The sequence below is a fragment of the Coptis chinensis genome, chromosome 9, assembly GCF_015680905.1.
Source record: "Coptis chinensis isolate HL-2020 chromosome 9, ASM1568090v1, whole genome shotgun sequence".
In the NCBI taxonomy this organism is placed as follows: Eukaryota; Viridiplantae; Streptophyta; class Magnoliopsida; order Ranunculales; family Ranunculaceae; genus Coptis; species Coptis chinensis.
The window spans coordinates 71,442,372-71,514,460 of NC_141464.1; the positions used below are offsets into that span (position 1 = coordinate 71,442,372).

Consider the following 72,089-nt stretch of genomic DNA (forward strand, 5'->3'; position numbering starts at 1 on the left):
CAGGGTTGAAAATTCTTTTCTAGTTCGGTTATGTTCAAAGAGTCAAATTGTGATCTTTGTCTTCTTCCATAAGAGGGATATGTACTAGTGTAGGGACAACATCGTCGAAGCACTAATGTGATATACAAAACTCTCAATAGACTTAACTTCACCTTACAGGGGAAAATCTAGTTGTTCATGCGGTGTTTTATCCCTATACCTAATATGAGGGGGGAACATATTTGTTAACCGTTGCTTTATCTTTTATCACTTTCCAACTAGGTTTCCATATTGGAACCTCTACAGTGTAAGGGTCTTCAATTTCTATGACAATTATTTGGTATGGTATCATTTATAGTTTGGGTGATCTTTAGGCATAGTCACTTGGTTATCAACTACTCTCCCCGAACCAAAGGTAGCGACCGCATGTAGGTCCCCTTGGTTTATATTACCATTACACTTAATACTTTTTATTTTCGGCGGTGTTTGTTAACCTAGGATTAGGTAATCGCTTGACTTGAAAACACGCCCGGTTTGGTTATTATTTTGGTTAGAAGACATGTCAATAACCTTTTGGCACAAAGACCGCATCATTTGCATCGTTTGTTTCATCATATTAGAGTTTTGATCATGCCGATCTTTCATCAAGTTGGAGTTTTGTTGCATAATTTGATTTTGTTTCTCCAACAAAGGTCACTACTACTTTGTCTGTAGATGGTTGTATTGGAATTAAAAAGCTTGTTGGCGTTCATGTCTTGATGTTGATAGTTCTCGGGTTATGGGTACTAAACCTCTATATTCGGGTCACCTAAGTTCCCCTTGTCCTTGATGTCGAAGTTAACCTGGTTGAAGTGTGATGGTTGTGGTGGTGTTTGTGCATAGACAAGAGGACAATAGAAGTCGGAATGCTCAAGACTACAAACGCACATTACAACAACGAGTAGAGTTAATGTTCATGACCTGGAGTGGGTTGTTGTTGAGCAGAGATGGCATCTACCTTTTAGTGAGGGCATCGATAAGAGTTTTAAGCTTCGGGATCATGTTTAACCTCAAGAGAAGAAGGAGAGGAGCGGGAGGAATCGTTACCTCCCCAATTGTTGTTCCTCTTAGATTGATCTTCTAAGAATGTATAAGCCTCAAGGCTCCTTTACTAAGAAAACTACCCCTATCATGATATCTAGAACCTCCTTATGATAATGTGAAAGCCCCTTGAAGAAAGCAACAACAAGCGTGTCTTCGCGAAGATTATGATGCGGGCATTCAATGAGGAGATCGGTGAAACGATTCCGGCCTCGAAAAGGATTCATGAGGATTATGGTGGAAGAAATGAATCTTGTGAAGCATTTCATCCTTGATGGTGGGTAAAAACTGTTCCATGAACAATTGAACAAGTTGAGCCCATGAGTCCCGTGAGTTTTTGGCGTTTGGGCGATTAACCAAGACGCCGCTTTGTCGGCTAGGGTGAAAGCAAACACCCTAAGTTTAACTTGTTCGGACTTACGCTAGGATGATGGAATGTAGTGAGAACTTGGTCTATCCTACACGTGTATGCCGGTAAGGCTTCTCATGGTCTAAAACCATGAAAAACCGGTAACAAGTTAAATATATTAGGGGATTCAAAATCCCCACTAGGTCTGCAAGAACGATGCACCGACTTAGGGCCATCGTTTTAGGGCTTTATAAAAATCGAGAGAGAGGAGTCTCTTGTTCTTTAGCCATTGATGCAAGTGTAGTGTGTGAAATTCTAGATAGGCGTGTTGTATTTATTTCTATGAAAAACAAGCCCCGATTATACTAGAATTAAAACTCCTCCCGATTTAAGAGGCGAGGAGTGGAAGAAGGAGTACCTGAATGCCTCCTTGCTACGGCGTTTGAATAGCGTCTTGTATACGTGTGTTGATGTATTTAACAAGTTAGAACAATGAAAAACTTGAAGATTGAAAATTTGAATCTAAACCGTGAAAATCCCAAATTCACCGAGGGCTGATCATCTCTCTTTGAAGTGATGATCATCGCTCAAGGTTTTTGAATGTCCAGTGTTTGAGCTGGTCGCCTTCGGTTTTGTAAAAAGCGCTTCAAGGTTTTCGAATGTCGGTGTTTTGGGCGCGGTCGCTTCGGTTTTGAAGCGTTGGTCGCTCCAAGGTTTTCAAGTTTTAGGCCTTTTATCGTACTCCAAAAATTCTGAAATTTTTACAGTAATTTTCTAAGACGTCTATCAAGTAGCCTGTAAAATTTCAGATCAATCGGAGCTATGAAAGTCCCTCTACTGCCCTGCAAAGTTTGCGGACCAGTTTTCGGATGTCCAGTGTTTTGGGCGCGGTCGCGCTCGGTTTGGGCGCGGGTCGCGCTCCAAGGTTTTCAAGTTTTAGGCCTTTTATCGTACTCCAAAAATTCTGAAATTTTTACAGTAATTTTCTAAGACGTCTATCAAGTAGCCTGTAAAATTTCAGATCAATCGGAGCTATGAAAGTCCCTCTACAGCCCTTCAAAGTTTGCAAAACGGTTTTCGGACACAATACAAACAACCGAATGGTTAACCCATCAAAACAAATCCAAAAATTGCCAAATTTTACTGGAGACTCCTGATAGATTCTAATTGTTCCTGTAAAAAATTTAGAGCAATTGGAGTTCTACAACCTCTCCTTATTGGCTGGTGTTCCAGATATTAAGTGTTTGCAACACTGCAGAAACACACTGGAAACACTCTACTATTTAGGAGGTCAAAACAAATCAAAAACTCATCAAATTTTTACTACAAACTACTGACTTAGGATAGATACTCCTGTAAAAATTATAGAATTTTTAGAACTCCCTAAGTAACCTTACTCGTCTGTTTTTCAAGAACATACGGTGTGAAAACTGAAATGCAGCACTGTAAAGATCGTATTTTTTTCACAAGGTAAACCAACTTTGAAAAATCTGAAAATATTCCAGTAAATCAACAACACATTAAATATTATGTATGAAAATTTTCAGAATTTTCGAAAATTTAGAAATACCTTCACCGCAGTGTTTTTCTCTGTGAATCAAGAGCCCTATGCCCGAAACAATTGAAAGCGGTTCGAAATTCAAGAAACAAGAATGAAAAATTAAAAGGGTGGGTGGGTAGAGAATGGGGGATTGCCCCTTGGATTCAAGCAATTGAATTCTTGTCTTGAACGAGATTAAGATGGCAGTGGCGCCATTTGATAAAAGTGATTTTACGTATTCTAACTATCTATGCGTAAACACAAATAATCATAATACGTAAATACGTGTTTATATCAATATTCCTACTCTCAATAACGAAGTAATATATTAATGCTAAATATTCCCCGGCAGCGGCGCCATTTGATAATCGTAAAAATAATAGAATCCTAAATATTAATGCTACAAGAACACTAATACGTAATCCTACCGTTCTTACGTTTAAATCAATTCTTCTTACTCTCAAAACATAATCATGCAATACAACGAGTAAGGATTTCGTTCCACTCTTAAACCCTCAAGACTTAAATAGAATTCAATTATTCAAACATAAGGAACAGTGAGAGTGATGTGTTTGGTGTTTAAACTAAAACTAATTATAAATTTAAGATAACTAAATCTAAAGATTCTAACTTTATGAAATTTAACAAACAATAATTAAAATCTAACATCAATAACTACTTAAATGACTAACAACCAAGAAATGAAATTAGATCTAAGCAATAGATAAATGACAAAATCGAATTTGATCAATAATAAACTACTTGATTTATCTAATGAAGCAATAACAATATTTTAATACTTTAAATTAAAACAAGGGAAATGAAAACTAATAAAATGGAGATTCAAAACTAGATCTAGATCTAAAAACTAATCTAGATCTATCTTTTTCTAACCCTAAACTCCATTAACATTAGCTTCCTAACCTAACTGCCATTAACAAAGAGTCAAGCTTTTGTTTTTATACTTCCAGATCCAAAAATCGTGCATGGGCTTGGAGCCATGTTTTGGGCCGGAAAATCGGGCCCAAAACCCAATTTCTTTAGTCCAAAATGGGCTCTTCAGCTGCAGTTGGCTTCGACAGATGTTTCGTCCACTTCTGCTCCTCTGATTGGGCCAAGGCTTCGACCATTGGAAAGCTCTTTTCGAGCCGGTCGTTTTGACATAAGGTAGGCCCAATTCCGAGGTCTGAGTCCAAAGATATGGCATTCGAAGTTCTCAACTCCTTAGACTTTTGCTCCTTTATCTCGCTAAAGTGGCACATTTATGCACATAATGGACTTTGAAGCCTGAAATGTATAAAACACGTAATCAAGATTAACTCTTACTTATTATTCACATAATTGGTCTAAAAAGATGATTATTAAGGGGTTAAAACTACAGTTTTGGGCTCTTATCAAACCACCCCAAACAAAGATTTTGTTTGTCCTCAAGCAAAGATGAGAAATTAGAATAAGTGACCAAAAATGGAGTTCTAACTACTCGTTTCACTGAGTCGACATTGCATTGACCATATGCAACAAGGCCTTAAACCACTAGGAATTCCCTAGTGGACGAAGTTATAGCCTCGCGGAGAGTTTTCTAGTGAAGGTACTCACAAACTTCATCTATACTACAACGACTAAGAAATAAAACTATTGTTTCCTCATTCATGTCTCAACTATCTATACATCTCACTAGCAATTGAATACAGAATAATCATGTCAAAAACCTAAGCTAATATATGCATAATAATCAATTATCTACTTAATAAACATATATACAATGAGTAATGCTATGAAATGCTTAGCAGTCCGTCCGTTTCAAAACTTCGGAATAGCGCCCTTAAGTAGGTCCTCACATAAAAGTCAAGACAAAAATCACTCCGATTTTTCCGCCAAGTTTCGCTACTCCAAGCAATGCAGTGGGCACACTTTACCTTACAATCTCAATGACACAAAGGAAGCCTGAGTCGATCAAACACATCCGCCACTTACTATCACACTAACCTATTCCTAATCGAGCTAGAGGTCTTTATTAGGTGTCAGGGGATTAGGAGATGGTTTAAGAAGGAAGGAAATGGATATACAAAAGGACAAGTCCGAGATAATAGAGTCTTCATATTATATAACTTAGAGAAAACCTTGTTATTTTCTTTTTGCTTCTATACTTTGTTTCCATCATTAGCCATATTTTTTTTTTTTTTCTTTGGCTTTTGACTCCTTTTATTCTATTTTGGAGTTTTTATTTATTTCTATTTTTCTTTTTTTTTTCTTTTTTTCTTTGGATGGAAACTTCTTTTCTTTTTTTCTCAAGCTAAACTAACTAATTTTTGTTTACACAGTGTTTTTCTCTTCTTCTTCTTCACTCATTCTATTCTCGACTTATTCTAGATCGGGTAAGTTGAATTTTTTATTTTGTTTTTTTTTTGTAATGTGGTAAAGGAATTGTGGTTTATGGAAGGCTAAAGAAAGGCTCAGAGGGCTTTACTAGCGGAAAATAATTCATAGGTTTGAATTTTTGGCTATATCGATCCAAAGAGGGCCTAAATTCTCGCTTTTTTAGGATATGGCATAGTGATCAAGCAAGTGGACGGTGTGATTTTCTATCCGGATTTTACTTCTCCCTTGTGTCATTTCTCAAATATTTCGGCTTCATATAAAGCTTTTTTAGGCTATATTCTCACAGGATTTGTAGAATAAGTACTCTAGCCTAGATTTTAAACTTACTACTAACAATCATAGATACTCATGTAATATATTTATAGATAGATGTAAAGATTATTACCTATATATTAACCTAAGTTTCTAACAATTATTCTCGATGCAAAAGCTACGGAGACTTCTAGATTGTTAAGAGCATGGAGAAAGAAAACAATACCAATATTCCTAAGTGTATAGCATGGACTTATTTATTTATATTTTTAAATTTTTGAAATTTTAACTAGAAAACAAATGCATATTATACATATTTATATCTTAGCAGATGTCTTAATTACACGTGTTTCTATGCCCCCAAACAAGAAGCATGCTTTGTCCTCAAAGCATTTAAATAAAGAGGGTAGAAAAAATACCATGGAAACGCGCGGAAATTTCGAACATCCGCAAAACAAGGCTAGAACATACTAATATAGGAAATAAAACCGACGAACTCTATAAGAGTTCCACCCATTATGGGGTTAGCGTAATTAAATTGCTTGGGACATTAGCGCACACTAACTGAAACTAAAAACTTACCTCCACTCCAAATAAGCATTTGTCATCCTCCTCTTCTATAAAGAAGTGAGGTTCCTTCAAGGCCCCGCCATGCCATTATAATTTGCCAAGCTTGCCGCCATTTATCATCTACGGATGCTAACCTGTTTAAGCCACTTGGTCGGATGGGGTGTAAGGTGCAACCTCGATGAGGTTGTATCCTCCATCCTTGCCAAGTCATTGCAACGGAAAGATCTCGATAATATAATTGGTGGGTCTCACAAATGTTGACCCCAACCCAATCCGTGAAACGGGCACAAAAACAGGAAAGAAACATAGCATAATACGGAAACTAATATAGGCATAAGAAGATACTTATGCCTCATGCTATGGGCTCGTGCTAAACTAGACATTAAGGTCTTAGGAAGGTCATATAGCAGCGCTCCTCACTAAAGCAAGGAAAACATCGCGCAAGTGGCATCATTCGCAGAAGAAAAATGCCACTCCCCTAATATGTTTAGCATGATAAAGAACATTACCGTGATCACATTAAGGGACAAGCTACCAAGGGCTACGTTATATGTCCCTTGGTCCTCTACACGAAAATGCCGGACCCATAAGCCTCATGCAAAAAGTCATAAGTGTAGACATGCATATTATCTACCCAATAGCATCATGGGTCTTGTATTTCAGCGGCATGGCAAGTCCAAGAACAAATGCTTGCAAGAACCATAAGCAAGCCCCAAACCCACGTGTGTGATCACTCACAAAACCAAGCACCATAAGTAGTGCTTTGAAACAAATCTTTGAAAGATTGTTCCGTATCAATGTAGGAGATGTCATCTCAAAATTACGCCTGGAATAGCCGCGGAATGATCCGAAACTACCCAGAAAACTGGAATTTTTGGTCCACGGAAGTCGAGCGGCGCGTGCAGCTTCGATAGCGCGAAGCCGCCTCAAGTTTTTAGAATTCCAGTGTTTGAGCTGGTCGCGTCGCTTTCGCTGGCGCTGGGGAATTTTAGAATTCTAGGTCCAAGATGAGGGCGGTCGCCAGGGCCAAGATGAGGGCGGTCGCTCGCCTCAATAAATTTTCCAAAATGTGAAGGGCGCAGCGCTCCGAAGCCTCGATGGGGCGCGGGCGGCTGAAACCGAGTTTAGATGAAAAAGAAAGTAAAACTTGGAGTGGATGGTGCGGGATGATGGTGGAATGTATTGTGGGTTTGTTAGTGTAGAAAGAAGGGAGTTTTATAGGTTTTAATTGTTAAAACGAATCGGTAAGTCAAAAAAAAAAGTTTTAAGGCAATTTCCGAAACAATAAAATTTCCAAACCCAAAACGGAAACAACTCATATTCTTGATTCTAAAACAACCCTAGTATCTTTTATAATCGGATTTAGACTAGTAACTTCTAAACTCTCTTATATTTCATCCTACCACCACATCTAATTATAGGTATGTCAATTACGACAATATTTCTCAACCTTCACTCCAAAACAAACTCTAAAATGGAGGATCTTCTACAAATCATGATAGAATAAATAATACCACCCCCAAACAATCGGGAAGGTGGGATTAACAATAAAATCTATGCACAATTTGAAAAGAACCACATTATATTAAAATTGAAATTCAAACAACATTTAACTACCAAATTCAAAGTTAACTACGGAATTTAACAACGTAACATCCTATCTACTAAAAATAATAAAAAACAACATCAAAACGACAAAACAAGAAGAAATCTAACTACTCTTCAAGCGGAGTGAGGTGGGGTAAGAATAGGAATTTGAGTGATCAAGAATGGAAAAACTAAACACCTTATTCCCCAAACAAATTTTTTGAAAACAGGTTTGTAAAAATTTGTTTTAAAACGGGGTCTTTTAAAGTCGATTCCCTAGACTTAAAGTGATATATATGTATTTACATGCAGTTTCCCATATATTAATAATCTAAAAAGTTGTGGGTCTTTCCACAAATAATTAACATGGAATGCACCATCAAACGTAATTAAGCACCAAGATTTCCTATGATGTAGCTTTTAGTGGAATGAGAGTAAAGCCTTATAGATCTAAAACCTAATCGAAAGCATACAGCTTTTTTCTTTGTCCTCCCACGAAGGAATGCCAAGTAAATGAACATGAGAAAATTGATGGTTGTGGAAGATACGTAGGATGTGGATAATTTTGAGAAGGGAAAAATGGAAAAATGAAAAGTGTCCGGTGGCTTGTCCTTGGGTGTTACTTCTTCACTAGTTGGTTTTAGATAGTTATGAAGCATAGGAGAAACACCAAGGTCAAGTACAAACTCAATGGTTCTTTGAAAAGGTAGAGGGCGAGGAACATTCGCGGATGGAAGGTGAATGAGTGACATGAGGATGTGAGGTGGGTGAATGGTGTTCAACTAGTGTTCTTAGGTCTATATCATCGAGGCCTTGAGATATGCAAGACATTCCTCAATAGGTGGGTAAGAAGAATCACTGGGATAAAGGGCAAAAATTCTTCTTCCGCCATGGCGCCAAGAGATGAATGGATGTCAATAGGAGAGAACTTCGCGAGAGAAAGAAGGGTTGCAAAAGAGTCGAAGGAAATCCTCCTTGATGTTATCTACGCCTAGGGAGTAGAAATTGCGGATCCTTGTCTTCTTCCATAAGAGGGGTATCTACTAGTGTGGGGACTAAAGTGTCACCGCGACTAATGTGAGGTACAAAACTCTCAATGGACTTTCACTTCTCCTTCTATAGGCAAAACCTAGTTGTCCCTCGCTTTTGTCTAAACATGTTAACTTCTACGTAAAGATTTCCAAAAGAAAGAGTCATCGAGCCATCCCGACAATTGATTTGGGCATTGGCGGTTGCCAAGAAAGGACGCTTCTAAGATGATGGGAATGGAATCATGAGCAACTTCGCGGTCAAGAATAACAAAGTCGGCCGGATAGTAAAAATCCCGAACTTTAACGAGAATATTTTCAACTACACCCTCGGGATACTTAATAGAACGATCGGGCTAACCGCAAAGTCATTTTGGTTGGTTGAAGTTTTGTTAGACCTAATTGTTTATATAAATAAAAAGGAGTAAGTTAACACTCGCCCCGTGTCTAATAAAGCAGCTTGTTATGAAGGTATCACCTAAGATGCATCAGACAAGAGGGATCTACCAGTGGTCCTTGTACTTAACAATCCGCTATGTTCGTGATAAAGAGGATATTGTTCAGCTTAAGAATGCTTCGTGGGGTATGTTGGTTTTCCTCTTCTTGGTGCACAACTCTTTTTAGAAACTTTAGCGTGTCCAGTAGACTTTTTATAGCTTCTAGAAAAGGTAGGTTTATAGTCAAATTTTTAAACACTTCCCTAATCTCATCAAAATTCTTGTCATTTTTAAACACAACTAGTCTTTGGGGATATGGTGCTTTATCGCTATTTTTAATGTAAGGGATAAAAGTATTATTAGGCTTTGCTTTATCTCTATCCGCTTTTCCATCTAGGTATCCATATTGGAACCTACTAGGTGTAGGGTCTTCACTTTCTATTATTGGATCTTGTAATGTTTTCCCTTTGGTTGTGGTTTAACCGGTACTTCTACGGTTGTGGTCTTCAGCTTCTATTATAGTATGTGGTATGGTATCATTTTTAGTTTGTGGGTAATCTTTAGGCATAGTCACTTGGTTATCAACTACTCGCCTCGAACGGAAGGGTAGTGACTACCAGTAGGTCCCCTTGGTTTATATTACCATTATTAATCAATACTTTTTATTTCAAAGGCGGTGTTTGTCGACTTAGGATTAGGCATTGCTTCGACTTGGAAACACGTTTGGTTTGGTTATTATTTTGGTTAGAAGACATGTCAATAACCTTTTGGCACAAAGATCGCATCATTTGCATTGTTTGTTTCATCATATTAGAGTTTTGATCATGCCGATCTTTCATTAAGTTAGAGTTTTGTTGCATAATTTGATTTTGTTTCTCCAACAAGGTCACTACTACTTTGTCGTAGATGGTTGTATTGGAATTAAAGCTTGTTGAGCCGCTCATGTCTTGATGTTGATAGTTTTGGGTTATGGGTACTAAAGCTCTATTCTGGTCACCTAAGTTCCCTTGTCCTTGATGTTGAAGTTAACCGGGTTGAAGTGTGATGGTGTGGTGGTGGTGTTTGTGCATAGACAAGAGGACAATAGAAGTCGGAATGCTCAAGACTACAAATGCACATTACAACGAAAGTAGAGAGTTAATGTTCATGACTGGAGTGGGTTGTTGTTGAACAGAGATGGCATCTACCTTTTAGTGAGGGCATCGATAAGAGTTTTAATCTCGGGATCATGTTTAACCTCACGAGAAGAAGGAGAGGAGCCGGAGGAATCGTTACCTCCCCAATTGTTGTTCCTCTTAGATTGATCTTCTAAGAATGTATAAGCCTCCAAGGCTCCTTTTTACTAAGAAAACTACCCCCAGTCATGATATCTAGAACCTCCTTATGACGATGTAAAAGCCCCTTGAAGAAGGCACAAACAAGCGTGTCTTTCGCGAAGATTATGATGTGGGCATTCAAATGAGAAGATCGCTGAAACGATTCCGTGCCTCCTCAAAAAGGATTCATGAGGATTCCGGGCGAAGAAATGAATCTTTTGAAGCATTTCATCTGTCTTTAGTGGTGGGTAAAATTGTTCCATGAACAATTGAACAAGTTGAGCCCATGAGTCCACGAGTTTGGCGCTTGGGCAGTTAACCAAGACGCCGCCGGCCTTTAAATTTAGTGGTGAAAGGAAACACCCTAAGTTTAACTTGATCCGACTTACGCCAGGATGATGGAATGTAGTGAGAACTTGGTCTATCCCACGATGTGTTGGTAAGGCTTCTCGTGGTCTAAACCATGAAAACCGGTAACAAGTTAAATATATTGGGGGGATTCAAAATCTCCCCACTAGGGTTTGTAAAGAACGATGCACTAACTTAGGGCCATCGTTTAGGCTTTATAAAAATCGAGAGAGGAGTCTCTTGTTCTTTAGCCATTGATGCAAGTGTAGTGTGTGAAATTCTAGATAGGCGTGTTGTATTTATTTCTATGAAAAACAAGCCCGATTATACTAGAATTAAAACTCTTCCTACGTAAGAGTAGGAGTGGAAGAAGGAGCACTGAATGCCTCCTTGCTACGCCGCTTGAATAAGCGCCTTGTATACGCTGATTTAAGTGTATTTAACAAGTTAGAAACACTTAATAACTTTAAGGAATAAAAATATGCATTTACCTATGAAAATTGGGCTGTTCGGATGAATTTTCCTTGTTGGGCGCGGGTAGGGCGCGGGTTGGGCGCGGGCGCGCTCAAGGTAAGTTGAAATTACAGTGAATAAGGGCGGGTCGCGCTCAACATGGGCGCGGGCGCGCTCCAGGGTTTTCAAGTTTTAGGCCTTTTATCGTACTCCAAAAATCTGAAATTTTTACAGTAATTTGCTAAGACGTCTATCAAGTAGCCTGTAAAATTTCAGATCGATCGGAGCAGTGAAAGTCCCTCTACAGCCCTCCAAAGTTTGCGAAACCGTTTTCGGACACAATACAAACAACCGAATGGTTAACCCATCAAAACAAATCCAAAATTTCCAAATTTTACTGGAGACTCCTGACAGATTCTAGTTGTTCCTGTAAAAAATATAGAGCAATTGGATGTCTACAACCTCTCCTTATTGGATGGTGTTCCAGATATTAAGTGTTTGCAACACTGCAGAAACACACTGGAAACACTCTACTATTTAGGAGGTCAAAACAAATCAAAAACTCATCAAATTTTTACTACAAACTCCTGGATTAGGATAGATACTCCTGTAAAAATTATAGAATTTTTAGAACTCCCTAAGTAACCTTATTCGTCTGTTTTTCAAGAACATACGGTGTGAAAACTGAAATGCAGCACTGTAAAGATCGTATTTGTTTCACAAGGTAAACCAACTTTGAAAAATCTGAAAATATTCCAGTAAATCAACAACACACTCAATAATATGTATGAAAATTTTCAGAATTTTCGAAAATTTAGAAATACCTTCACTGCAGTGTTTTTCTCAGTGAATCCGCAGCCCCTATGCCCTCAAAACAAAGGAACAGTTCCGAAAATTCAAGAAATAAGAATGAAAAATTAAAAGGGTGGGTGGGTAGAGAATGGGGATTGCCCCTTGATTCAAGCAATTGAATTCTTGTCTTGAACGAGATTAAGATGGCAGCGGCCCCATTTGATAACCCGCAAAAATAGTAGAATCCTACTATTAATCTCAAAATTACTAATACGTAATCCTACCGTTCTTACGTTTAAATCAATTCTTCTTACTCTCAAAACATAATCATGCAATACAACGAGTAAGGATTTCGCTCCACTCTTAAACCCTCAAGACTTAAATAGAATTCAATTATTCAAACACAAGGAGGAAAGTGAGAGTGATGTGTTTGGTGTTTAAACTAAAACTAATTATAAATTTAAGACAACTAAATCTAAAGATTCTAACTTTATGAAATTTAACAAACAATAATTAAAATCTAACATCAATAACTACTTAAATGACTAACAACCAAGAAATGAAATTAGATCTAAGCAATAGATAAATGACAAAATCGAATTTGATCAATAATAAACTACTTGATTTATCTAATGAAGCAATAACAATATTTTAATACTTTAAATTAAAACAAGGGAAATGAAAACTAATAAAATGGAGATTCAAAACTAGATCTAGATCTAAAACTAATCTAGATCTATCTTTTTCTAACCCTAAACTCCATTAACATTAACTTCCTAACCTAATCGCCATTAACAAAGAGTCAAGCTTTTGTTTTATACTTCAGATCCAAAAATCGTGCATGGGCTTGGAGCCATGTTTTGGGCCGGAAAATCGGGCCCAAAACCCAATTTCTTTAGTCCAAAATGGGCTCTTCAGCTGCAGTTGGCTTCGACAGATGTTTCGTCCACTTCTGCTCCTCTGATTGGGCCAAGGCTTCGACCATTGGAAAGCTCTTTTCGAGCCGGTCGTTTTGACATAAGGTAGGCCCAATTCCGAGGTCTGAGTCCAAAGATATGGCATTCGGAAGTTCTGCTGACTTTTGCTCCTTTATCTCGCTAAAGTGGCACATTTCTGCACATAATGGACTTTGAAGCCTGAAATGTATAAAAACACGTAATCAGTATTAACTCTTACTTATTATTCACATAATTGGTCTAACAGTATGATTATTAAGGGGTTAAAACTACAGTTTTGGGCTCTTATCAGTGCACGAGAATCAAGAAAAATGATTTCACAATATAAGGGGAAAGGCTAACAAAAGACACACACATTTGATTAAATACCTGCTGGGCATACCCAGAAAAACAGGCGAATTACATATTGTTAAAGAGTGAACATCAGAATCACAGAGGTACCAAATACATTTCAAAACAAGCTACTGCGGCCCTTCAGCCACCTCCTGCTGGGAAGAAGCACCGGCCCCTTCCTCCCGCAGGATCGACCGTGATCAACATCAATGGGGAGGTGACCGCCGAAGTACCAAGAAGAGCAAGCACCGCCGCGAGCCTCGTGGTCAGATCGAGGGTGGAGCTTGTGTATCACCGACCGGATGGGGCTACAGCTGAACGGCGAACGGGCGTGACGACCGGGCGGCAAAGCAAGTTCTTCGAGTTGGCTCTTCAATTCACGAGCAATTTTCTTCTCGGCCAAGCCTCAGAATCGATCAGCCGCCTCTTTTACAGCTTTGTCCACCGCGGCCTGAGTAGCAAGTTTCTCCTGCTCCCTTTGGCTATCCATCTTGGAGGTGACCCCAGCGACGTAGTCGCGGTGCTTGTCCTCTGCCTGTTGGAGAGTTTTTTGGGCCTTCAGGGCAACGATCCGTAGAGCATCACGGTCCTTCTCCAACTGGGCATGCTTGGCTTTCCACCCATTGGGACCATTGATCTCTTGTTTCGCGACTTCAAGAGAGTCCAAGGTATTGGTCAGCCCCCGCACCACATAGCCGATATCCAGGCTCAGCTGAGGAGGTATTCGTTAAAAAAAAAAAAAAAGGAATTTGAGTGAATACCTTTTCCCGGCAATTATAAATTGATGTTCGGTGAGAGGAAAAGGAGCCGAGTCACCGTGATGCTTGGTCGCTGGGGAGATGAGAGCTGAAAACAAAGAGGCAAATGACCCGCATGATTGTCGAAGGAGTCGCGGATATTTACATCGCGATCGCGAGCCTTAAATCGCTGGTGCCATAACTCAACATGGCCACCGGAGGAGGGAGGGTCGGCCAAGGACCGCTTTTTTCGAGGGGTGACGAGGCAAGGCAACCGGGCCTTGGAATTTGGGTTGGTGGCTTCGGGGAGACGGAGGAGCCGTCCCGGTTTTCTTGGCGAGGGCTCGGGTCGCGGGCTTCCGATGGGCTCATCACCCCGAGTCGCTATCCCGAGTTTGAGCTTGTTAGACGCCATGTCCGCGTAAAGCGATAGTTGAAAGAGGGTTGGGTAAGTTCGTCTTCCCATCCCGCTAACGCAGAAGGAAGAGGGGCGGTATATTTGTAGGGTCGGGCGGGATTGAGCGGCGGCTCTTTGGGCTGCGGCCTTGGAGTGGGAGATCTTGGTTGTATAGCCAAAGGATCGGTCAGTTGGGTGCTTTCTTTTGGCAGAAGGGGAGGATTTGGGTTTGCGCTCTTTGGGTGGCGGCAAGCGGTAGAGGGGACCTTGGTATTTCCCTATATCTTTAAGGGAGGGGTCAAGCAAAAGAGGGTTGCCTTTGTCGGGGTCTATGCCGAGAACCTCACACTGATTACTCCCTAGAGTCCGGAGGTCTTGGAAAATTGTAGAGGAGATGCCGGTGTAAAACTGAGAACGAGAGTCTGGTTTCCAACCTGAGCCACAAAAAGAAAACACGTAAGAAAGAAGGATACGCGAGAGATCAAGGGACCAGAGTGTTTTACTTACCACTTGTAAGGAAACTGAGATGCCTTAGAGAAACTTCTGAAGGGAGGTCCGCGGAAATAAAACTCCCAGACACATACAAAGGGTAATGGTGCCACACCTTGTCTGAGGTTGTAAGGCGGAGAACAAAAGACTTCTTCCGCGGACGTGTACAAAAGGAGTGGTACCCTACGCTTCCGAATTTGGTGCTCTTTTTCAAATAAAAATGAGCCACCATGTCGCGGAGTTGGATTTTAGGGGTGTGGGTTTTGTTGTAATGGTTAGCGCACATCACTCGCCAAAATTACCTATGCCTTGACAAGGCGGGATATTAAAATGGTTGCATACCTCGATATCAAGAAGAGTTAGAGGGAACGCAAGCCGCCGCTTATCCGCCATGATCCGCGACCAAACATCCCGGCCGCGGTCCTACCAAGTGGGGAAAATGGGTAACGCCAGTCACGTGCTCTAAAAACACATCAGCAGGGATGTCATAGGCAGTTTTAACAGCTTCTAAATTAGGGCGGCGGTAGTATGATGGAGGGGGAGGAAGAGAAGCCTTCCTCCCAGAGGTAGAGGGTACAGCGGCAGGGCTGGGGGAGTGAGACTTCGGAGAGTCCGACATGTCCGCGGTAGAGTGGCTAGACCTAGATGGAGAAGAGACGGATCCGTCGGATCTGGTGGCAGAGAAATCCGCCGAGTCAGATCCCGACATGTCGCGATGGACACTAAGAGGGGACAGGGAAGAATGGGGGAAGAACACAAGTCAGGAGAGAGAAAAGAAGGCGGAACAGTATTGAAATTGGAGTAAAGCAGTAAACGAAGTGGAGTGAGAAGGAGGAAGACAAACCTGAGATGCAACAGCCGCCCAAAGGGTGGAGGGACCAAAACAGACGCAACGGAAACGGAGCAGGAGTGAACCTTGAGAAGGAGGAACTGCGGGAAGAAGCTGAGCGGTGAGGAAGAGGAAAATGAAATGAAAAATGAACAGAGGAATTGGGTGTTTATGGGGTTGAGGAAAATGAAGGGTTTGGGCGGGATTTGAAAAGACAGGGGGCAAAGGCGTAATTACAGAGAGAGGAACCATGGGAAATGGGATGAGTGGGCCTCGAGAATCGGGATGTCAGATTCGTACGGCGCATGCGCCGTTCTCACGCGACATTAATGATGGAGCACGTGTCAGTTAGCAGGCGGATCATCGTAAAATAATGGAGATAAACCTGGCTTTGAGAGCGTGAGTTCTCGGCCCCATAGGTGGTCCGCGGACCATCAATGGGACCGAGAGAGGGCATCTGTAGGGGTCAAATTCATGATGTGTGACACCATGGGTGGCGAATGGTCCGAATACAGAATAGTGGAGAGAAGACCGAGTGCAGCGGATCTAAGACGCGGCACGATACCCGCCGAGAATTGCGGGTATATGGCCGGGGTGGTGAGTGGGCAGTGGGAGAGTAAGGAAGGGACGACTGGGTGCAGCAGATAGGAGCCGCGGAACCCTAACCACCGAGAACTGCGGTATACGGCGTGGGACAGGTGGCAAGCTGAGAGACAGAGGATCAAGATGAATGAACGAACGAGAGGGAGCGGTGGAGGGAAAAGGATGTATAAAGACAAAGAGAGAGAAAAAGAAAAAGAGGACGGAGAGAAGAGTAAAGAGAAGACTAGTAATTCCATTGGGGGTAATTCTTGTAGTTACATATTCCTTGTAACTACACTGTGAATGGCCATCATTATGATATGGGCTATTACTTGGCTGATGATATTTATCCTAATTATGCCACCTTGATTTAAACGATTGCTAAACTAACTGTTGCACAAGACAAATATTTTGCAAAGAAGCAAGAAGCTACTAGAAAAGACATAGGGCGGGCGTTTGGTATATTGAAGTCGCGTTGGGCTATTTTAGCCAATCCGTGTAGGTTATGGTATTTGGAGACCATGGCTACTATTATGAGAGCTTGCATCATTTTACACAATATGATTGTGGAAGATGAACACGAAACAAATATCCCGCAGTATATTCCTGAGTATAAAGTGCTGTGTAGAGAAGGTGCATCTGAAAATCAACGCCACTTTGTTCTATCTCGTTGGGCATCTGGCATCGAGAGGGTTCGTTCAAAAGTTGTTCATGATAGATTGAAGAATGACTTGGTCGAGCATTTGTGGAGTAGGCGTAGACGGCGTGGTCAGACTTGATTTCTATTTCTATTTGCACTTCATTTGGACTTTGTATTTATTTATTGTTTCAATTTCTATGTATTTGTGTTCCAAGTTTATTTCTATGTATTTGTGGTTTTATGAAAGGATTTGTGTATATGAGAATTTTGAAAATACAAAGTAGACTCTGCCGAATTTTTTTTTAGAATGATAAAAAGTATCAAATTAAAAGAAAATATTCAATTAAAGTACATTCTAATTAAAATCAAAATACAAACTCAACTTAAAGTACGTCATAAATTAAATGACATAAATTAAAAGACAAATTAAAATACTCAAATTAAAAGACATACAAACTCAAATTTATATTATGCACTACTTTGACTACTACCAGTGATATTGCCAAGTCGATTATTCAATTTTTGTAAAATTTCTACCCTTTTGAGTTGCCAAATTTTGCGCTCATCTACGGGTAATCCTTCTAATTTCATTCCTAGTATTTTCGCATCATTTTCATCTTCTCGAACTCGGAGCGCATCTTTCTTCAATTGAACTTTTTCTTTTTGGATTTGGAGTTTCCAATCCATCGCACTTTTCTTCAATTGAAGTTTTTCGAATTCCATCTCATCTTTCTTCAATTGTCTTTGAGATTCCAATTCATAGCCTTCTTTGGTGGTTTTAGAAAGTTCCACCAGAAAATCATCAAGTTTCTTAGCAGATTCCTCCACTTTAGAATCACCTTCTTCTTTCTCTTTTTGCCTTCTTCTCTTTTTTCTTTCTTTCTAACAGGCCTATCCTCAAGCCCATCAACTTGGTGTGGATCATAATCCATTGGTTGAGTTGTCGTAGTTGCTATTGGAACTGATGAACCTCCTTCCCCACTGTTTGACTTCGACTTTTTGGTGGGTTGCAAATCATTTCTCAACTGTAGCCTCTTCTATTTGGGTGAGTCTTTCACCATATTATAGCATTGCATCCACTTCCAAACCCCATTATGCATCCCATATACACTTATTGCTTCCTCAATCTACCAATTAAGAAAAAACTAAATTAGAATTGAAAAATGTATTTGTGAATCAAAATAACAAATAAAAATAAATACTTACAATCATATTGTCATTATAGCCACTTGGAGGAGATGCTTGAATCTTAGAAAGAATAGCATGGAACTTGTTGATATTAGCTTGAATGAGAGTCCAACGGTGTTTCATGCCCGTCAAGTTGCGTTCGGTCATTCTTCCTAAATTTGCATGAAATGCATTTAGAATCCTACTCCAAATATCGTTTGACTTTTGCTCATTTCCTACTACACCATCTTGACTAACTTGTAGCCAACTATTGGTGAGAGCAACATCTTCTTCTTGTATTCATGAAGCCCCTCTAGATTTTGCTTTTGGTTCTTCACGAGCCATTGTTGTTATAAGAGTAGAGAGTAGAGAGTAGGGAGTAGAGAAAAGAAGTGAGTGTAAAACTATTGTGTGAGTGTTTCAATTTATAGTGTTAGAAAGATATAGTCGTTTTTTGCCGGTTTTTTCATTGAGAGCACACGGTTTTGGAAAAACTGAGCAGTGTTGTCAAAACCGCGCCATAGAAGCCCAATTAGCAGCCCAAGCCCATGCGGTGTTGGAAAAACCGCGCGGTTTTGCCAAAACCACGTGAAAGATTTGATACAGCACCAAAGCTGGAACCAAATTTTGGCTGATTTGGTGTTTGGTTTGGTGTTTTCATCAACATATATGTGACTCTCCTGAAGATGAAAAAACACCAAATTGTTGGAAATTTGGTGTTTTATGCTAGGAAAGTATCACTCCTAAAGATGCTCTTACCTTGTCAACGTTTTCAATGTATGGATTCGTGGGCTTTTCTCTTTTGGGCTTTTTTGTGGACCTAAATTTGAGTAGTGCTACACGGACCTACTTTTTAGATCTACTATTGAACTCACTATTTGGATAACGTTGGTTTGCATTGCAATACACATAGACACATATCTCTATGTAAATAAATTATTAGGACTTTTGACATGTCAGTAAGTTCAAATAGTAGGTCAAATAAGTGGGTCGGTGTAGCATTACTGTTTAAAAAAAAAAAAAAAAAAAAAAAAAAAAAAAAAAAAAAAAAAAAAAAAAAAAAATCAATCAAACAAAACCTGCAAACCTATTAAGGCGACGTTTTTTTTTAAACCGATTTCTCGAAAATCAGTCTTAAGCGGCAATTAATAGGCACTTAAACTACCTAGGTTTAACCTCATCAATTACCTTGTTTACCTCTTAGAGTCCATTTGAGACCTTGAGTATTACCAAACAGCAGTTGACTTGATTACACAATGAAATTACTTTAGTCAAATCAGGTCAAGCCAAGGCAATATATTCTAAATACAATAAATTAGCCCCAGGGCCAGTTCTTACCTATTTGGGGTATGAACAATCATTGATTGTTCATACTCATTCATACCCCAACATAAGTATAAACAATCACTGCTCATACCTTAACATGAGTTATGAGCAATCACTATTCATATGAACAATCTATCATTGTTCATATCTATTTGGGGTATGAATAATCATTGTTCATAAGTTTATACCTTAACATAATGTATAATCAGTAAGAACACATATTGGAGTATGAACAATCATTGTTTATAAGTTCATACCTTAACATAATGTATAATTAGTAAGAACACATATTAGAGCATGAACAATCATTGTTCGTACATATTTGGGGTATGAACATACATCAACATAGTGTATGAAGTATGTTAACCTATTTAGGTATGAACAATGACCAAAACGACATAAAATGCAAAATCGGAAAAAAATTATTTCAAATCTAGGATATTTGTCATTACAGGAGAGAGATATAAAGTCATTATCTGAGTTTCAGTGGATGACATTTAATTTGGAAGGAAAAAAATGCTCGAAGATTTCAACAAACATCTAAGCCAGCTTCAATTGTCTATAACAAGAAAGTAAGAGACATAAAAGAACTACTTGCAAGAGCTAAAAGCTATTGAAGTATATATACTTAGGTCGATGTATTGAAGAAGGCGATAAAGAGGTTGAATTGGAATCTGACTCCACCAGAGCTAGTAATGCAATCAACAAGCTTGAGAAACCACCATGGTATTGTCTAGTCTTAAGGATATGGTTTTTTTTAGAATCACTCACAAACCCAATCTCCACATTTAAATAGCCCACAAACTCAGTTTTTAAATTTTAATAACTCTTAAGGACGAAATGAGCTATGAACACTCATTGTTCATACTATACATCAACATGAGCTATGAGTATGAACAATGACTGTTCCTACTTATAATGATTGTTCATACCTATTTTGGGGGGGGGGTTCATACCTCAACGTGAGCTATGAATAATCATTGTTTATATAAAGACTCATTGTTCATACTTATTTTAGGTATGAAGAATCATTGTTCATACCTTAATATGAGTTATGAGCAATCACTATTCATATAAACAATCATTGTTCATATTTATTTGGGGTTATTGAGCAAACACATAAGCTGATTTTATTTCCCTCCTAAACCAAAATTGAAAAATAAAAACATTATTGAACCCCTAGCTTAGTTCTTTTTCTCTTCAACCAAGGCCGAAAATATCGTCCGATATATCAATATATCGGAATATGGGTACACGATATGGAAATAATATGATATTTCGGTGAGATATTTTGATTGGACTGATATATATCAACAATATATCCGATATATTTGATATATATTGATTGACTTGTTGACTGTTTGACCGATTATATTGACTGTTGACAGATAATTCTGACATATGTTGTTATATATCAGCGATATATTAGATATATAATGATATATTTCGAAATTTTAACTATTTCAAAAAAGCTGGAATCTCTTAAATATCGATATAGACCGATATATTTTGGTTTTGGGTGGGGAAGGGGGGCGAAATATCGGCAGATATGGAAAAATTGGGGCACTATGGATTTGCCCCATTGCCCACATTTCGAATGAAGTACAGTTTTTAATTTTGTTTCAGTTTATCATAATTTTCAAAATTTCAAAACTTCAAAAAATTTCAAGAATTTATCTTCCCGGCTTCCCCACACACCACGTCCAAACCCACGATCACCATGTTTTCCCCCTCCACTTTCGAATGGATCTCCACATTCTCTATTTCCGCTCCATTTATTACCTCCCCTCCCAATTGAAGTATATATACTTAGGTCGATGTATTGAAGAAAGCGATAAAGTGGTTGAATACCCATGTTCTACTTATTCTGACACAGTTTGAATATGCATGCATTCACTAGACTTAACCCTTGAGGGCTGCTTACAATCTCAGGTTATGCACATACCAGAGCTATGAGGGATGCCTAACTTAGTTCTTTTTCTCTTCAACCAAGGCCGAAAATATCGTCCGATATATCAATATATAGGGTATCACGATATGGAAATAATGTGATATTTCGATGAGATATATTGATTCATTTTTGGACCGATATATATCGATTGACTTGTTGACTGTTTCACCAATTTTATTGATTGTTGATAGATAATTTCGACATATGTTGTTATATATCGGTGATATATCAGATATAACGATATATATCGAAATTTTAACTATTTCGCAAACAAAATTGGAATCTCCGAAATAAACATTTATTGGGCCCGTCTTCAACCACCACTGTAAGGAACTAAGGCTGTGTTTGTTTAGTGGCAAACCTCTAGTGGGAAAATATTAGATTTTCCAGCATTTTCCCACTAAAGTTTTGCGGGCTAATTTTGTAGGGAAAATTCGGTTTTTGTTGTTTGTTTGCAAAAATTCATAGTGGAAAAATATGAGATTTGCCAGTTTTGCCAACGTTTTTTTTTTTTTTTTTTTTTTTTTTTTTTTTTTTTTTTTTTTTTTTTTTTCGTGGCAAATGATTTTTTAACCTTTTGGAAATATTATTTTTTTGGTTTCCGAACTCAATGAAATATAAAATTAGAAAGAACATTGAATTCCAACTACTTGAACTTCCTTAGTATGGCGGGAACACCTCCATTGGAGAAACAAACTCAAATTCCAATATCCCGGCTACTCAATAAGCATCATCACACCACTAACATACTACAACATTTCTACAACACCATTTCATTAACTCATCATCTTGATACATCACCAAAGATCATCAACTATTGCAAAGATGGAACTACCAAATTAAGCAAGTAAATTGGACAATTCAAAACCTAGTCCAACATAAGAATTTTAAAAACCAAACATCCCATTAAATTAAATGCTTGAAACCTCTACTCACATATGCAAAACATGGAATACCAAATTAAAAATAGCTCCTCAAAGTAAAGACGTTAACACCTAACGCTTTGCAAAGAAGACTCAAACAAAGAAGAAAAACAAAGACGTGAAGCACCCAACAAAGAAGAACACCGAAAGCACCAAAGACACAACAACAACAAGACCACCCAAAGACCTTGCAACAACAAAGAAGACACCAAAGACCAAGAGTGCAAAGACTCCAAAGATGCAAAGACCTAACACCAATAAAAGAATAAAGAAGACTTCAAAGATGTAGTAGTAAAGACATATCAACCAAAGACGCAACACCCAAAGACACATCAACCAAAGAAAGAATAACACCTTAACGCAATAGCACCCCAGCACGCATCAACACCCCAAAGACCTTTGCAAAGAGCAAAGAAACCACACCCATCACCTTCCAATAGCACCCCAGCACGCAGCAACACCCAACACCTTGCAGCAGCAACAACACCCACCCAACCACCTAAACCAACCTGCACACAACACCCACCTAACAACCACTGACCAGCATACTACCACATAACAACTTACAGACACACCGATCACTACACCACTAAACCACCTTCCACATACACCATTGCACCAACACCACCTACACCACTACATAGTAGACACATCACCAGCACCACCTACACTAAGTAGTAGACACAAGCACCACTACACCATCTACCACCGAACATCACCACCACACACACACACACACACACTCACTCACCACACTACCACCACCTACCACCTGCACCACACGCACACGCAACACCACAAATACACACCAGCCAGCACAAACCACACAACACTACCAGCACACTCACAAACACACCTAAGAGGGCATACATAAGATTCAAATAGAAAACAAAGGCAGAGTTGAAAATGATGTTGGATAACTCATGATAAAAGATGTAGCATGAAAAAGAAGTAATTGGATAAATCAATGAATAAACACCAATTTCATGATGCAACATCTTTTTCATAATTAGATAAAAGATGTTACAAAGGTAGTGTAGAATCCATGATGCAGCTCCACTGGAAATCAATGAAATACACAATTTGTCTAAATTTCATAATATATCTATTGTAGTATTTTATGCTTAAGAATAACACTAACAAAGTTATCAAGCTAGTATGATAAACGAAAAAAATTATGCAACTATCTTAAATCACATTTACATTTGCAACATTACATACTTTCATTCCAATAAGTAATTGAGAAACCAAAAGTCTGCTAACCGTAACTCGGAATTTCCCTTAGCCCCCACCTCATTCCTGATGGTTTGCATGATCCCCGGTGTTCAGGTTCATAATCGTCCAAAAACCAGTCAATATGAACTTGTTCCTCATCCTTATTAACCTTTTTTAGTTGGAGTAATTGATGAAACTTCCTTTTGAGTCTCTCTCTCATCCAAAACACGCTCAACCCCAATTCTCTTCTTCTGAATTCCCAAAACAGTCCCAATTCTCCTCGAAACCGGTTCAATATCACTTCCTCTATCCTCTCTAGTCCGACCCAGTATTGGATCAATCTTGATTTTCGGTGAATCGGGCAGTCCTTCCATTCTCATCGCGAGACCAAGTGTTGATGGAGTTTCCTTCGTGAATGAGAGATGAAGATGAGAGCGAGAGACGGTGGCAAATTTTTCTTGCCTTAGTGGGATAATATCGAGTGGCAAAAGAGTTTAGGGGGAGAGGTGAATTCTATTTTCCCAATTCTAGTGAGAAAATTTTGTTTGTCGGCAAATGGTAAATAGTGTTTGCTAGTGCCTCTAAATGCACCCAAACACTGGCAAATGGTACATCTAGTGGGAAAATAAAATTTGCCACCCCCATTTGCCACAAACAAACACAGCCTAAGGATTTGCCAGTTGCCCACATTTCGAATGAAGTACAATTTTGTTTCAGTTTATCGAAATTTTCAAAATTTCAAAACTTCATAAAATTTCAAAAATTTATCTTCCCGCCTTCCCCACACACCACGTCCAAACCCACGATCCCCACACACCACATCCAAACCCACGATCACCATGTTTCCCCCCACTTTCAAATGGATCTCCACATTCTCTATTTCTGCTCCATTTATTACCTCCTCTCCCAATTGGAGACATCAACCATCAACAGTCAACAGGTAATCCATTGATTTGCTCAATTATTTTCTATGTTCTATGTTCTATGCATTAGTTCTTCATGTTTAGTTAATGAACACATGTTATCAATTATTCTCTACAATTATTCTAATATTCATGCATGCAAGACCATAGCATATTACCCAAAAATGTGATCTAGCTCTGTAAGGTGTTTTTTTTAGTTTGATGTCTATGTTATAGTGACCAATTTGACAAGAGACGTTGACCATGGTATTGTAAAATCTAGCTCTGTAACTAGGAAAGGTTTAATTTAGAAAATAGAGTAACTCAATGTTAAGTAATGGTGTGGTCTATGGTGGTTGTGTGTTAAGCACTGGTGATGGTTGTGTGTTAAGTGCAGGTGTTAGGTGGATGTGTGTTAAGTGTAGGTTGGTTTAGGTGTTAAGTGTTGGTGATGGTTCTGGCAGGTTAGGTTAAATTAGGTGTTGCTGCTGTGTGTGTGTGTTGGTCACTATTCTAAAAATCGGTTTAGGCGGCCGCCTAGGTGGTCTCTAGGCGCTAGGTAGTGCCCAACCAACTCGCCTAGGCCCTAGTCGTTTAAAAAATCGGTGGACCAACTAGGTGGGTCTAGGCGGCCTCTAGGCGATCCAGTCAAGGATTTTTTTTTTTTTTTTTTTTTTTTTTTTTTTTTTTTTTTTTTTTTTTTTTTCTGAATGATTAAATGTCAAAAAATAAAGGCCCATGTAGGCTTAAGATTTGAATGAGTTTAAAAGACTTAAGTCTAATGTAAATTAAATGCCATTATAACAAAGAGTATGTTTTTATATGAAGTCAATATTCTTCAACTATTACGCATTTTTGTAATAAGTATCTTTGTTTGTGTTTATTTTTTGAGTTATGGTAAATGATTTTCTTCATTTCTTGTAGTATATGTATGTGTGTATTACTATATATATTAGGAAAAAAAACCGCCTAGCGCCTAGCCCGTCTAGACACTGCCTAGAAGGCCTAGGTGCTTTCCCACCGCCCGACTACCTCCTAGTGTTTTTTAGAACATTGGTGCTGGTGGTGGTGCTGCTGCGTGTGTGTTGTTGGTGGTGGTGGTGTTGCTGCTGTGTGTGTGTGATGCTACTTCCAGGTGTGTTGCACCGATCAACAGTAGGTAATGTGTGTGTGTGTGCTTGCTGGTGCAATAGGTAGTGTGTGTCTGTTGTGATTTTATCTGTGATCTAGCTCTATAAGGTGTTTTTTTAGTTTGTTGTCTATGTTATAGTGACCAATTTGACAAGAGGCGTTGACCATGGTAATGGAAAATCTAGCTCTGTAACTAGGAAAGGTTTAATTTAGAAAATAGAGTAACTAGTTAACTATTTTACAGTGCTAACAAATCACCAGATAGTATATGCAATGCTGATGTTATCCTAGGTTTAAATGTTTATTTATTTATTTTTCACTTAGATTTCCAAGTTCTAATGGATCGACTAGAGGAGGAGGTGGCTGGTATGAAGATGAATTTGTATGCAATAAAAGAGTACCTTGATGAGGCTTTTATTGGCATGGTGTCCCATATCAACAATATTGAGAAAAGAATTGAGGTGATTAAAGCAAAAAAGAAATTTGCAAATGATGCAAATATTATAGATCTCACGGAGGACATAGTGGAACCAAACTAAACCCCTATGCCTATGCGACAACTTGTTGGCGATGCTTCACCCATCACTCCTGGATTGATGAAGGAGACAATGAAAAGAAAAGAGAAGGTAAATTCGTGTAAATGTGTTTATGATTAAGTAGGAATTAATAAAATAAAAAATTGTTGAATAGTGAGATGTTTTTTTGTAGGTAGAGTATCTCAAGGATGTTGAAGTACCTTCCTATACTCATTGCTACTTTCACTATATGGATAAAGTTCCAGAAGTTGTGAGGCCATTCACTTTGGATATTGAAGAACCAATGGGAGATGGAACCAGTGGTTTTATGGCACTGGCTTTAGCATTGGGTTATCGTAAAGAGAATTGGATAAAAGTACAAGCAGATCTGTTGGTAGAGTTGAGTTGCTTTAAGCAAGAGTATGTAAAGATTTTCAGTGTTCATGGGTTTAAAAATTGTGTGGAGAACCTTTCAAAATATGGTACGGATGAATTTATGATGATACCTGAAGCTGGTTATCTTGCAGCTTCGAAGTATCATACTGCCGTTGTCTTTTTCTCAGAGGCAAAGTTTGTCACTTTTCTCCCACTAAGATCAGCTATCCCTAAAAATGGCCCTAAAGTTATAAGTATTGGGCTAGTCGAGAACAAAATGCTAAAGCTCAAGCTCAAAACAAACTATCTGATGCCAGAAATAGCGAAGCTTTGGTTTGACTATCATTATCCTACTAACGGTGATTGGGAAATGTATTTTCAATCACGCTTTGATGCATACAAGAAGGTTGTTGGTACTTTCAAATCCCGAGGAAAAAAGCGTGGTAGTGGTGGAGCTTGATGTGGATAGGAGCAGTTTTACTTCCTTGTTTTAGTTTTCTTAAAACTTATTTCGTTTGTGTAGAGAAGTTTCTAGTTCATGTTGTCTTTATTTCAACTAGGTGTTTGGACAGATAGTCCTCTTTAGTGGTCTTTCATTAATGTCAATAAGTACAATATTATAATTTTCAAATTTGAGTTATTTTGTTTGTTTATAGAGTCTTTCTTTAGTGTTGATGTATTAAACCTTGTTTTCCTTGTTACTATATTTTCTACAGGTTGTTGCCTGTTATCATTCCTCCTGTTTCTACAGGTCCATTGTAATAAATGGTGATTAGCTTGAAGATTTCACTTCAGAAGTCCAAAGTGTAAGAGTGTAAGATAAATCATGTAAGACACTTCAAATGACATCTGCAAGTTTGTTTTGCTGTGCCATCAGGTGTCTTGCCTGGTGAGGGCACTGGTGCAACAATGTCGGATAATGATGATGACCAAGATAGCGACACGAACTTGTATGATGCCAGCCTAGAGGGCCCAGATAGTATGGGGTTTGGACTCCTCGTTCCGACTGAGACATAAAGGTCCTTGATGGTGCGTGTGAGGCAGGAACTTAAACATGAGTTGAAACAGGTAAGAAGTTGCCTGTATGGCAGTTGATTTTTTAAACATGTTCGCAGTATCTTATCCATTCTCTTCAATTTAGGGATACAAAGAGAAGATTGTTGACATAAGGGAGGAGATTCTACGCAAGAGAAGAGCTGGAAAACTCCCTGGAGACACCACCTCACACTTGAAGGCTTGGTGGCAGTCACATTCCAAGTGGCCATATCCAACTGTAAGCATGTTTGTCCCCCATTGTTGATTTTAGGGCTTCATTTTAAATGCTGTGGTCAGCTTATCACCTCTAAATATTTTTTGTTGCATTGCTCATTGTGTGTTTCCTTATCCTGTATCAGGAAGAAGACAAAGCAAGCTTGGTGCAGGAAACAGGCTTGCAGTTAAAGCAGATTAACAACTGGTTCATCAACCGGAGAAAGAGGAACTGGCACAACAATCCTTCATCCTCAGTTCTAAAGAGTAAACACAAGAGGTCATTGTCACCAAGTACGGTACGGGTTTAAAATGGTGTATTTAAAAAAAACTTAATTCGTGTTTTAAACGGAACGTCTCGGGAAAAAAACGGAAAAAAAAAAAAGCGTAAAAAAGCGTGAGGCATAAAAAACGGGTTTAAAACGGTAAAACGGGTTTAAAATGTATAATACGTACAATACATAAAAGAAACGGTAAAAACCGATGATAAAAAATATAATAGATAAAGAATTTGATTTTTTTATAATAGTGGAAAAAAGAATTGACACATAAAATAAAAATAAAAATAATACAAATGAAAGAAAATTTAAATACATGAAAGTATCAAATTATCATTACTCATCCAAATACTAGAAGTTTTAGATTCAGTACCAAAACACGACTCTAAATAAGATACTACTAATTACCAACCATAATGGCATAATCAAGTTCTACAAATAAGTTAATAACTTTAAAATTTATAATTAATTATTAATAGTTCAAAACAAAATAAAACTGTCTCAATAAGTCAATCTAACGCCCACTCTTCAAAAAGGTAAACTCCAAAACCTTTTTTTTTTTTTCTTATTTTCTTTTAAAAAAAAAAAAAAAGTTTTAAATGGGAGATTTTCAAAATCTCGGGTTTTAAACGTTTTTTAAGTTTAAAACGGGTTTTTTTGAAAAACCTGGGTTTTAAACTAGAACCAGACCCTGCCAATATCTCGGGTTTTAAACGCGTTTTTTTCAAAAAAACGCCAAACTTGGTGACAATGCAAGAGGTATGCACACTAGATTATGATTCCTTCGACAAATTTGATTATTACAAGGATTTCCATCCAACATAGTTTTGTAAAAGAAGTAATGCAGGTGAAAATAGTGGCGAGCGCTTCATGTAGATGTTGGTACAGAATCAAGGGGTGTACCAAGATGTTGGTGTTTCACATGGATAGTATTATTTGCATCTACAGAAAAGACCAAAGTACCAAACAAACTGCCAATACTAGGAGGTGCCGACTCGTAAAGGTAAATAGTGGCATTTGGCGGGTACTCATGGGGGCACACCAAGCATAGGATGTATGTACTGGTATATCATTAACAACTTCAAGTATTAAGAATACAAAACTGTGGAATAGAAGCTTTATAAATTTCTCTTGCTGTCTATGTTGACAGATTTAAGATTTTTGTTGTCACTTATTAAATTCGCGAAATAAGAAAGTTATAGGTTTTGGATGTACAACATATTGTAGAAAGTAGTACTATTTTTTTTTGTATTGCTACTGGGTGCTATAGTTTATTCAGCACAGGCTGGATAGTGCTTTATAACCACGGTTTTGTTATGAACTTGTGTAGTTCAGTTGATGACATTGGATGAGATGTGGGGGCCAAGAGCTTTGAAAGGTTCGCCTTCTTGTTTCATGACTTCGGATTTTTCACCTTTGGATGTTAAGCTGTCTTCTGTTCCTTTGAAGGTTCCCCTTCCACCCAAAAGTGTGTGATTAAGTTTTTTTTTTATCATACTGTCATAATATTTATGCCTATATTATTAGTTATGAAACGGTTTGTGATGTTGCAATGTTGAACAAAATTGTGGTTCTTGGATTGTTATATTTTTTTCTATTTGTGTAGAAAGGAATGAAATTACTTTTTTGGGAAATGTATATGGAATGTGGTCCTCACTAATCTGAAATACTTTTGAATGTTTCCTTTAGGGGTTTATAAGAACAATGGTTACCTAATGGTTTCGTGTAATGGAGGGCTTAATCAAATGCGTGCAGTGGTGAGTGGTTAGCTATTTTTAGGTCAAATTTATTCCTTCTACAATCAATCCCAGCCAGTGTCCGCTTTTGTTACTATTTATCAATGTGAAATAACTTTTGGTCTGCTTGACAGATTTGTGACATGGTTGCCATTGCGAGATATTTGAATGTTACGCTAGTAGTCCCCGAACTGGATAAAAACATCTTTTTGGGCTGATCCCAGGTGGGTCAATAATCTTTTCTAACTTATTCGCAAGTTATTATATTTCTCGAAAGTTATTTCATTGAGTACCTGAATGTTTCAATGATTGAGAAGTTGGAGCATATGGCTGTTTCTCGGAGTTGTTTACATTAGCTTTTACAGGATATTGCAGTGAGTTTCAGGACATTTTTATGTGGACCATTTTATTACATCCTTGAGAGATGAAGTCCGGATATTGAAGAAGCTACCTCCCAGGCTAAAGAGAATAGTGGAAAGAGGAAATGCCTACTCCATGCCCCCCATTAGTTGGTCTGACATTTCTTATTACCATAAACAGGTAACTTTTCGTTAAGTATCATTGGTGCAATATCCCTTCGTGATTTATACTCCTACTCATGGGATGGAGTTCGCTATCTTATTTTTATTCATCTATTGTAAGCAGATATTGCCGTTGATACAGAAGTACAAGATTGTGCATTTGAACAAGACTGATGCTAGACTTGCTAACAATGGCCTACCTTCAGATATTCAGAAATTAAGATGTCGAGTAAATTTCAGCGCTCTGAGATTTACTCCTCAGATAGAGGAGTTGGGTAGAAGGGTTATTAGGATTCTAAGGAAAAATGGTCCTTTCTTAGTTTTGCATCTAAGATATGAAATGGACATGTTGGCATTCTCTGGGTGCACTTAAGGCTGCAAGGAAGAGGAAGTGGAAGAGTTGACAAGAATGAGGTAAGGCTTATCCGTCTCTTCGACGTACCAATGACTTGTCTAAGAGTTTGATATATTGCGCTTTATTTAGGTAACGTTGACACTTCTTTTCAGATACGCTTACCCATGGTGGAAAGAAAAAGTAATTAACTCCGACCTTAAGAGGAAAGATGGTCTCTGCCCATTGACACCTGAAGAAACAGCTCCTACATTGAGGGCTTTAGACATAGATAGTAATATACAAATATATATTGCTGCTGGAGAAATATATGGTGGAGAAAGGAGAATGGCAAGTATGGCTGCTGCTTATCCAAACTTGGTAAGTAGATGGAATGTGAAGTTACACCTAGGATATAATTGGGTTTAATTGTTTGTTTTTTGAGAGAAATGTGCTAAACTTTTTACATTAGGCAATATCGTTGTGTTTCAAGATAATGAGTGGATTATATGGTGGAGTTACGTTATTTGTTCTTAGTTATTCGCATAAAGTAAGTTCCTATTGTATATTCCTGGAAGGCTTGTTGGCATCCTTGGTGTATAATTCTACTACAGTGTGTTGCTTCTTCTTTACTGAACTCGCACTTTGAATTTTTACATTTTGACTTCATGAATGAACAATAGAGATATTTTGAAACCAACGGATCGGTGTATATAAAACTGTGCTCCATGTGAAATAGACTACTCCTGTTATCTAAGTTCACATGACATAATTCTACTTAATTGCAACTTCATATAAGTCAATCATTTTTCTAAGGCAGCTTTAGTATTTTTTTTTCCCCCTATTAATATTCTCCATGGTGATGGTTCTTGTTCTGAGTTCTGACAGACTGTTTAAATTTGAAAAACAGGTCAGAAAAGAGACGCTATTGGGACCTTCTGATCTTGTTTTTCCATAACCACTCCTCTCAGATGGTAGCACTGGATTATCTGGTCTCACTGGAGAGTGATATCTTTGTTCCTACGTATGATGGAAACATGGCCAAAGTTGTTGAAGGCCATCGTAGTGATAACTTCTTTTGTAATTAAACAAATGCAGACCAAAGGGTCGTGGCACGCTCGATGATCCCGATCTATTGTTTTTTCACCTGCTATGTTGGTCTTAGTCGACCGACAATTTGAGTTTCAATGCAACGTTTCATGAAAAATACCCTTATTGCACTGGATTAAGAAAAATGTGAAATCACCACCAAGCTGCCATAGCATTTTGAGTGGTTGAAATCTGCTTTTTCGTTAGAGTTTGAAGCTTATACTGACTCACTACACTGTAGCCATACAAAAATATGCAGAATATAAATACTCAAAGAAGTGTTTTAAAAGATGGAGCAGTCTTCGCATCATGTACACTTTTACAAAATAGGAACACACATATTCCAATCAAAAGCAGTTTATTTTTCTGCTCCTTTAAGTCCAGCCTGTTGAGAACAACCTTTACTTGAACAAAAAACACTTGATAGAAAAAGAGACAATCTCTATAAACCAGATTAATTGCATTATGTACAAATCCAAATCCTTCAAGTATTCATTTAATTTTCAAACACATCCTATGTTCAAACTAAAAAGTAAAGCATCAATCTATAACACCATATATCACCAACAGCCTATAACTACTTGCAAACTAATGAAAGTAAATTTATTTACAGTCCAGCTGCAGATTCAGAAAATGTGTCATTACCACTCCCTTGTTCTGATTCTTCATCTTCAATTGTCTGACTTGTCTTTACCAAAACATCCAACGCCTTCATCAATTCGTTGTTGTTACCACCGAAGAATCCCCCTCTTCAGCCTTCTTCAACTGGGTGATTCTCTTTCTCCATACGAGACTGCTTTGCCGTGTCATAAGATGCATGGAGGCCAAAGAAGAAATAATACAGCAAAATTATTACTGTCCATACCGCAAACCGTCAAAAGGCTCATATCCAACTAAAATGGCATGAAAGATGGCACCATCACTCCAGATATCCACCTTTTCTGAATACTTTCTGGCTAAAACTTTAGGGGCAAGATAAGCTGGGGTACCAGTTTTACTTGACAATCTTTGACCAGGGGTGATCCTCGCAGATATTCCAAAGTCTGCAAGCTTTATCTTTCCTTACGAAGTGAGCAAGATGTTCCTGGGCTTTATATCTCTGTGTATGATACCCATGTCATGGCAATACTTTATAGCAACAACAAGTTCTTTTAGAATAAACTTCCACCAGAACATAATTCCATGACAAGATGAAAAGAGTCGGAGTCCTCATACACTGCATTATATCTATTTCCCTACGAACATATTTATAGCTCTTGCATAAAGTTTTACAAGAAAACTCTCCTCCGTCTTTCTCTGGTGTCTTATTCTTCTTCTTACATAGTCTGCACACACACACAAAGCACTCGCACACAGACCTCAAACACATCCTGCACACACACATACACATATAATAATTGAATTTAAACATTAAAACAAAATAAAAGAAAGGGAAGCATCAGTGCATGTAAATATGAATCTTCACCAATATTACACCCACGAAGAAAAAGAAGCTGAGTGCATGTAAACATGAATCTTCACCAATATTACACCCACAAAGAAAAAGAAGCTGAGGCAACTACCTCACCCATGTCCCCTCATTATCTCAACCTAAAATAAAGTCCCAACAACATTTTTTTTTTACAAAGTGAAGAAACCATCGATTAGTTATATTGTCAAAGTTGGTATGATACGATAATGGAAAAAACCCAAAATTTCGATCAAATGATGAACAACAAGATTATGCCCATATTAAAACCATAAATTATTGAGGTAAATTATTATAGAAATTTAACAAGAAGCTAATAAATTTCAGCACCTACTCATATCCAAACCTGAAGGAGTATTTGAGAGATGCCCAATCCAGAGTTTGAAATGCAGAAGATTTCTCTTAGAAAATAGTGAGAAAGGAAAACAATGGAGATTAACTCGATAGTTTAGTGGAGATATCATAACTGGCCCGAAAAGAGTGTGAGAGATTAGCGCTAACTATTTCCCTTTTTTTTCGAACTAGCTGGAAGTTTTATTTCACTTTTTTTTTTTTTTTTTTTTCTAATGGTTATTAGGTTGGATTAGTTTTTGGGTAAATTTGGTATTTCATGTAATTGTTCCTTTTCCAAACCAGTTTCTCCGGTTAACAAGTTTGTTTTAGATTTTGGATTTTAAATAAAAAATCAGATGTGGGATTGAGATTAGCGCATATTGGAATTTATTGGAGGGCCTGAACATCAAAGAAAACCTCATAATATTCAGTACCCATAATTTTAATTTTGTGCAAAAGCCAATAAACCTACTAAAATGCTAACTCCTAAAATATCAGCATATATCGCTGACATATCAACCATTGTATCCGATATACTGCAGAGCTTCCAAAAGAAAATGCCAAACTAAATAACTATTTTCAATACCCATCTCTAAAAAAAGATTAACAATATATATATATATATATATATATATATATATATATATATAAAAGCTCGCGCACATTCTCTCTCCTCACCATATCATTCCATTTTGCACCCCGAGCAATATGATTGGCTCCTAAAAAATCGGATGGAATAATAATTAGTGACACCTCTCCATATTTGTTTAAATCTCCCTAATCTATGCTTAATTTTCTATGGACTCCTCAAATTAAAAATAAAATAAAATAACAAAGTAATGAGAAACCTTATCCAAATTCGACCGAAAACCTAACTTTTCTCCTCAAACTATGATTGTCTCTTATCTTCTTTCCTTTCCCTACCAAGCAAGAATTCAAAAACCCCCACGTATTCTAAACACTAATGAGAAAAAAAAAAAAAAAAAAAAAAAAAAAGATGAACACACTACCTCCGCGGTTACACTATCTAAAACCAATCACACCGTTTTCCAAAACCCAAACAAAAGTTATTTTATATTTTGGGATACTCAGGTAAATATGACACTAGATAAAGTTATTTTATATTGAATATACTCAGGTAAATATTGAATATACTAGATAAAGTTTGTCATATATTACATCTAGGAATATGAAAGAGGAGTCTGGCTTCAACAACTCACATTTGGTGTATTTGGTTTGGGTAATCGCCAGTATGAACATTTCAATATGATACATCTCTATCCTGGTAAGGTTCATCAGTTTCATATATTTTGGGAATTATTGACAAGTACCACTCTGAAACAGATTGCCAAAGATTTGGATGAACAACTTATTGAACAAGGTATTAACCCAATTCACCTGCATATTCTAAATTGCATTCCCTGCATTTGCTTATTTCTCTCCCTAATCTATTCTTAATTTTCTATGGCCTCTTCAAAGTAAAAAAATAATAATAACAAATAAACCTTATACTATCCCAAAAATTAAAGAAAATCGCCAAACTCTCTCCAAAAAGCATAAATGCCTCAAATCTCTCTCGGGCAAGAGCAAGTAAAATTGGAAAAACCCCCTTAAAGAGAAACAGAGGAAGCCCCAATCATGTGAAATTGGCGAATGATATGATGAATTTAAGGTTTCTTCATTCTCTTCCCCAGAATCCCATATAAACTGATTTCTATCAACAAATAAAACTTTCCAAGCATCTTGCTTTACAACATATTGGGTTTGATGTGAAAAAAGCTCTATTGAATCGGAACTTGAAATGAACCTTCGATTTCAAGCAAATGCCTGATTTTCACATAACCCCTCTCTTTTGTCAATTTTTTCCACTTTTTTGTTTAATATTCACTTATTTTAAGCATTTTGGAATTTTGAATTTAGTCCCATTTCTACATAAAGATTATTTATTTTACATTTTTTTTAGCAATTGGGTATCTTAATTTTTGTTTTAGCTGAATGAGTGGTTATTTTTTTCAGGTGAATATAAATAAGCTAGGTGTAGTAGTAAGCCAATAGAAAATTGTTGTAATTAAGGCTTTGGCATAGGATGGTGTGTGAGTGTACTATTAGAAAGTCTCTGCTGTTATGGACCTTATTTTGTTCATAGCGATTCTTAGTATGTATAAAGCTCAAACAAAGTTTAAGTTTTAATTTAGAAGTTTAGTCTTTTGGTTTAAGTTTACTTACCAAGAGTTGAGTTAATTAGTTAAGTGTAGTTAATTTTCGTGTTTACCACTTTCATAGTTTTAAGCCCACCCACCCCTCCCCTCATATCCTTTGTTCTCATAAACAACGTAGGACACCAATCTAATTGTAGAAGTTCAGAGTTAGTAGATATGAATAACTAGGTTAATATTTTGAGGCATTTGATATATCTAAATTGATTATTAGTATTATTCTCCCATAAAGGCAGAGGTGATATTTTAAGCCCACCCACCCCTCCCTTCCCCTCATATCATCTGTTCTCATAAACAATGTAGGACACCAATCTAATTGTAGAGGTTCAGAGTCAGTAGATATGAATAACTAGGTTAATATTTTTAGGCATTTGTTCTATCTAACCTGATGATTAGTATTATTCTCCCATGAAGGCGGAGGTGATATTTTAACCTCTTAACCTGTGCAAGCAAAGTTACTCTTAGTATATATTACTAACTTATTCGAGAACTTACGACAAGGATTTAAGGCTCAGTCTGTCGACTGTCGCTGTAAAATTTCTAGACATTGAAGGTCTTCAAGGACACCGAGAATGGTTGGTAATTGTTTTTACTTTGCTTTCTAATGCAATGCAAATATTATTCAGATAGCTCGTCTATTTTCTTTTCCGTTCATCTATCTGGTTAACAAATTATAGATTTTTTGTTTTAAAGAAACTAAAGATTACACATTAGTGCCATTAGAAAGTCTTTGCTGCTATGGATCTTATTTTGTTCATAGCGATTGTTAGTATGTATAAGGCTCAGACAAAGTTTAGGTTTTGGAAGTTTAGTCTTTTGGTTTAATTTTACTTACCAAGAGTTGGGGATTCAACTTACTTGGACCGGTTGGATGTGCGAGGCGAGTAGTGTAACATCATGCTCGCGCATCTCAACCCAACTTGGGGGTTGAAGTTCCAATATTTGATGAACACTTTCCTAATAATCAGCAAAGAATATACAAAACCTAATAATCTAACAACCCTAAATAAAAAACACCCAAAAACCAAAACCCCACAAGTTCTCGACCTCCAAAATTGAAGAGCTCACATTGACGAAGAAGAAGGCAGTTTAATCAACGAAATTTATGTTCACAATCCATTGATTTGTAAGTTTTTTTATCATATTTATTTCGCATTTGTTTTTTATTTTTTGGGGTTTTGGTGTGTATAAATGTTACCTATTAACTTAAAAAAACAATTGGATAAAAACTTGAAAAATGTAATTGTGTTTTCTTTGTTGAAAGACATCCTTCCACATTGAGCATGTTTGATATCATCGGTTAGTTGTTACCTTGTTCATTCACTTCATGTCCTCATCAATTCAAAACTTATAAATATAGGTGGAGTTCATGTGATGAACTTCTCAGTCTTTGGATTATTTTAAGTTTCCCTTGCTTTCACCATTCACCCCATTTGTTCGTAAAAACTTTTAATGTCAACTTCTAAAGGTGAAGTATGTTCATTTCAAACCAACATTATATTTCACTTGGATTCTTATATTCAAGTTAAATTTCTACTTGAAGCAAAATGAAATTCGAGGATTTCTTGATGGAGCGAAATGAGGAACAACAAAAAAGGAAAGAACTAGAGGAAGAGGTGAGTCATAAATCAACAGTAGTCAACCAGCACTCTAAAATTTCATTGCATGTAACTAAAAGCATAAGCAAAGTTCTTGCTAAAGTGGTAGATCCAAGACCTTTCATGATCCGCAGGTGATTAAGCTACAAGTAGATTTAATGAATTGAAGGAGCATAGACTCCATAGAGTTCTTCAATGCGCACTAAAGGAACCCATCATCTCTCGCCCACGTCTGTCCTCATGGCTTCCGCTTCAAGTAATGGTATAGCACACTCAAATCTATGGCAATATATACTATTTATGGCATAACACACTCAAATCTATGGCATAACACACTCAAATCTATGGCAAGATAAATAAGACAAAGCTTGCAATAAATTATGTTTAAAAACCTGACAGCAAAAAAATAGTAATTGACATACTGGATAAAATAAAATATAGCTTAGACCATAGAAAGTTTGAAACTCTCTTTTCCTTATTTCTTCACTTGACTTATAAGTATGGACTAATTCCACAAATAAAGAAACATGCACGAAATTGTTTGTTCAGGTACAGATGCTTATCACAGTTTAATCAGTCCATTGATTTATAAGTTTTTTTTAGCATATTTATTTCGCATCTGTTCTTGATTTTTTGGGCTTTTGGAAAAACGTAATTGTGTTTTCTTTGTTGAAAGACATTTCTTTGTTTTCTTTGTGTTTTCTTTGCTAACCATCTCTAAGACCACCGAACCGGGGTGCTAACATTTTCTTTTATCTTTGTTTAATAGAATCTTAATATTTGAGCTCATATATTGGATTGAAGCATTGCATGTTCCACCAGAACATGATGAATTGGTATATCCTTCTTGGTTAACCCCTCCTTTGTGTGGAGCATTCTGTGTTATTATATTTTTAAATTTTTTAATCTTCTGTTCTTAATTTTTCTACACGTGTTCACCCCTTCGCCGACATTTCTAAAAAAAAAAAAAAACAATTGCCATCATTGAATGTTGCATCTCCACCCCATCTCGAATTGTTTGTGGCAGTTATCAGGATATCTAACTCCTTCAAAGTTTTGTTGCAGTACAAACATAATAGCAGTAATAAACTTTTAATAACAAAAATTGGTATATTGAAGTAGGTTTAGCTTTGGTTTCTATTTGTTTGGTTGAAATTGGTGTTTTTTGGTTCGATTTGAGTGTTAGAGTATCTATTTTTTATGTGCTGGAATTCCTAACATTTGCTCAATCTCTTGCACCAATATCGGATGCAGTGACTTGCTGCCACTTCTCTCCTTCTTCAATCGCTTTATTGCAAGGTATGCTTTTCTTGCAATAGTTTTTCTTCAATTGCTCAACTGTTTTTATATTATTTTTCATGAAAGTATTACCACACTATTGTTCCTATGTTCAGCAACAAACTGACGTGAAAGTGCATCAGTGTCAGGACCAATGTTTCGTTGCTGAGCACCAACCTGTGGAGTGGTTATTTCGGATGCAAATACATTATTTTGGTCAATCTGTCGTAGAGCATTCACCAAGATGTCATATTCCTCAGTATCAGTATCAACATCTACAACAGTTACACATACTTGCAGGTATGATTTTAAGCATCATGAATTATGGACAAATAGTAAGCGTAAAGCCCTAAACAGTTCATATTTTAACATATTCATCCAACCATATGAAAGTTATCCTGAAACAAGGAAAGTGTGAACTATCTCACTCTCTTATGGGTAAAATAGCTTTAATACACGGGATACTTGCATTTGCACAAGGTCAAACCTTATTAGCACCTCAGTTTGGTAGTCAGTTGCAAGAGTAGTAGCATTGAGTGGTGGAATTCTGTGACCATCTCTAAGACCACCGAACCGGGGTGCTAAGGTTTGTCCTTTATTTTCGTTTAACAAAATCTTAGTATTTGAGCTCATATATTGGATTGAAGCACTGCATGTTCCACCATAACGTGATGAATTGGTATATCCTTCTTGATTAACCCCTCCTTTGTGTGGAGCATTATGTGTTCCAATTTGAGGTAGCGTGGTAGATCCTTCTGCATTACCCGTTTCAACAGTAGTAGCATAGAGTATTAGACCTCCTTTACCTGCAGTGAAACCACCACTTTCTAGGATGTGGGCAATAGTACAAACTACAGAACTGTAAGGATTACTCCTAGAGTCTCCGGGTTTAGTACAAACTACAAAACTGTAAGGATAACTCCTGGAGCCTCCGGGTTCATTACGAACTACAGAACTATAAGGATGACTCCTGGAGCCTTTGGGTTCATTACGGCGTGGACTGGTATTTTGAATATGTAAAGGTCCACCAGCCCCTTGAGAATATGTTGTGGGCAGTCTACCGCGCTCTCTTCCATAATTGTAGTCTCTCTGTGATGTGTTGTTATTAGTTGCATCTCCAGTTATAGATTCTTTTGACCTATCCATCCTTAAAAACAAAGAAATAAGCTCTAGAGCCTCTCAGCACCTCTTTCCAAACACTAGGAGAATCAGCCTCGAGTAGGAAGAACTCTGTAATCAGTGACATTTGAAAGAAAAAGGAAAACTTAAAAACCATCTAATGGGAACTAGCATAAGGTGTTGCAGTAAAGAGATTATAGCTCCTTCAACTTTTTGATTCAAAATATACTCTTTGATTCAAGACTAATTGTCTGTAGCATTCTTAATAATGGAAATTTATTTAAACCAGGGCCAAAAAGGAGATCTTATTCAGGTCTTGAGCCAGGGACAAAAGATTAAAACAACAAATTTTGGAACAACATTCTTAAATCTTGCATAATATGCATCAAAAGTTGGGAAAGATGAATTTGAAGTTAGCGTGCCTCTGACTTGCGAGTGCCGAGTGGTGATGCTGAATCTGATCCTTCTATATGTGTATGTGACTACTCTTGATATATTTATTGTGTTTCTTGAGTTTTCTATTATGACATTGTGTTTTATTTTTTGGCACTTATTTTTCAGGTTAGATCACAATGTCGAGAAGTGACAATAACCTATTTTTCATGTTAAGCCTTACAAGTGGTTCCTCAACCCACAACAGTTGAGAAGTCGAGAAGTGATAATGAAAAGTTTGGTTCAGTAGTTCTTAAACGTGTCAGGCTTTTGGAAAAAACTCTCGAGTTCAAAGACATGAAAGATCTAGATAGCTTATTAATGAATGGACTGAATGGTTTCAAGGTATGGATTTATCTTATTAATGAATAATATATGTCTAGAATCTTTGAGTCATGCTTAACAGTTTTGTTTACTGACCAAGCTTAAACCTAAATGCTTGGTACAATAGTGTATTGACACTTTTGCTTATCAATTTATTTTTGTTGTAGCTTAAAGTATAGCTTATTGATACTCAAAAGGACAAAAGGTCAAAGGGAAATTTCTGTGTTCATGTTAAATGGCTGGATTTAACTTCCTACTACTATTATCTGTCACTTACTTGGACTCCGTCGCACTGATAAGGAAATTGAGATTTCTCTACAGTCTGTTCAACATTTTGTCACATTATGACAATCATACTATTAGAAGGAATAAATGCATGCTAGCTTCTCGCAATCAATGCATCCGATGCTAGCTTCTGATAAGGCATCGTGATTCCATTGTGGACTATTAGATTTTGATGCATCATGTAAAACTTTTCACTTTGAAAATAAAATGTGTGTTTATTTTGTGAACTATTTACCAGTTTTTAACTCCAAGCATGGGAAACATCTTTCTGCAGCCTGATAGACCAAATGAAATGGAAAGAGTAGAAGCCGCTGGTGGAAGAGTCATAAATTGGAATGGCTATAGAGTATTAGGAGTGCTTGCTACTTCTCGATCCATAGGTATGTCCAATGATTTATCCTTTAAGAAATGGAATTAGTCTTACTTCCTGCTGTTTATGCTATCTTCTGAACGTAATTAAGATCTAAATATGATGAATGTAGGCGGTCAGTACTTTAAACCGTATGTGATTTCTGTACCGGAGGTCAGCATAACAGAGCGAACGGAGAAAGACGAGTTTGTTCTACTTGAGCTTTGAAGTTTCAATTTTGAAAAACAAATTGTACAATGATACTTTCCATATGTATTTATGTTTCCATTGATTGGCTAGAAGGGAGAAAAGGATTGTAATATAGCATGCTCTCTGTTGAGCAGGATAAATCCCATGCTTCATAATGGCAAACTGGTATAAATGGCACTATTTTCTGTTCTAAACATCAAATTCGGTACAATTATCTAAACTGCAATTTGGTGCATTTATCTGAAGTATTTTTAGAAATCTATAATAATACATCAATCCAGACTCTTGGGTAATATGGTGGAGGACCCTAAGAACATAAGTCCTTAGGAATTTTTGTCCTATGGTAAAGAAAAATCACTTACAAAAAGGCTCCTCATGAGAAGAAATTTCACTTCCTCAATAGACAGCTTAGTGTGCTCAGCAATGACACTTAATGAAGGAGGAAACCTAATAACAACAGCAACAACAAAATCAATCAATAGCTATGTGCCTAAGTCTACCCAGAACATCATTCGCCTATATATCAACGACTGTTAATATCAAAAGTCATAGATATTCTAAAATGCGCAGACTCACCCACACACATTGAGATATATTTTCTAAACATACACACATAGTCACACACAAACTAAGAGTTGTGTATGTACACACACAATACAATAACTTCTAGCTAATTGGGAAAAAAAATCTAATTTAAGATATATACAAATCACGTAATAATTGAGCCTCCTACGAAATCATGCCTTATCTCCTATATATATATATATATATATGTAAATCACGTAGTAATTGAAGCAACTCCTAAAAAAAATGGAATACTAAATAATTATAAATACCTCCCTAGATTTGCTTAATTCTCCCTAATCTACTATTCACTTATACACATTCAACCAAAAACCTATTACCATACTCAACCAAAACATGTACATTGTTCACCAAATCAGGTACTCTTCTTATTGTTTATGTTATCTTTGATTCGATTTTTTTTTGCTTGGAGATGGGGACTTAGAAAGGCCACGATACTTTTCAGGGATGCCTAGGCATCAAGGGTAGAAAGTAGGACTAAAGCCGGCCTCTTCGCCATTATTTTGTTGCTTTCACATCAACTGGAGGAGTGGTTGATAAAAAAATAAACAACGGAAAGGGGCCATATGTTTATAAGATCAGTGGGCGGAATCATCACAAAATTGGAACCTTGCTACCAATTCCAAGTTAGCATTTTAAATTTGGTCAATTATACATATATACAGCAAATGAAGTGCAAAATATTAGATTGTTTTAGTATGTATAATTTTCTTTAATGAACAATGGAGAAAATAATTTGACATTTGATTTTTCTTAATAATTTTGTCATTACATGTCCTTTATGTGTTAATTTCGTTTTTGTTCTTTATGCCAGGTCAGATTCCTAAATTTGGCCAGTTATACGTATATGATACAGCCAATGAAGTGCAAAACAGATTGAACTCTTTTAGTAAAAAGATTGAAAAGAAAAAACCGTTGGATCCAAACATTATAGCAGGACTCATTGAAATGTTAAATGAAAACAACAGAATAGCTGAGAGTTACAGAATGGCTATAGATAGATTTACAGAATATGAAATCGCTGATGTTAGTATAAGACTCATTAGTACAAGATAGACTGATAGAAGAGTATACAACTTGCCAACTTCTAATGAGGTAGCTGGTCTCATTGTTGGTAATGGAAATGAATCTCAAGGTCACCGTGACGTTGTTGTTGACAAGAAAGGATACGGCTTGAAGAGAATCGATGAGAATTTTCCAAGTTTTATGTCAATGCAATACCCTCTCTTATTTCCTGATGGAGCTGATGGGTATAGGCCTGAAATCAAATACAAAATGGTAGTAAAGTTGTTAAGAGACAACATGTTACCATGAGAGAGTATTATGCTTTTAGAATGCAAATGAGAGCAAATGAAGGACTAACAATATTTAGAGGTGGTCGATTAAAGCAACAATTTTGGGTTGATGCATACACTGCTGCTGAGGAAATAAGGCTTTCATGGGTTAGAGATAACCAACATACGATTCGTGCTGAACTATACCAAGGTTTGGTTGATGCTGTTGTTTCTGGGGACACTAAACCTGCATCTGTTGGTAGCGATTAGTTTTACCATTGTCTTTTACAGGTAAGTTCAATTAAATCCCAAATACTCACTTGCAACCTTTGAAAATGAATATATAATGACAAATGATTAGTTTTACCATCATCTTTTATCAGGATGCCATAGCCATTTCCAAATGGGCTGGAACTCCTGATATTTTCACCACATTTACTTGCAACCCCAAGTGGCCTAAAATTCAAATGGCATTGGACAAGGTTTCTAAGGGACTAAAACTTGAAGATGCCCCTGAAATTGTTGCTTGGGTATTCGAAATAAAGCTTCACGAGTTAATGACTGATTTGCAATGGCGTAAACATTTCGGTAAAGCTTGGGCAGGTCAGACTTTATGTTTAATTATTTTGCCTATCATTTATCAAATGCATAAGCGTAGTTCCATTTGGGATTAACGAACATGTATATATACATTACCATATACATTTCAATAATAGTGGTTCATACATAATAAACCCAAAAATATTTGGAATAATGGGAAACTTAGAATGAAGAAAGAGTGTTATAGTTCAAAGAGTCAATTTGCACCTACTATAGATTTTCAAATCTACTAGTTTAGTAAGACATCAGTTGGTGGCATAAATAAAGGAAATTTAGTACATACCTCTTGCTTGAACTCCTTAGACGCGTTTCCATCACTTATTTCAATTCTATTTTCAACAACTTTAGCATTCATCTCACGTTCCCTTCTGCGGCATCTCATGACACAAACAAAGACACACAAGCAATTAAGCTTTTTGTGTTTGTGGAAACTGGACACAAAGAAAAGACCATTAAGAAGTGAAAGTGTAAAGCGATAATATTTAACTGAACTATACAACTACATTAGGTTCTTATGTGTGGGGAATTGACAATTTAGTTCATTGTTAACAAGTACTTTTAGAGGAAGAGCAATTAAAACAACTGATCTGAACAACAAATAAATATGAAAAAGTAGGTAAAAATATTCCTACATGTTACAAATAGTAATGCCAAGACAAGACTACTGAAGGAGAGTTCAGAAAGCAACATAGTTCCTCGCATTTCTACCATTATTAGAAAAGTTTAGTTTTTTCTATTGTACTGAAATTTTAAAACACTTCTACCCAGGTCCCAGAAACTTTACCTTCAACAGATTTCATGTGTTAGCAAACATAAAATTAGCTTCCCAGAAAAAGGTATTACCTCCCAGATTTTTAGTCCAGCCTGAACTAGAGATCAGTTAACCAAATGAGCTGAAAATGGAATGAAGTAGGGCCCTCAATCAAATCTTAGTCTCCAAAACAATGGGATTAAGGGAGTAAAACATTACGCCACACAAAGGAAATCTTCCTAAGGTTCACATTAACACAATAACAAGAAACATGTCCAACTTACATAAGATCAATTTCTATGTTACAAGGAAATCCAGGATCAGATTCACCAGTTTTTTACCAAATAGGAGCACAATAAATAACCAAATAGAAATGCTACTTAGAAATTACCAATAAATTATCTCCATCAGACAAATAATGTTTATCTTTTCTAATAGCTTTTTCTCATTAAGAACAAATGTCTTAATCTCACTAAAACCATCACCCTTAATCTATATCAAGTCAATTTACATTTTTGTAGGTGATAATCTTGATGTTGTTCACAATTGGACAAATATAAATGTAGTGGTTTTGAAAGGAAATCTCATATATATTAAGTGTCAAGGAATGAAGTGGTACACATTGGGGAGAGAGGAAGTTGTTCATACATTTTGATTTTTAAAAATTTATATATATGCTTCCAAAGCTAATAGTAAATTCCCCAGATAACAAAGAAACTACCGAAATATCAAATTATATGTACTTCAACAAACGTCTTCACTTAATACTTACAGTGGAAAACAGAAAGATTGGAAGAACCACAAAAACAAAATTTGTAGCCAATGCGATTATGTAGGCATTCCAATTTCTGCAGCCAATAATTGCCTTATCACCAACTTTTAATGACGCTGTCATGATACGTACAGGGTCTGAAAACCACACAAAATTTATAAATATCATATTCCATGAATAAACAACACATTCATCACATAATAAAAAAATTTGTCTACCATTAGTCTTAGAACCCACTATTTGCCAAATCTGAGATGAAGTATCAAGTGTAGATACAACAAAAGCTAGGTACCCTACCAAGTTAATTAAGATCAAAGAGTCAGGAATGACAATAGAAGGAGGGATATTGATAGTATGTAATTCCTCATTACTAACATTGAGTAGAAGTATTCGCTCTGAGAGAGTAGTTGCATGCGTTTTATCTTCCGCATCAATCATCCAATGGAAACTACCATCCAAGAAAACAGTCTGGAAATTTACTGGAAATTTACTTTGTATGGAAACTTTAGTTGTCTCCAAGAACTTTCACCCTCAGTAATGATCACACCAACTGTCACATGCCTTTCAGTAACATGACCATCATAATAATCACTAAGCCATGCCAGTAATATGGACGGTATGCACAAATCACTTTGTATTCTATATATGGTTACAAACATACTATAGAAAGAAATTTAAATTTGAGTACCCCTTTGTTCCTATGAACTGTATGAAGGATGCCAAGTACTTCAGGATCAAGAGTAATTCCATATTTTGCTTTGATACGTTCGTCTCTCTAAATTCTACAAGAGAATTCAAAGCTAAAAAAACACACAGACGCGCATATAATCTGTTCCGAAGCAATAATAATATTCTTTTGTACACTAAAGTTTCCACTCAATTTGTTTTTCCAAGTTTTGACTATGCCAGAGATGTAATACTTTCCAACTTTTGTTATATATGCAGCAATATACACAATAGAGTTTCAGAATAGGGGTTTACCACACGCTCATATATTGCTTTTCTTAGATAATGGTGCCAAGCCAAAGACCCCTGCTCAGATCAATAAGTTAATATCAGCAGAGCTTCCAGACCCAGAAGATAAAGTTTCATATGAAGCAGTCACACAGTTTATGATGCATGGGCCCTGTGGAGATTTAAATTCAAGCTCACCATGTATGTTGGAAAATAAGTGATCTAGGCACTATCCTAAAGCCTTTTGCAGTGAGACTTCTATTGATCACAATGACTTCACCGTTTATAGGAGAAGAAACAATGGTCGTAAAGTCACGGTTAAAGTTTTTGATAAAACTGAAGAACTGGACAATAGGTGGGTGATACCACATAATGTCGATTTGTGTGTGAAATTTCAAGCACACATAAATGTTGAGCACTGTAATAAGGTGAGGTCGATCAAATATCTTTTCAAGCATATTAACAAGGGCAAAGACAGAGCCACTGCCATTATTGTTGAAAATGTCGCGACAGATGTAAGCACAGGGAAACAAACTATTAGAGATGTAGATGAAGTTGAACATTTTCTTGATTGTCATTATCTTTCTGCTTCTGAAGCATGTTGGAGGTTATTGAATTTTGAAATTCAATACAGAAACCCAAGCATAGAAAGGTCGTTATTCCATCTTGAAGGAGAGCAAATGGTTTATTACAATGATAAAGATCTACCAGAAGAAGTCATAGAGCGCGAGAATGCATCAAAGACAAAGTTTACAGAGTGGCTTAAAGCAAATGTCATGTACCCGTCTGCTAGAGAACTTACTTATATGGATTTTCCCACTAAATGGGTTTGGCAAACCAAAGGTAAGGAGTGGACTCCAAGAAAAGGTGGTGGTAAAAAAAATTCGGTCGTATCTACTATGCTCACCCTACATCAGGAGAAAGATCTTACTTGCGTATATTGCTTAATATTGTCAAAGGCCCTAGAAGCTTTGAAGAGATTAGAACAGTAAATGGAACTACTTATCCTACTTTCAAAGCGGCATGTCAGGTAACTTATAAAATGAATGCTCCAAAAAATTTAAAAGCTTTTCATAATCAGAGACACATCTATTATGCATGTATATTATTTGATTTCATTTAGCACATCTTTTTTATGCAATAATATATATATATATATATATATATATCGGTTTGTCTAGAGTGCCACTCTAATATTGCCACTCTTATCTCACACTTCTCCTCAGCCGTCCGATCCCACCTCAAGATCTGATGATCTAATTCACTCAAAAATCGCGAAATTTCAAAATTTCAAAATATTCGGAAACCAAAAAACGAAAAAATGTGCGAAATGTTTGATCATCTCTCACGGTCGTCTTCTTCTCCACTCAGAAATTTTTGAATCTAGAAAACGCATTTTACCAAACAATTAATCAATTTTCTGATCAACAAGAACATTATTCAGTCTCAGAAAGTTTCTCAATTTTCGATCTAAACTTCTTATAACTAGATCTCTTCGATGGTTTGGCATACAAGAGAAGCTCACCAGGCTCAAAGTCCAATCTCAAGATGTAAGAAATTAAAACCTCAAATCTATTTTATAATATTTATTCATCCTTTTTTATTTTTTTATAATGTTTTCTGGTTTAGGATAACATCTGTAAGTTTTGCTAAGAAGAGTTTACCACCATCTCAAATCGGTGTGTTTCTTCGTGATTATCACGGTATCGCTCAGGTCAAAAGTGTTACTCGTGCTAAAGATCTTGCATATTCTCAAGGCTCACGGTACTAATCTATTTTGTTTTCTATTTATTTATTCACTTGTTTTTTGTATTTTAGTTTTAAAAAATGGTTGCTTTATATTGTGGGGTTGTAGGGCTTGCACCTGAAATTCTTGAAGAATTGGAAGCCTAGGCTAATTTCAAGACTTTGGGAAGTAGCCGGCACGCGATATGAGGATGATAAGTTAGTGAAGCAATGCACTTCTTCTACTCTGCTTTCTGATGGAGATAGTGCAACAATGCCACTTGAATATTGGACTTGTCGAACAAGTGGAGGTATTACTAGTGCATAGTGAAAGATTCTACTCTAGACTCACTCTGTTTGAAGGCTTTGTTTCGTGTATTTTTAGTGCTTCTTGGAATTCTTAACTCATTTTGTTTTGTTGTTCAATGTTATGGATCAGGACAAGCGCCTATTGCTTGGATGAATTTTTTCAAGAAGGTGAGTCTTGCATCCTATTTTCATTCATTCTGTTTTAATTCTTTTCTCTTGTGTAATCATTCATTTCAGGCTATATTTTGTACTAAGGATGGGGAGACGTGTGGACGGATAATTATTGGTAACTTGCTAAAACTTTGAAGTATCTATTTCTTATGGCTCACATCTTGATGTGGATAAAATTTGTTAGTCATACTCGGTACAATTTCTTCATTCATGATATAAGTGTTTAAACCTTTCCGGTCACATCGGACCTATATACGACCAATCCTCAGAGGCTCTAGCCTAAGCATTCAGGAACCTTGGGATTCAATTCAGACCAGCTGCTCATACTTACCATTCTACATCATTAATGATTGTAATATTTTGTAGAGTAGTTACTATTATGAATCTTAAACAAGTAAACCGGTATAGGCGTTGTGTGAATAAGTGATCAAATTGACATTCAAGTGCAAACACAAACTATTAAAGAGAGTAGACCAAATCGTCGATGAAAGTGACCGACATTGTGTTTCTTTGAAGTTGCTTGTATTTACAAATAGTCATCTTATACTGCCTTAATAGTTTTTAGTAATCCCACTCTTCTGGATTTCAATTATTTTCGTGATGCTTATTGTTATCTCTGTTCATATGATTGATATCCTCGTTTAAAGACGGCGACAATTTCGGTGAACTCTGTCAGAGTTCGGTGAACTAGCATATTTAGTGAACTCTGTCAGAGTTTTAAATTCTGTCAGAGTTCGGTGAAGTAACATATTCGGTGAACTCTGTCTGAGTTTTGAACTCTATCAAAGTTTTGAACTAACATATTTGGTGAACTCTGCAGAGTTTTGAATTCTGTCAGAGTTCGGTGAAGTAGCATATTCGGTGAACTCTGTCAGAGTTTTGAACTAGCATATTCGGTGAACTCTGTCAGAGTTCGGTGAAGTAGCATATTCGGTGAACTCTGTCAGAGTTTTAACTAGCATATTCGGTGAACTCTGTCAGAATTCTGTTTTGCTTCCACATTCATTTAGAAATTAGTGTGCTTGTTGTGCGAATGATGTGTTTCAACTTTTTTCTCAAGGACATCAACTCATCTCGCCAAGGCCAGACTGAATTGACGTCTTTTATTTGTGGTTGTGGCATCCTTTACCGTGTTTCTTTTCCGATGTTTGTGATGTGGGTTTCAATTTGTTTTGGACCCATTTATGTCTGATTTTACAGAGACAAGTTGCGGACATCAAGAACTGCTCTCTTAGAAGCGGATATAACCAATGAATTTACACTTGGTGTGGCTGGTGAACCCTTCTCATTTCCCCAGTGTCATAACAAGGTGATCGTGGCGAGTCTTACGGATTGACGGTGAAATATCTCGGCTTGAGCAATTCATCAGGGAATATGTGAGGCATTGAAATGGTTTTAGGTTGTTTATTGGTGAGACTTCATTTGATTGTTGAAGGTGTTTGATAGTTTTGTAACATACACTGAGCAATCAAATTATTGGAATCCATTCAAGGGGAAAATAAGTTTTGGAGTTTATACAATATATACGATTGGATCGTAATCTTAGTTTACGTTTATAGGTGGAAGTAATTTATGTTCCATTAAACTGGATATGATTTTAGTCAATGAACTTTTATTTTTTTTGCGTGAAATGTTGGTTGATGTTCACATTAGACATTCACTTTTACAACTTGGGGCCATATAAATTATGATGCTTATTTTCTTGTTTAATTTATCAAAGGTTCAAAAGCGGGTTATCAGTTCACATTTGTGATGTCGGTAATTCAGGGTTTTGAAAATTCGAATGATTTTAGTTATAAACTTCGTAATTATAGTTTTGAAAATTCTTTTGTGTAATTTATCACATGGTAAGACCTTTTCAGATTGAATGTGAAATGGAACTTCGATCAAGTATGATAATATATCACTTCTAAGAAGCAAACCACCATTTTGGAAGAAGACATTGGCGCGGACACTTGGTATTTTAGTTCCGATGATTGCAGTTCTCTAAACCGCTGCGTTTTGTTTTATTTGCTCATTCACTACCGCAAATTACCCATTTCAATACAGGCAAAACATCGTTCAATAGAACTTTGCAAGTGGCAATCTTGTCGTAGAAAGAAGATAAATAATGAACACGAGGAAACTCTATCAAAGATTTAGTACTAAATTCATGCATATGTTGTACATAGACTTATGTTACATATATTATGCAACTAGCGGCATGTACATCATATTGTTGGCTTCTCTCATGCTTTGTATATAAAACATGGCCACACACTAACATTGGTCGAAAGCACCTAGCGGTAGTCTTTTAAACTTCATCTAGGAGAATGTGAACAATCACGAAAAGTATTTTGAGGACATAAGAAACAATTACACAAGGCCATAAAAGCAATAGAGCATCTTTCACTGACACTCAAAAAACATAGATCTTTACAACCTGCTTTATCTTGGCGCGGCAAACTGGGCACCCCTACTTTTTACCTTGGATCTCAATCAGGCATGACATGCATCCAGACAAATGACCACAAGGGATGCAAGCCCCCTCTATTGGAGCATCCAAACATATCACACATGTTGAAGGTATGCTCTACTGAGTTTCACTGTTACTAGGCCCACCTTCAGGCACATCCCATCCATTGTACCCAACTTGGGATGGCTTGTACGACCACCTGTTGCTACTACTTCCTGCTACTACTCCTTAGAGGAGATGCAGGTCCTCTCGTAGGGCCCCGATTGTTAGGAGTGGAGCTATTTTCTGACGAGTTGATCCAATAAACTGGTTTGCTGTCTAGAATGCTCTTGTGTGCATTGGGATGCAGTGGTCGCTCGTCCATGGAGGAGGAATGGATATAGGTAGCGATTGCCATGGATAATTCTAAATCTTCGTTTTTCGTCAGTGATGCAGTTGCCGGAATAAGTGGTGCCGTTAAGGAGGGATTCATCACCTGCAGGGTAGAACGTCAGATAGCCCATACTCTCCAACAAGCTTCAGTTCTACATCCAAACGGGGCTTCTTAAAGGTCTTCCCATTCAAAAAGAGCCTGTAGAAGTGTTGCGACTTTCTTTTTGTATGTATCTTCCATTTGCGCCATTCTAAACAAGAAAATTTTCTTTAAATAATCCTATCACTACTTCTGAAATTGCTGGCATCAAACACTTGGAAGTTGGAACTAACTAATGTTGTAGTAAGTGTGTTTTAGTACCTTTGTGTGTCTGGCAAAGTAAACAAGTTATCGCTGAACAAGCTCATAAAACCTATAGCTTAAATCAGTCATTAATAATGTTTAGCTCAAAGAAACAAACATTATTAAATGAACTAAAATACTGCAAAACTATGTAAATAATCATATGGGCATCTCTAAAAAACTGAAACAAATAAATGGGTATCATTATAACGCATCAAAATAATCAAAACATCAAGAAGTTTCATAATCTACTATACAAACTAAATTCACAAGCACTAATAACCACACGCGCTAACAATGTATGCGATTACAAGAAACAATTAAACGATATCTCAAACTTGTTGCTTCTATTAACCACAATTTGTTTTTCAACATGTCAATTCATATATATTTTTATTTCTAATAGGCATACAATAATTCTCTAACCATTTTAACTTATAGTTCCTTTTTCATTTGTTTTCTCGATGAACTCCTTGGTGTCTTGTGATCCTTTATCGGATTTTTGTTGCACAATATGAGTTAACGGAATCTTTTGCGGTAAGATGACGAATCTTTGAGCGATACCGTGATAATCACGAAGAAACACACCGATTTGAGATGGTGGTAAACTCTTCTTAGCAAAACTTACAGATGTTATCCTAAACCAGAAAACATTATAAAAAAATAAAAAAGGATGAATAAATATTATAAAATAGATTTGAGGTTTTAATTGCTTACATCTTGAGATTGGACTTTGAGCCTGGTGAGCTTCTCTTGTATGCCAAACCATCGAAGAGATCTAGTTATAAGAAGCTTAGATCGAAAATTGAGAAACTTTCTGAGACTGAATAATGTTCTTGTTGATCAGAAAATTGATTAATTGTTTGGTAAACAGTTTTTCTAGATTCGAAAATTTCTGGAGTGGAGAAGAAGACGACCGTGAGAGATGATCAAACATTTCGCATTTTTTCGTTTTTTGGTTTCCGAAATATTTTGAAATTTTGAAATTTCGCGATTTTTGAGTGAATTAGATCATCAGATCTTGAGGTGGGATCGGACGGCTGATGAGAAGTGTGAGATAAGAGTGGCAATATTAAAGTGGCACTCTAGACAAACCATATATATATATATATATATATATATTATTAAATTAAATTTACCTGTCAGGCACTAGGTTTGCTTGATGATAGCGAGTGGGATGATTCTCTGAAAGAGGCTAGTGGATTTCAAAGCCCTAAAGCATTACGTGAACTGTTTGTGACATTAATGTTGAAGTGCGAGATATCATTTCTTGAAAAATTATGGGTAAAACATCATCATGCTCTTGGAGAAGACTTCTTATATCGATATAGAAGAAACAATGGGAATCAGACATTGAGTTTATCAGAAGAGAAAATAAAAAATTACACTCTGTGTGAGATTGAAAATATCATGCTCAAAAGAGGAAAAACTTTGGCAACTGTGAAGGACTTTCCATTTCCAGATATGAAGGACCAAATGCCAGCTGGGAATAAAATAATTACAGAAGAACTTGACTATAACTGTCGTGCATTACGTGATGAATACGTTAAATTGCATGAAGCCCTTATCTTGGCGAAAGGGAAGTTTTCCAATCGATTCTGAAGCAGTATATTCACATAATGGAGGTGTATTTTTCGTTTATGGCAGCGGTGGAACTGGAAAAATGTATTTGTACAAGACTATCATTTCAAAGTTGAGATCAGAAGGTAAAATTATACTTGCAGTTGCTTCTTCAGGAATAGCATCACTCCTTTTACCGGGGAGGCGAGCAAAGACATTCGAGGTTTAATATTCAAATTCCTACCAATGAAGATTCAACTTGCAACATCTCAAAACATGAAGCACTGGCCAAGCTCATACAGAAAGCTGATCTTATTTTATGGGATGAAGCACCAATGACTCATACGCACGGTTTTGAAGCTGTTGATAGAACTTTAAAAGACATAATGGATGAAGAAACCAAACATTTCGGTGGCAAAACATTTCTAATGGGTGGTGACTTCAGACAAATTTTGCCAGTTATTCCAAGGGGTAAAAGAGGTGACATTGTTGACGCTTCAATAAATAGGTACGGTTTTGGATATATCAAAAAACACAATTTTATCAAATAATTCGCTTAGTAACCTTGAACAAGTTTTTTTTTTTTTACCATCTTTATCTATATTTGACAAGTCTAAAATCTGGGAAGAATGTAAAGTCTTTCATCTGACTCAAAACATGAGATTACAAAATGACATAGTAGACCCTAAAACAGTTAGCTCTATAGAAGACTTTAGCAAGTGGGTTTTAGATCTTGGAGATGGAAACTTGCTAGCAATTGCTATGGAGAATGATATTGAACGAACATGGATACAAATTCCAAAAGATCTCCTTATTCCAGAATCCGATGACTCTATCCAAGATATTGTGTCAACTATTTATCCAGATTTTGCCAAAAATCACAACTCGGTTAAGTACCTCAAGGAAAGAAGCATCTTGGCCCCTAAGAATGAAACAAGTGATGAAATTAACTCATACATTATTTCATCACTGCCAGGAGATTTACAGAGTTACTTGAGTGCAGACTCACTTTGTCCCATAGAAGGTTAGCACATCAAATAAATAAATAAATAATTGTTTTCCTTTAGACGTTTTTTACATTTCTTATAAGATTATTTAATTATTTTGCAGGAAAGTCTGCTGAACAAGACGTTCTCTATCCTACAAAAATTTTGAATACTCTTCAATTTTCTGGAGTGCCAAACAATAACATTGAGCTGAAAGTTGGTGTTCCCATAATGTTAATGCGGAATTTGAACCAGATTGCAGGGCTTTGCAATGGAACTAGGCTGATTGTGACCAAGTTGGGATCCAAAGTTATTGAAGAAAAAATTATAATAGGTAGTAATATAGGAGATCCAGTCTACATTCCAAGAATCATCCTGTCATCGAGTGGCACCAAGTGGCCATTTGTCTTCAAGAGAAAACAATTTTCTATCAGAGTGTGCTATGCAGTGACTATAAACAAGAGCTAGGGACAAACTTTCAACCATGTTGGTGTTTATTTACCACAGCCAATTTTCACACATGGACAATTATATGTGGCTGTTTCAAGAACAACATCTAGACAGGGACTAAAATTTCTAATAAAAAGGGAAGACAATGAGCCAAAAGGATATACACAGAACATTGTGTATAAAGAGGTTTTTCAAGCAATTTGATTAAGGTACTGTTCTTATGATTAAACTTATCAACATCATAATACTTAATGTTTTTTGTAATATTATTAATAATATTTTCTGTTTGCGTTGGAAATTCCTTTGCAAGTGATTGTAAGGCTCTATTATATCTGAGTTTTGCAGTGAAGGACTTACCACTAAAATCGTATACATGTTTTTTTGCAGAAATACTATGTGTGTATGCTGGAATGGTGATTTGATGATACTGCATTAGAAGCCGGAGAGAAGATTGTGTTTTTATTTCCTATAGTACTATGAAAAAATAACACTAGGAAATGAATTAAGAATGATCTAATTCATTAGGTGAACTTATAAACCTCTTATTCCATAGGTTACTATTTCATACCAACTTTGTCTAATTTCTTTGTCCTATTACGTATGACATTTATGAAAAAATCTTATGCTATCTTCACTTTTTTTTATTGATATTGACTGGACACTCAACATCATTCAGTGTGATCTAATGTAGGAACTTTAGATCTGACTCTTGCCCAGGGTCGATCTCAGGAATCAGGATTCTATTTTGTGGAAAATCAGACCATTCAGTGGTGGGCTGGTTTGGCCAATGTTTGTGCAAGTTATATGCCTATTGCCTATGATAAAAAATATGCCTATTGCCTAAACTGGATCATTGTCACCCAAGGGTTCTTGCACGGTATGCTTACTTTTGGATAAGAAGTATTGATTTAGTGTGTTTTGCTTTGGTAGTTGTTTTCATGAAAGTTAGCACACACTATCATCTATTTGTAATTTTGAATCCCTGTTCTTTGCGACATTATGTCATGTGTGGTAAGTTGGTATTTAACTTATTCCCCCTGTGCTTTTGATTATATTTACTGAGAGATTTGTTTTCATTGTTCTCCTCCTTCTGGTGAGAATAATATACTATATTTTGTCCATTGATATTGCAAGGCTATCAAGTCCTGTCTAGATATTGGTTAATGTGACTTTGACAAGGGAATATAGGTATTAAACTGGCCAGACTTGAGCTAGCCATGAAAAAAGGTGAGTTGTTGACCAGTTCTAACTGACAATACCATATTACGGTATCGCACATTCGCACACATTAAGCAAACTACAACTATACTTGCATTTGGTGTAAGCTTTGAATAACTGTTTATCTTTGGATCAACCAACTTCCCTCCCAAGTTATTTGAGCTAACTTACTTATCGTCTTGATATTGGTAATTCTTTCTATAGTGCTCGAAATAAAACAAAGTGTGTGATACTGGATGAGGTTGCTCACGTGTTTGTGCTTATTGGAGCTTCTGTTAAAAAAACACACAAAGAGAGGCAAGGGTGCTCCACACAGGAAGGTGATGAGAATGGTGGGAGCAGCAGGGGTGTTGCGGTGGGAAAGTCAAGTAAGAGGAATGTGATCTTCAGGGACACAGAGTTGGGGCCAAGTTCAGCATTTGAGAGAAACCGGCGGAGAAAAGGTGATGCTTATCAGGCAGGAGTGTTTTGGGTCATAACAACTAAAAACAAAGAGTTTCACTTCGTTTGTGAAGGTGGGGTTGAAGTAGCTGAGTTGTGGGTGAGAAGGATAAACCTGGTAACTAGAGAAGCAATCTTTGCCAAAAAGCAGAGTGAGACATAACAAGAGCATTAACATTTTGATTGGGTAACCTGTACAGAAGTTTAAGAAGAGTACTTCACCTCAAAGTACTTTTGAAATGTTTAGTTTTTGACTTCTTATTGTAAATGTTTTTCTCAATTTCGAGTACATGTGGATTGTTCTATTGAAAGATATATGCAATGAGATTCTTAGTATTTGTTTCCTAAGCTTGGTTGTCGCTATTTTTTTGTGTGTGAGAAGATTGCAACTCAACAGATAGTCTTATTTGGTAATACTTTAGTTAAAGCACCCGGCCTAGACATAGTCATATTGGTACTTTCTCCAATCATATTTCAACTTCATTTCTAAGCAAGGAATTACTTGATATGATTGAAAAAAAGGACAAGGTACGGCACTATAAGGGATAATGTTTATCTTCATACGATTTCGCAGAAGAATCCAATTACGAATTAATCAATAGAATCTACCACTAAATCACTATAAGGGTTAATGTTTATCTTCATATGATTTCTCAGAAAAATCCAATTATGAATTAACCAATAGAATCTACCACTATATCTTATAGATTTAGTATGACTATATTGTAGGAACCGTTATGGTTGCACCGAATGATCTACGAACCGCGAAACACCATGCGCAGCGGAATAAAGGGTGTTCACGGTTTGGTTAGAAATCATACCTTTAGATCGGCTAAGATAACACTGAGAATACAAGATCTATGAATCAGGAACCTCTTGATCTTCTGTTGTATTCCTATCCTTATAATGGACGTTGTGTGGGCAACGATCTACCAACCTTTTTTCTATCTCTTTGCCTTTCTTTTTCCAATCAAGTGAATAGTAAATCTAGCCAAGAAGAAAAGGGTTTCTATTTATAGGCTACAACAGGGACCATGAGGAGAAATTAGGGTTGGGCCTCCTGACGGGCTTGGGCTTCCCATGTTCGCCCAGAACACACGGCCCAAGTTCATCAACAAATGGCTTATTTCACTAAAGGTCATTGTTGCACTACCGCCCTAATCCCAAATTACGTATTACGTTTATGGGCTCCATATTATATGTTTGTGGATCTCCCCGTGTTTAAGATATCGAATGTCCGTTGATTAAGTCAAGTTACTGACAACTACATTAATCAACTTCTTACGTCCTTGAGTAGTACCACTCAACCTCATTATCATGTCGGATTAAATCCACCTGCAGGGTTTACATGACAATCCTTATGAGCTCCTCAAGGGGACATCATCAACCCGACTTCTTGCGGGTCACGGATTCCTTCTATAATCAACAGCACACCTTACATACAATGTCATTACCCAATCCATCGAGTTTGTTGATTCACAAATGAATCTCACTCATTGATGATTTAAAGCAATGTAAAATGCACGTAAGTGCCCGTTATTATATCCGGATTAAGAGGACAAGCATCCATAATAACAAAGGTGTTTGTTCTCTTATATAGTCAGTATAAAGATAAACAACCTCACTTGGTCCTGTTCAATACACACAAAGTGTACTAGTGTAATCATGTAGTCAAGATAGACTAATACCATATTATACTATAACCGTACCAATGGTTTGTCCAAATCCATCTAGGTTGTGAACGTTTACTTATACTTTATAAGGTACTGATGATATGATCTTCTGTGTATTACCACACACCATATCATCTACAACATAAAGTATTAGACGCATACATATAACTAATAACATATATAATATGTATGACATTTGCCCATATGATTCTCATTCAAAATATAAAGAATTAGAGTTAATACAAAAGTAATGCTTTTAGTATATAACCCTATCATATATTAATGTCAAAGTTTATCTTCTTTAAGAAAGATTTACTTACTACGTCTTTTGTTCAACATTAAATTCCTATTACCTGCGTTTCTGAGAAGAATAGTTTAATTCAACTTCTAATTCATACTAATACTAAACCTATAAATACAATACCAATATACAATTGTCATTCTAAACTTCTAAACAAAAGAAGATAAAATCTTAACTAATCTATTTATACTCCATGAACTACAAACTTTTAACAATATTTTGATACTGTTAATGCTTTACAGATCAGACGAAATGGCAAGGAAGTGCAAAACTTTTGACGAACTGAACCTTAACTCAGGATTTTGTAGAATAAGAGCATGAGTCAGCAGACTCTGGATATCACAGTTTAAATAAAGACTCTTTGGAACTGAGATGATATTAATTGATGAAAAGGTAAAATTTATTTGTTTAGGCTATTGAAATTAAAACTCAAGTTTCATTGTTTGATAATTTTAAATGTTTTTGTTGCTATAAATAATTAGGACTATTTTGACAAAAACAACGTTGCTATATTACTGAGATTTTCAAGGTTGTTGACAGGAAAACCAAATTCATGCTAAAATCAATAAAGTTTTGCAAAAAGACTTTGACACAAAATTAAAACAAGGAGAAGTTTATTATTTTGAAAATTTTGAGGTAAAGCAGCCTAATTTAAATTTCAACCTGTGAGATCCAACTTCACAATATCATTAAAAAAAGAAACAGTTATGACTACTTCAAAGGAAGACACATCAATATTCAGGCAACACAAATTTTCATTTGTTGAGTTTGAAGAATTCATGGAGAACAAGATGTACTATGTCAAAGCGTGCAATACAGTTGGTATGTTATTAATTACTTAAAGTTTTGTTTTGTACATGTATTTTTGGTAATAAAATTTTCTACTAAACCGATTTTATAGGGCTTCTAAAAAAAGTATCAGCTCAAAGCCCATATGGTTTTAGAGATGTTAAACTAATGAATGAGAGGTAACATACGAAGAAAATAAATAATTCGACAAATTTTTTTACAAAATAAATTCTTATTTTTTATCTCTTTTTGCAGGAACTATGAACTGGATTGCTCTATGGGGTGAAGATTCAGAAAAGATTGTTGGACTAAACAATTCTAACGGAATTGTCATAGTCATATTAACGTCACTCCATACGAAAAAAATTGGACGTATGCAAGTTATTAAATAATACTCAATGTTTACATGTCCAATTTTATTATTTTTAAAAACTTACTTTTTATTATTATCTAATTTGACTCCATAGTTGTCTTTAAAGCAACTGTCACATTAGCAACACAAGTATACTTCAATTTGGATATACCTCAGTCTAATGAAATAAGAAAGAGGTAAAAATAATCTAATATGTTTATTATTTAATAATTAATATATATTAACACATAAATCTAATCTAATGCAGCTTTGAGACTGAAAACATTCAAATAGAGTTTGAGGAACATAAAGAAGGTGAACCTACTTCACTTTTGGAAGTACTTAGTAAAGACATAGTCACCATCACTGACCTAATTAAAATAGGCAAGGAAAGATGCAACCAGGTTAGTTTGTAATGTTGGAATTACGCAAGGACACATGCAAAAAAGTTATTTATTTCATTATTTAAATCCTGATTTGCAGAAAAAGTCATTCACTTGCAAAGCAAGATTCGTAAAGCTTTTTGAAAATCGTTGAAACTACAAATCTTGCAAATTATGTACTGTCAAACATGTGGAAACCGGGGATGAACCATACTGCAAGGATTGTAAAACTACTTACAATAAACCATCTGAGAGGTAAACAAATTGAATTTTTAAAAACACATTGAATTTATATGTTACTAATCTTTTCAATTATGTTTTCTCTTTATGCATAGGTATTATCTTAAACTTTGTGTGCAAGATGAAACAAATCAAACAACATTTATTGTTTTTGGAAATAGAGTAGAATACATAGTACAACAACCATTTGACAAAATTAAAAAGATGAGTTTAAAGGCGAGTAAATATAAAATTATTTAATGATACCAAGTATAATTTTTTGGAAAATATATATTAATGCATTTTAATTTCTATAAGGCTTAAATACATAAATATACAACGTACTTAGGTCCTATTAAAACTTGTATCAACATAAATTTTTTTTTAACAAACGTATCAACATACTAATATCAATTTAACAAAAATAGCAATCTGTTAGAATCTGTCAGTTAAGTGCTAATGTGTATTTTTTTTCAATTTTTTTTTTTTTTTTTTTTTGTATTTTCCACCCGGCATAATATTAGGTCGTGATGTGGCGAAAATAATACACTTGATATAATGGGCTAGATTGATAACTCTTAAGGCCCAAAAACAATAACACTTTTGGGCTTTAGCAATTACTTATTATAAGGCCCAACAATTAAAACAAGATGATGTCATTGTCTTCTTCAACAATGAACACGACCAGATCTAAGCTTCAACACCCATTACTAATTACTTTGAAACTTAACAATGGTTTTTAATCTGTTGCTCTGTTATTAGATGTTCAACTGAGCAACAGGACATTATGCGCCTCCAAATTCAATATGACATATTACACTTCTAAATGAATAAAAAAGATGCTTCAGTGATCATGATCTTAAATTGGACCATTAAATTTGCTCTGAAAAGAAACTTCTTTAACCATAACAGCTTTATTGTTTGCCATGTGCAGCATGACTATCAATGGTTGGGTATTCATGATATCAGTTGGGTTCAAGTCTTGTTTACGCACCTGAATTTGATAAGTGATTTCGAGGGGAGTCTTGAAATTATCTCGTGATGAGTTCTTGTGGCAGGGTTGGTTCGATGGTTAAAGTTTTTGATTTTAGGGTTTGCTGGTTCGATGGTTGGGGAAGAAGATGAGGGCGAGGGTGATCTTGTACACTTAGTCGTTGCTTAGTATAAGAATTTGGGTTAAATTGTTGGGCCGGGTTATAATCTTTTGTTTCATGGGTCGGGTTCTATCATTTTTGGGGGCTAGGTCCTTATTCTTTTTGGGCCTTAAGAGTTATCAATCTCACCCATTATATTAGGTGTATTATTTTTGCCACATCACGTCCTAATATTATGCCGGGTGGAAAATACAAAAAAAAAAAATTGAAAATAAATGGACGCATCATCACTTAACTGACGGATGCTAACAGATTGTTATTTTTATGAAATCGGGCATAGTACATTGATACGTTTGTGAAAAAAAATTCTATGTTAATACAAGTGTTAATAGGACCTATGTACGTTGCATATTTTTGTATTTAAGCCTTTCTATAATGCAGGGCAATGATTGGGATGAAATTAAAGGAGAACTAGAGAAAAATACTGGAAAGACATACATCTTCAAAGTTGTGATAAACGAGTACAGTATGCATAAAATGTATCCAACATTCAGTGTAAACAATGTCTTGGAAGAAGAAATTGATAAAGAAAAAACGAAATATATATATTGACCCAACAGACAGTCAAGTTTTGTAGTCACACTACTAAATTCCTTGCTCTTTAAGACTAACATAACTTCTCACTTATATGAGGAAAATTTCAACTCCTACAATATTAGAATTCAGGAGCACAAATAATATAAAAACTATCGGAATTGCAACTCTTGTAAGTCCGCATAGACACGATGTATATTTGCCAACTTTGTGAACTACTATTTGCATTTATATTAAGAAATCAGTGATGACATTTTCTGAGAATTTTAGAGATTTCTTTCAGAGCTTAATATTCTAGAGTGAAACACTATATAATTGAGTGAGAAGAAGATCTTCATCAAGATATTCAAGTGTGAATCAACTCAGATCATCTATTGAGTAGACGTGCATGCAAACTGAGTTTATCTATCAACCAAGGATCTCAAAAAATGCTTGATCCTGGTGTATCGAAGAACATTCCTTCCCTCAAAACAGTCATAACATGGTCATATAAAGAGGGTCCTATTATTGACAGACCCCATTTTGTGTTGGGCAGACCCCGACCCAATTTGGGGTTTGTAATTGTGTTGGACACAACCAAGAGTATTGGGCAAACCCGATCACCAAAGCCCGATAAAAAAAAATCGGAAATAACCAGTTACCACCCTTCGTCGTCTCCGCGAATTCAACAAAAACCCACCAAAACCAAACCAAAAACCAAAAACCAAAAATTGATTCGGTCTCCCACCAAATTAAAGATAAATATTCATCTCCTACTCTCCTTTAGCCACCATTTCTTCAATTCGCACCAAGCACGTGCAAACAAGGGTGTTTTCAACGGCAGTACATAATTGTGTGAATTTCTTTGCCTTGGCTCCCGATACTGTTTTGTGTTCTCCCTCTTGATCTCTCATCCTCACTTCAACTGTCACCGTCAATCTCATGAAAGCAATTTCTAATTTCTATCTTCTAATTTTTAATTTGTTTTTTATTGCTTTCTAATTTGCCGATATTGTCTTCTAATTTCTAATATGTTTTTTATTGCTTTGTTTACAATCCTCTTCCATGTTAGGCAGTCATAGTTTATCTTAACTTGTTTTGGTTGATGAGGAACTTGTGAAGATTGTTTGTGTGTATCATCTTGCATGGATATTTCACACCTTAGTAAGAGCGATTGTATTGTTTTTACGCTAATAATAGCAGTTATTTATCTCAAGCTATTGAATAGCTCTATGGTGTATGAAGTTCTTTGTTATATACTTGTTTATGCTTAAGTAAATTTCTTCTAGGAAGTTAATGATGCATGGCTTTGTTGGAGTTATCCCTCACATGAGGAGAAAAAAGAGTTCAGTTTGCGTGGAGAAGCCTGAGCACACACGTGCTCATATTAATCTTGCTCAAGGCACGCACGAGCCCATGCCGTGGACAACTTACAGTGTTTTGAGGGCGCGCGCGCTCGACTTTGGCCTTGCCCAAGGCGCGCTTGCGCCCATGCCTATTTTTGGTAGAATTCTATTTTTGTGAAATCGCGAGTTTGCAATATAAGTTGGGGTTTTTGACAAAACCTAACACACATAACATAGAGAGAAAACCCAATCTTGAAAGCAATCAAGATTGAGAGATAACCTTTACAGAAACACAAGCATGTAAAGAGAGAGGAGTGATCTAGTACGGTGAGAGACTAAAAGGAGTGATTGTAATCTTCCTACCAACTTTATAAAAGGATTAGCTCTTGTGGAAGTAGGCATCATTGGCCGAACCACGGTATATCTTTGTGTTGTGGTATGTGTTTTACTTCTTTACATTATTATCCGTTGTTAATAGTTGTTTAGTGAGTTGGGTATGTTAGGATAGTTGTAGCAGATATTTAGAATTTGTCTAGAGTTGCAGTGAGTTCATATTACAAGTTATCTGTGTAGTGGGGATCGATTGGTATCAGAGCCAAGGTTAGATTAACCTAGGGTGTTATCCAAATCTTGTTCGGAAGGTGTTTGACAAAATTCCTAAGAGAAGATTTGAGTTTAAATAACTTGTAGAGATGGACCATTCTGTGAACACTTGCATGACAAATCTGAATAGAGGTAACTACACTATGTGAAAAGCCAGGATGGAAGACTTGCTCTATTGCGAGGACCTGGCACAACCCATTGAGAATGGGAGAGTAAAACCAGATACAGTATCTGATGCCGATTGGAAGATGCTTGATGAAAAAGCGATTGGGTGCATTAGACAACGGATTGACAACAATGTAATCCGCCTTTTATCCCAAGAGACCATAGCTTTCAGCCTATGGAAGACTTTAGAAGACCTCTATGAGAAGACAAGAAAGGACACACAGAATAGCTCCTGTCACTCAGCGATCCTTGTTATAGAAAAGCAAGAGAGAGGAAAAAGCAGAAAACCATCTCATTCAAGAGGTGATGACAAAAGAAAATCTAGGAGCGCGAGCATACCTTCTAAGAAATACTTGTCGTGCAATCATTGCGGTATCCATGGCCACTTCAAGTATGAATGCATAGAATTGAAGAGGGATGAGAAGACTAGTACCCATACAAGTTATAGTTGAAAGAAAGCACTATCGGTAGAGACTCCACATATATCATATCGCTTCATATGGTGAAGTAGGAATTGTGTCAGACGGTGACGAGTTATGCTTGAGCACTTCAGGCCAGGGTACAGAGTAGGTGGTAGATATAGGTGCTTCTTACCACGTCACACCCCATAAAAGTTTCTTCACTACCTACAAATCAGATGATTTTGGTGAGGTGAAAATGGGCAACAATGATGTCTCAAAGATTGCAGGCATTGGGGATGTTCATATAGAAACCAATGTCGGATACACCTTGACACTCAAGGATGTAAGACATGTCTCTGACATTTGACTAAGCCTAATTTCCGCTGGGAAGTTAGATGATGATGGCTTTGTAAAGTCGTTTGGTAACGGGGTATAGAAACTGAGCAGAGGTTCCATTGTAGCAGCCAAAGGGAAGAAAACTTGCTCTCTTTACAAAACACAGGCTAGTTTGTGTAAAGCAGAAGTAAATGCGGCAGAAGAAGAAGCTTCCTCCGAACTATGGCACAAGAGATTGTGTCATATGGGCAAAAAAGAAATGGAAGTTCTTGCTAAGCAAAAGGCCTTGCCAGACATCAAAGGTACATATTTAAATAGATGTACTCATTGTTTGGTAGGAAAGCAACACAAGGTGTCTTTCCAAAGATTCCCGTGTCACAGAAAGGACAACGTCCTTGAACTAGTGCACATAGATTTATGTGGTCTTATGAAAGTAAAGTCCCACAGGGGAGCTTTATACTTCGTGACCTTCATTGATGATGTGTCGAGAAAGGTATGGGCATATAGTATGAAGACCAAGGATGAAGTACTTGGCATGTTTGAGAAATTCCATAGCATGGTGGAAAAAGAGATAGGGAAGCTTTTGAAGTGTATTCGCTCAGATAATGGGGGTGAGTACATTGGGCCGTTTGAAGAGTATTGCCAGAGTCATGGGATTCGTCATGAGCAGACCGTTCCCAAAACTCCGCAGCAAAATGGTATAGCCGAGAGGATGAATCATACCATTGTAGAGAGGATGAGATGCATGATGCCTCACTCTAAGCTACCTAGAAGTTACTAGGTAGAAGCAATGCGTACAGTCGTGCATGTGATCAGCCTATCGCCGTCAAAGCCTCTGAATAGTAATTATCCAAAGAGAGTATGGTCAGGCAGAGATGTTAATTATGGATACTTGAGGTTATTTGGGTGTAGGGCATTTGTGCATATTCCGAAGGATGAGAGATCCAAGCTTGATGACAAAGCCAAGCAGTGCATTTTTCTGGGTTATGGGGATGAGAAGTTTGGCTACAAACTCTATGATCTTATTAACAAGAAGGTAATCCGAAGTCAAGATGTTGTGTTCTTAGAAGACCAAACCATAGTAGATTTTGAGGAGGGTGAGAAGCTACAAGATTTCACTAATGATCTTGTTGATTCAGAACCAGAAGTTCCTACTGTGGAGCGTGCAGAAGGCATTGAGAATGCAGAGAACCATGGGCTTGAAGCTCATGATGAGAATCCTATTGCTCATGATGGGATAGAACCTATTGATATAGAAGATGCAGATGAAGTGCATGAACCACCACCAGAGCAAGCAGAAGTGCATCCTCCTGAGGCACCAGCAGATGGGGCAAGGAGGTCAGACATAGAGAGACAAGATTCAACCAGGTATCCACCACATACGTATGTTCTACTATTGGATAGTGGAGAACTTATGTACTATCAAGAGGCTCTTGAAGGTACAAACAAAGAGAAGTGATTGAAGGTCATGCATGATAAGATGGATTCTTTGCATAAGAATCACACTTATGAGTTAGTTGAGAAACCGGAAGGAAGAAAAATTCTCAAGAATAAGTGGATCTACAAAGTCAAGCATGAGGAGAATAATCCACACCCAAGGCACAAAGCTCGCCTTGTTGTGAAGGGATTTGGTCAAAGGAAAGGTATTGACTTTGATGAGATTTTCTCTCCTGTAGTGAAGATGACTTCTATCCGGATGGTATTAGGTATGACCACAAGTATGAACCTGGAGGTTGAGCAGCTTGATGTTAAGATAGCTTTTCTTCATGGGAACCTTGAAGAAGATGTCTACATAGACCAGCCAGAGGGTTTTGAGGTCAAAGGCAAGGAGCACCTAGTATGCAAGCTGATAAAGAGCTTGTATAGGTTGAAGCAGGTACCGAGACAGTGGTACATAAAGTTTGATTCCTTTATGGCGAAGTAAGGATACAAGAAGTCTGCTTCCGATCATTGTGTGTTTGTTCAAAAATTTCCAGATGGGGATTTTATAGTGATCTTGTTGTATGTGGATGATATGTTGATAGTTGGCCCAAACATCAACAAGATATCCAAGCTGAAGAAAATTTGAGTAAGTCCTTTGAGATGAAGGATTTGGGTCAAGCAAGGCAGATACTTAGGATGTTGATCACTCGTGATAGAAAAAGTGGGAAGTTGTGGCTTTATCAAGAAAGCTACATTGAGAAAGTGTTGAAGAGATTCAACATGGACCAAGCGAAGCCAGTCAGTTGTCCGCTTGGTGGCCAGTTTTGTATGACCAAAGAGATGTGTCCAAAGGGTGAGCATGAGCAGAGTCAGATGGAAAAGATTCCTTATGCATCTGTAGTGGGCTGCTTGATGTATGCAATGGTGTGTACAAGACAGGATATTGCTTGTAAGCTGATTTTGTCAAATCCGGGAAAAGAGCATTGCGAAGGTGTTAAGTGGATATTGAGATATCTCAAGGGCACTTCCAAATCATGTTTATGTTTTGGTGGAAGTAAGCCCTTACTTGAAGGCTACACTAATGCAGACATGGCAGGTGATGTTGACTCGATGAAGTCCACCTTCAGCTATCTGGTTACTTTTGCAGGGGGAGCAGTTTCTTGGCAATCCAAGTTGCAAAAGTGTGTTGCCCTCTCCACTACAGAAGTTGAGTATATTGCAGCCACTGAGTGTTACAAAGAGATTCTATGGATGAAGAGGTTCTTCAATGAACTAGAGCTAAAGCAAAAACAGTTTGTAGTTTGATGTGACAGTCAGAGTGCCATCCATTTAAGCAAGAATCTGAGTTTTCATTCTAGATCCAAGCACATACATGTGTGTTATCATTGGATTAGAGAAGTACTCAAAGACAAGCATTTGTGTATTGAGAAGATCCATACCGACAAGAACAGGTCCGATATGATGACCTAAGTCTTACCGAAAGGTAAGATTGATGTTTGTTGTGCTACTGCTAGAATAGTAGCAGACTCCTCCTGTTGATTTGGGAATTGCATGGAGGTATCCCACCTCACTGTTCGGGAGGGGGAGATTGTTGGAGTTATCCCTCACATGAGGAGAAAAAGGAGTTCAGTTTGTGTGGAGAAGCCTGAGTGCGCATGCGCTCATATTAGTCTTGCTCAAGGCGCACACGCGCCTATGCCATGGACAACTTACAGTGTTTTGAGGGCGCGCACGCTCGACTTTGGCCTTGCCCAAGGCGCGCCCGTGCCCATGCCTATTTTCGTTGGAATTCTATTTTTGTGAAACCACGAGTTTGCAATATAAGTTGGGGTTTTTGGAAAAACCTAACACACAAAACACAGAGAGAAAACCTAATCTTGAAAGCAATCAAGATTGAGAGATAACCTTTACAGAGACACAAGCCTGTAAAGAGAGAGGAGTGATCTAGTAAGGTGAGAAACTGAAAGGAGTGATTGTAATATTCCTTCCCACTTTATAAAAGGATTAGCTCTTGTGAAAGTAAGCATCATTGGCCAAACCACGGTATATCTTTGTGTTGTGGTATGTGTTTTACTTCTTTACATTATTATCTGTTGTTAATAGTTGTTTAGTGAGTTGGGCATGTTAGGATAGTTGTAGCAGATATTTAGAATTTTTCTGGAGTTGTAGTGAGTTCATATTACAAGTTATCTGTGTAATGGGGATCAATGGTATCGGATTAAACCCCAACAAGCTTAGATGCTTTGTTATATGCTCGCTTTAGCTCCATGATGTCAGAGTTTAGATTCTTGGATATATACGGTGTCAAGCATAGGGGGAGGTTATGTATCCCCGTCAAGCATAGAGGGAGGATACAATTTGAAGAGAAATTTCACTATATGCATATATAAAATGCATGCTATTTGCGTGCACCACACACATTATTGCGTGCGCTATTAAAAAAAATGGCTAACAGCTCTTATTAAAATCATTGATGATCACCCATAATGAACAAGTGCCGCCCCTGTCCAAGACTTGGGCCAGAGTCCTTCTTTCCTCCAAGGCTTTGAACATCAATTGACCGATGACCCTTCCCTCCGAGGCTTGGTCCTGATTGCTTCATTGCACCTAAACAAAGATTGTCTGAAAATTCATAGATTTCTCCAATGCAGCTAGTACCCCTTAAAACACTAAAAGCTCAGGCTTGGATTGAGGGGATGAACATAATGGAACACGAAAAACTTGAATACATTGGCCATGAATAGTAGTAGGTTTTTCAATCCTTCAAGTGCAGTTTTGTTGCTAGAGGTCTAGAGCTTATGAACTATAGATGGTTAAGTGAATTTGTACTTATAGTATTGTTTAACATGCTTTTATTTGACTGTGGAACTTGGCAGGGGTGATAAATGCTCTATTCAAACACGTGAGAGGATTTAGTTTGAGGAACCATCTTATGAGATTCATTATGAAATATAGAGAATTTAGTGTAAATTTTTTGTGTAGAGAGTAAAATAAAGAAAAGTGAGTTCTTGGTGTTGAAAGTTGGGGATGAATTTTTTGAAGTTTTGAAGTCATACCAAAATGATAAATCGTTGAAGAATGGGAATTATAGAACATCATATTTGAAATCTTGTTTCTCTTTTATATTGTTGCATTGACTAGTTTTCTAAGGTTATTTGGATATATACAGTGAGTTATATATCTACATATATACGGTGATGTCAGCTTACAGTATATATATCTACATATTCTTTGTTATATACGGTGGCCGTGGATATATACGGTGAGATATATATCATGTAAGCTTTGTTATATTGTTGCTAAGCTCGATACCTCTTATCTATTTTTTTTTTTTTTCATTGGTTGAGACTTGAGAGTATCTCTTTCTTTTGTTTAACTAGACCTAGTTGTGTGTAACATTGGCGACGCTTATATAGGATTATTTGTGTGGATACAGGGAAAGTGATTCAGTTTGTAGTAGGAGTACTTGTTAAGTGTCAATAATGAGTTACTTTGTGTTTTCTCATTCTATTGATACGAGAGTTCTTATATGCCTTACTTGGTGCTAAATCATGGGTGGATTGTTGTTGGAAAATGAAGCTATTCTAGTTCTCCATCTATTGATTGAACTTTTGTTATATGTACTAATACTTTTTTTTTCCTATTTATTTTGTAGCAATGCCTCGAACAAAGAATTTAGCAAAAAAATTCTACACAGGTGCTAAGAAGTTGTTAGGTGGGGGGGAGTAGTAGTTCAGGTCGCAATGAGGCGCCTGAGAAAAAGAGAGAAAGGGGAAATAACACCTCGGCATCAGTCCGTAGAGGGGATCGAAAAGCGGATGATCCCAGCAATATATCTTCGTGTTCTAAAAAACTCAGGTCTTCCATTTTATTGTTTCAAAGTTCCTCCACTTAAGGCTAAACAGGTTGCCTCCAGGTTACTTGTATTTAGTTGGCATGTGCCCAACACAAATTAAGATTTTTTTTTTGTGAATGGCAAATTTGTAAAATAATTTTTTTTTTGGGTCCACCCAACACAAAATGGGTTGTGCCCATAGCGAGTACCTATAAAGATGAGTATCAAGCCTTGGACACAAAACTGATTGAAAACATAGTGTTGTGTTATTTTGAATAAAACAAGAGGTGAACTTGGTCTTGGGCTTGGGCTTTTTGATCCTTTATCTTCTTTTTGGTAAAACATGTTTCCTAATAGGGTTGGAAACAGAATTGGATATGGTTTGGGAAATAAAAACGTGATGGACTTGTAAAATCCAATCCTTATCGGGAAACTGAAACAGTTCCCTACAATTCGGATCTACTAAGTGCTCCACATTTTTTCTCTATAAATACTCCTATAACAACAGCCAATAATATTTGCAAAACTAATTTATAAACTACGTTTTGGGCAATCATAAGATCAATATCGTGGTTATTACTTTTCTTCTTTGGTTTATCTGCAGTAAACAAAGGAGAGTATAACTGGCTGTTGTATCCTGGGGGTTGACGTGCTTTGTCTGCATAAAGAGGAACAGACGTGAAACAACCTTAAAGAAAGCATTCCAATTCATGCCTCAGCCAGCCTTCTTTATATCCACAGTTTGTTCTTGTTGCAGAAATTATATTCCATTATTTTTAAGGTTGTTTAACGATGAATACGAAGAAATGTTAATGTATCAACCCATTTTATGACTAGTAAGGTGGTAGCCGACTTGGCCCGGAGCAGAGTAAGGAAGTAGGAGCGCGATGCAGGGGATCACAGCTGCGGATCCCGAGGGTGATGTCAGCAGTTAATGGCGTCATAAGTATGACCAATGAGAACGGACGCGACATAAGAGAAGAAGAAATGGGAGCACTGGAACAAGGCCGCGGTAACCCTAAAGAGACAGGGGGGAAGATCGTGGCCAAAGGATGAGAAAGAAGATCAATGGACAGGAAGAAAAGGAAAGGGATATAAAAAGAATAGGAGAAGAGGAGAGAAGGAAAAAAGAGAGAGGCTGAGAGAGAAGACTTGGAAGAGAAGATAAAGGTATTGTAATAGAGTTTTTAGGTTCATACATTTGGCGCCGTCTGTGGGGACGAGTAAGTCCACGACCTAGTGAGGAAGAGGAAAAGTTAAAACATGGCTCCTGTTGCTAAGAAGGGAAGAGGAAGAGGAAGGGGGAGACCTAGAGGAGTAAGGGCAGAGGTCAGAGAGGAAGAAACGGGGAATATTGACAATGAGGAAATACCATAAGAGGAGGTTGAGGATACGGGGGCAGAAGCAACTAGATTGCTCCAAGAGGAAATAGGAAGGCTGAGGGAGGAAAATGATGAGCTAAGGAGAGAGAGGGAACCACCCGGGGAAGCGAATACAGCAAAACTCGAGGGTAGCGAGGTGGAAGGTTAAGGCATGGAACCCCCGCATGAGACCGGAGGGAACAACATTGGAGGCATTACCATGGAAATGGTACACGTGATGATCAAAAGGGACAGAGAAGCTAACCGCGCGTCGGAGAAGGAGAAACATGGCGCGGCAGAGAAGGTGGTGGTCAATTTGAATCAGAACCCGCTGGCTAACTCAGTCTGGAACTCCAAAGTACCCAAGAGGTTCATGCAACCCTGCTTGAGAGATACGATGGGAAAGGAGACCCGGCTGACCATTTACACCACTTCAGGCAGCAGATGCCTTTGTGGCAAGAAGAGAAGTACGATGGACTCCGTTGTATGATGTTCCCAGCCAGTTTAAAAGGGGGAGCCTCGGATTGGTATTACCGACTGGGGTCGCGGAGCATCCGAAGGTTTGAGGAACTGGAGCAGGCTTTCGTAAATCATTTCATACACCAAAGAAAGAGATTAGTAGATGTCGCGGATCTCTTTAACGTCAAACAAAAATCCAGCGAGACATTGAGGGATTTCCTGTGCCGGTTCAAGGAAGAAACACTACGAGTGGAAAACCTGGATGAGCGCACCGCCGTCATTGCATTCCAGCATGGCTTGAAACAAGGAACCAGGGTCCATGAGTCGGTGTTCAAGATTGAGGTTAATACTTTGCACACTTTATATCTGAAGGTGGAGAGATACATAAGGTACGAGGATATTTTGCAGAGGACTAGTA

The 72,089-nt window shown here is 37.0% G+C and overlaps 2 protein-coding genes, 1 long non-coding RNA gene and 1 pseudogene across 5 annotated transcripts; all 4 read left to right on the forward strand.

The window, feature by feature from the left end:
* Positions 1 to 29,497: 29,497 nt before the first annotated feature.
* On the forward strand, positions 29,498 to 31,878 carry LOC147477811 (rhamnogalacturonan I rhamnosyltransferase 1-like; annotated as a pseudogene). The gene is made up of 7 exons (XR_015207680.1): positions 29,498 to 29,572; positions 29,794 to 29,861; positions 29,975 to 30,064; positions 30,216 to 30,380; positions 30,486 to 30,775; positions 30,869 to 31,073; positions 31,603 to 31,878. The product of XR_015207680.1 is annotated as a rhamnogalacturonan I rhamnosyltransferase 1-like (transcript).
* Positions 31,879 to 40,094: 8,216 nt separating this feature from the next.
* On the forward strand, positions 40,095 to 41,684 carry LOC147477812 (putative protein phosphatase 2C 8). 2 transcript variants are annotated; one of them, XM_086581646.1, is made up of 4 exons: positions 40,095 to 40,267; positions 40,355 to 40,570; positions 41,109 to 41,214; positions 41,317 to 41,684. In XM_086581646.1, the coding sequence occupies exons 2-4, from the start codon at positions 40,523 to 40,525 to the stop codon at positions 41,409 to 41,411; spliced, it is 249 nt and encodes an 82-aa protein (XP_086437772.1). In that variant the 5' UTR covers positions 40,095 to 40,267; positions 40,355 to 40,522; the 3' UTR covers positions 41,412 to 41,684. The 2 variants fall into 2 exon arrangements, 1 of the variants encoding a protein (XP_086437772.1); XR_015207164.1 differs by lacking the exons at positions 40,095 to 40,267; positions 40,355 to 40,570 and adding an exon at positions 40,940 to 41,015.
* A 4,300-nt stretch (positions 41,685 to 45,984) lies between these two features.
* On the forward strand, positions 45,985 to 47,473 carry LOC147477813 (uncharacterized). Its single transcript, XM_086586087.1, has 5 exons — positions 45,985 to 45,991; positions 46,321 to 46,483; positions 46,580 to 47,172; positions 47,289 to 47,359; positions 47,453 to 47,473. Exons 1-5 carry the CDS (start codon positions 45,985 to 45,987, stop codon positions 47,471 to 47,473), a joined length of 855 nt encoding a protein of 284 aa, XP_086442213.1.
* Positions 47,474 to 47,731: 258 nt separating this feature from the next.
* Positions 47,732 to 49,854, forward strand: LOC147477814 (uncharacterized). The gene is made up of 5 exons (XR_015209088.1): positions 47,732 to 47,879; positions 47,959 to 48,093; positions 48,185 to 48,365; positions 48,494 to 48,649; positions 49,735 to 49,854. It is a non-coding gene; the product is annotated as an uncharacterized LOC147477814 (long non-coding RNA).
* Positions 49,855 to 72,089: the final 22,235 nt, after the last annotated feature.

Excerpts from the sequence above, each read along its gene's own strand:
- LOC147477812 (XM_086581646.1), top strand. The coding sequence starts at position 40,523 with ATGAAAGATCTAGATAGCTTATTAATGAATGGACTGAATGGTTTCAAG. Across the intron at positions 40,571-41,108 it reads ATGGACTGAATGGTTTCAAG|CCTGATAGACCAAATGAAAT; the intron begins GTATGGATTTAT and ends ATCTTTCTGCAG. Across the intron at positions 41,215-41,316 it reads TGCTACTTCTCGATCCATAG|GCGGTCAGTACTTTAAACCG; the intron begins GTATGTCCAATG and ends TGATGAATGTAG.
- LOC147477813 (XM_086586087.1), top strand. Across the intron at positions 46,484-46,579 it reads TCATATGAAGCAGTCACACA|TGAGACTTCTATTGATCACA; the intron begins GTTTATGATGCA and ends AGCCTTTTGCAG. Across the intron at positions 47,360-47,452 it reads CTTTCAAAGCGGCATGTCAG|CACATCTTTTTTATGCAATA; the intron begins GTAACTTATAAA and ends GATTTCATTTAG.